Here is a 72,089-nt window from a genome sequence, read left to right on the forward strand (position 1 = left end):
ATAAGTTTTGTACCTGGAGAGGGTATAAACTAGAAAGCAAAACTCTTCATTGAAATCACTATGAGAGGCACCTAGGTGGCTCAGTCCATTGAGCATTCGACTTTGGCTCAGGTCATGATCTCACAGTTCGTGAGTTCAAGCCCCACATCGGGCTTGCCGCTGTCAGCTCAGAGCCAGCTTCAGATCCTCTGTCTCCCTTTTTCTCTGCCCCTCTCCCGTGCTCGCTCACTTTCTCTCTCTCCCTCTCTCAAAAATAAATAAAACATTTAAAAAAATCACTATGAAGTTTAGCACATTCTGGAATAGTATTTCACAACAAGTTTCATGTGCTTTAGTCATCACGTGTTAAAAAAAAAAAAAAAGGATTCCCTGGTCAAGTAAGTTAGAAAACACTGCATTAAATAAACACTGCAAAAGTAAACAGGTTTCTTCACTACAGGTCTTCCCAAAGCCTTCAATATGCTAATGACGTGACCAACCTGAGAAGGAATTATAGTGTGTACATCTCCAAAACGTACTTTACTAAGAAACACTTTTCCTCAGGGCAGAAAGGTCTGTATTTGTGAAGAAAAGAATCTGATTTGTGGGATCTAGACACTAAAAATAGTATATATGTTTCACATGTACCAAAGAATTTGTTTTAATGCTTCTAGGTACGTATTCAGCTGATCCAAATGGTTTGAAAACATCTGTCAAGTAGCTGGGTCTACGTTATTCTAAACATTTAACCTTTCCAAATATCTGGATTTTTGTCATTATTTAAATTAAAAAGTTCAGACGGCAAACTGAATCTTTCACTTCAGTTGCAGACATAACCTCTATAGCATGTACTGTGTTTTCAAAAGAAAGGAAGAAAGGGAAGTTATGGGATCTATTCAATCCTTAGTTTTCTCATCTAAAATTTAGGATTATAATAGTTTCTGCCACATAAAGTTTATTTGTTCATTGATTCATTGATTCATTCATTCATTCATTCATTCATTCAACAAGTATTTACAGCCAGCGATATACCAAGCATTGTTCCAGGGCTGAGGGCATAAGGGTGATCAGGGAAGAGTCGAACAACACAGAAGGAAACAAGGTAGTTTCAGATAATGAGATGAACCGTGAAGACAACAGAACAGTTGGAGAGAGGGGATTGATGGATACTCCAGTTTACATGATCAGGGGAGGCCTCACTGAGGTCATAAGTGACATGAAACCTGAATGGTTAACAAGAGCCAACCAGCAATAATCAGAGGAAGAATGTTCCCGACAGATGAGGCCGAAGCCAAAGCCCTAACATAGTAACACGATTGGCTTTTTCAAGGATCGAAGAACCTGAACTGTGTGGCTGGAGTACAGGAGGGAGAGGAAGATGGAATATTCCTAATTCAATGAGCTATGTGGAAAAGCCTTAGGCTACTACCTGACCCATAGCGAGTGCTCAATATATGAGGGCTAAGGTGGTGGTGATGAGGAGGAGGATGGTAACAATGATGTTTTAGGAATAGAAATAAAATAGAATAAACTCCCCAGTGTCAGAGTCAGGAAATAATGTTTGAGAGTAAACGTACAGTCAGCTACATGGCCAGTGGCCCTTGACCTTCCTGTCATGTTGTAGATGATGTAAATATTAGTCAAGGTAAGTAAGGCTAGTAACAAGCAATGCTGAAATCTCACTGGTTTACCCAAATAACAGTTCCTTTCTCACTTATTTCTCGGCCACAATCTCCTTTCCGTTCTCAGCTCTGCCCCAGCTGGTACCTCAGTGATTCAAGCCCTTTCCATCATGTTCCTCCACCATCTTGGAATCCTTCGGTTCTTGTGCCGAGCAGATAAGAAGGGGAGCAGAGAGTAAGGAATCTACACTCCACGCTCCACCATCTCCCAGAAGTGAAGACCACAACTCCAGTTCATATTTCCTTGACCTGGATGAGTCACATGCTCCTACCTAGATCCAAAAGGGCTGAAACACATGGTCTGCCCGTGTGCTCAGGAGGGAAATGGAACAGTTCAGTGAACACGATTGCATTCTCTCTGTGCAATGTGCTTAATCTCATGAGCATAGCCAGATTTGGGGAAAAACTCCTCCTTGAGCTGACAGAGAGGTAGAACAGTGCAACAAAATTTGAGAGATTCAAAGGTCATTCACTTCAGGCTGTGAAAGGATTAACCAATTTCTGGGTTATCTTACCCTTTTTCCCTCTTATTCAAGAAAGTATATCATATTGTCAGTAGAGGCTTTGAATTAAGCTCTACAGGCTATTTTTTAGAAAGCCACTGGAAAACTTTCTTTTAACAACAAATTTTTAAACAAGCCTCATGACAGATTGCTACACAGTGCCTCATCTGAACATTAGAGTTAGGAACTGCTAAATGTACATCATTGTTTAATACACACAACAAACATAAAAGACGGTGTTGGTCATTGTTCAGTCCATTTGCCCTTTCCTTCAGTGATTATTTACTGAGCACCCATTATGTGCCTTCAACGGCCATATGGGAACCTTCATACCTTGAGAATATGTTTATCATCCCCATTCTGAAGGGCCAGCCGGAGTCTGTCCCTTCCCCGTGACTTTTCCTGATGACACTCTGACTAGAGGGTAGAGAATTATGGGAAGAGTGGGAGATGAGGAGGCAGAGGCCCTTTAGACTTCAGGGTCTGAGGTGACTGGAGAAATGAAGAGGTTTGGGCGTCTTTGCATGAAAAGGGTAATGGAGAACAGTGTTTAGGAGCACAATGGTTTTTCAAACAGTGAGACACTGCACAAGTTATCTTATCTCCCTCAGCCTCAGTTCCTTAAGTCGTAAAACAGATGACAGGGTTATGGTAAGGATTCAATGAGAAAATATGTGCAAATCACTTAGCTCAGTGCCTAGTGTATAATAAGTGGTAAATGTCAGTACGTAGTATGGTTAAGCGGAGGATATATGTACGTATCCATGAAATGTGATCCGTGTGATTAGCTGAGGTAACCGAGGAACACTATCCAAGAACAGACTAAGGGAAGGATGACTAACATGATAAAGTGAACAGACTATAAAGAAACCACAGGGAGATAACTTGGTGCATGTTCTGCCTCGGATGAGGGCAGACGGGGAGGGAAGGGAGACGCATGAGCAAGTCTGTCCTGCAGGAGAGCTCAGGGGGTGACCTGTGTGTGCTCTATCCCAGCCATGCTGCCGCAAGGAACCTTCTCTGAGCTCAGACCACCCACTCCCTAATTTGGCCCAGTCCTGCCAGGATTCCTGATACAATGCAGCAGCCACACCACCCACAGCCTGTGGTTAGCACGCCCCTGAAAGAGAAGGGACGGACCCAGCAAAGAAATAAAGGAAACCACAGCAGAAAACGGGGTGCGGGGAGAAACGTGTCCTGATGGTAGCTATATTATTAGGTGCTCACGCTTAGAAGGGATAGGAAGCTGAAGTCTAGACGGTCTGCAATTAAATTAAATCTAATTAGTGTAACTAGATACGAGTGAATATACAAATATAGTTGATATACAGTATATTAACTCAATTGCAGTACCATGAAAAGCCTGTGGTAGATTACCTGACCTGATGGGGCCATGATTAACAACTCCAGGGATCAACAGGAATAAAACACTGCACCAAGCAAGACAGACAGTCTCTAAAAGTTAAGTAGGTACTGTTCCAATACTTGGAATCTCATATCGCCGAATTTATTTCCAAATCCATTCACTAAGTTTTGCCATTCTAAATCTGAGAAAACATGTAAAAACGCGTTTGTTGCTCCAAAGACATGAGCCACAAGGAACAAGCCCAGGGCTCTATCCTACCGTATCTCCTCATCAAGTTTCTGAAATGCTGCTTATTTGTTTCAGTCTTTCACGTTCTAACCCTGGAATTCCAGGGGTGTGCATCCCAGGGTGAGGTGACATATTAAACCATTCTCAGCTGTTAAAAACTAAGCACAAACTATTACATCAAATAACTCAAAATAACCTAAGAAAGCAGAGGATAGAGTCCTGAGAGAATGCGCAGAAGGACGGCTACAGAAACGGAACCTTAGTAGCCCAGGATCCACAGGAGGGCATTAACACCTGGGGAAGAGAGAGAGGAGGGCAAAAAATATGGAGAAGGAGGTCCAAAGGCAAACTTCCCTGTAACTTGGTGTGAGCCAACCCTGTACAACAAGATAGATGAATGCAAGCAGCCCCTGAAAGCTGAGTTCAGATCCCATCACAAGAACAGAATCATACAACACGGGAGAGCTACGACCCCGCACACAGGTCTAAAAATGCTCTATTCCATTGGGAAGGTCAATATTTTTAGTCAATTATATGAGAAAGCTTTGGGTCCTAGTTTATAAATATGTAGAATTCTCCCGGGTGTCATAAACCTTTGTTATCTTTATCGGACTGTTTCCAGGCTGGTGGACATTTTGGTGAGTCCAGATCCTTCTAAAATCTTTCTGCAAGTCTGATTAAATCCATCTGGGTCTGATTAATTTACAATTAACCTGCCAAGTACTGTCTCAGAAGAACGGCAGAGTCCAAGCCTCTCTGAACCATCATCTTGCTAAAACTAGATCTTAGGAGAGAGCGTGAAGCCCAACGTGAGCTCAAAGGAGGGTGACATCACTGGGGGCTGGAGGATCAAGAGATTCCGCGGAGAAAAGAGAATGTGGGCCAGGCTTGAAGGATGTAAGAATTTTCTTCCTTTGTAGCCACCCCAGTGTTTAACAGTGTCTTACAAATGATAGATACGTAATAACTATGTGTTGACTGAAATGGAGGCCAATAAGAGCTAACATACTTCTCAATAAATCACGAACAGAGCATCTGCAAGATTTCAGTTAAACATCAATCCCAAGGTTTCAGGACCTCATGTGACCCCAGTGAAAAGATGTGCCTTCCTAAACATCCAACACCCCACTGGGGAGGCTCGCGGGAGTACTGACGTTCCCAGTCACTTCCGAGACCTTCGCCCCAGTCGACTGGTCTACGCATTGAGAGTCAAAAATCCTCTCTTTACAGGTGATGGGACAGGGAGAAGACAACATATGAATTGGTTGTTTGACTGGATCCATTAGGTATATTGATGGGTTCTTGTTTTTTCTTCTGATTTCGGCCAAACCTATTATTCCTATGGGAGCTTTAGCCTCAGTATTCTATGTCCAGAATATTAGGGGAAAAGAGGGAAAGTGTCAGGGACAAACATGAGCCCAGTGGATCTCTGATGTTGTCTACTGATAATATCTATTTGATCCCTTTTTAACAAATTGTTTTGCTACTACACAGACCCAGCCTTTGGTTTCATAAAGAGAGATAAATGTCTCCTGAAGACTCAATACTATGTAATTCTTTTTTCTCCTGAAGGTTGACAAATAATTCGACTTTCATGTCCTCGGTGGCTCTGACTGAAGAGTATTTCCTTCCCCAGCATTTCCAAGATGGCTCCTCATCTTTGGCCCCTTCCTTCTGCACTGGCATTTCCTAGGCTCCTGCCTTCAATCCTCTTCTGCTCTTACCCTCCATAATCTTCCTTGTTTATCATATATAGCCATAACTTATAGACTGATGATTCCCAAATTATAGCTTCACATAGCTCTGACTCCTGACTTCTGAATGCTTCAGGGATATATCTACTTTTCCCCGTGTTTCCTGTTTTAGAGAATATGAGTCATCTATCCTTCCCACAAACCAGACACTTATGTGTACAACCTTTCTCATTCTCACACCCCATTCCCAAAGTACACCAAGACCTGCTGACTAACAGGGGGCTACCTCTCAGAGTCACCCACTTGTCTCTTTGATGCCCCCACTCTCATTTTGGCCTCTAGGTCTCACTCTGACTATTGCAATAGGCTTGACTGACCTCCCACATCTCCACCCCCGTTCATCTCCAAACCCTTGCCCACACTGCGGCCAATGTGATCTTCATAAAATTTATAAAACTCAAATGTGATTCGATCACACACATCCCACTTTGCCTAAAATTCTTCTCTTGGTTCCCCTGACTCTGAAGATAAATACCAGAACCCCCTGCACAGCCTTTAAGAACCTGTGTGACTGGCTCCTACCTTCTCTCCAATCTTATCTCATACCACTGTCCACCTTTACCTTACATTCCAGCTACACTGGTCTTCCCCTATACCTCCCATGCTCATGTTTCCCACAACCACAGGCCCTCAGTGCAATTCTGGCTCAGCCTGTGTGTGATTCTCTTCTCCACGACTTCCCCTCCAGAATCTGGTTGGTTTCTGATCCCAGTTCGAATCTCCCTCCCTCAGGGCGGCCTTCTCTGCACTGTAGTCTAGATTAGGCTCTCTGTTATACCCACACAATCCATACCATCCTTCTGTGTTTCAGACCACTTACGAGTTTATATTTGTGATTACTTGATCACAATAAGTCCCCTACAAAACCATCATATCAATGAGCAGGGACTGCATCTGTTTTACTCGCCATTATTTCTCCAGAGCCCAGTACAATGCCTAGTACATTGTAAGTAGTCCAGAAATGTGATGAATAAAGGATGAAATGAATAAGTGAATGGATTCTTAATATTCCTTCAAACAATATGTAGCCAATTTTTTTTTATTCTACCTCTTTAACATCTCATCTTCACCTCTGCCTCTCTGTCCCCAAGGCTACTCATTCAGAGCCCAACAACTTCTCGCCTCATCTGTTACAGAAGTTCCCTAAGCATCTCTATGCTTCCATTGTTACAGCATTCCAATCCAACCTACATACTTGGAGGAGAGTAAACAATTTAAAAGACAAATTTGAGAACAGCACACCCTGTTCAAAATCCTTTGCATGTTTCTAAAAATGGTTTCGATTCCCATCTCAATCTATTTGCCGTGGCACCTCCCTCTACTTCTTCCCTCTTCCCATGTGTCAGCTTGCAGTGATCCCCAACATGTTTTGTGCCATTGGAACCCATTTAAAAATGGTAATATTTGTACAACATGCTGGAGTCTATAGAGGAGGTTCCAAGAGCGCAAAGGCTTCCAAGAGAACTTAGCACACCTATAATCCCTATAAACCCAGAATGAGAAGCTCTGGCTTGGGAAATACGAGTTCAACAGTCAAGTCTTGCTGAAGAGTGACTTTCTCTATGAAATATTTTCTGTCACTTTTGTGACTCTATTACTGCCTGGCAGACTTTTTAATAGTACTCTGAATACTTATTCTGTTTACATTCCTGTCTTTTCTGTGAAACTGAAAACCCCTTTGGAACAGACAACATATCTCACCCATCTATGAATTTTCAGAATACAATGGTTGTGCCCAGATGAATAAATAATGAACAGAAAAGGGGACTAGAAAGACCCAAGTGTCCAAGAATCCTGGATGACCATTAATTTCCTTCAGTCATCACTTTAATATATAGAGATTATTTTAGAAATTAAAGTGATTTCTTTCCCTTCCCCCAAGCTCTTTTTTCTAGAGGCAAGCTTCCAAACTATAACTATGACTAAACAAAGTGCTGGCATTTTAAATTATAAATATCTCCAAAAGCAAAATACAGCTACTCTGAGAAATTGAGTCCTCAGTACCCAATAAGTCATTGTGCTTTTCACTGCCAGAATATTTTCTATCAATTGATATTTCTAAAATCAGATGTTTCTCATCACCAAGAAGAGATTTCAGAAGGTGAAGATTTTATAAACGCATTGAAATAATGTCAACATTTTTGGTTCAAGTTATGATTTAAACAAGTATGACTTCATATTTTAAATGCTAGGAATGCTCTCAATGTGGTGAAAAGCAAAAGGAGAGCTGAGGCCCCCCCATAGTGTATTTTCATTTCTCAGATGGACCTGACAACAGAATGAACATGGCCGGAGGCCCACTTCACCAGAAAAGCTCTCAGGTGCCTACTGAGAAGCCAATGGACATCATTGCTTGTCCTGGAAAGGATGGCTCTAATCAACATGCCCAAGTTCACCAATTCCCTTCAGACTTTACTTGGGACACTCAATTTACTGTTACTGACCTAAAAGCCAAGGAATCATTTCTTTGTGGTGGTAATGTCCCTGCTTCTTTGTCTCCCTCAGGCTCCCTGGTGAACACATACCCCAGTACCCTCAACTGTAAGATGTAGAGGATATAATAGCCATCTTTCAGGGTTGCTGGGAGGAATAAGTGAGAAAATAGCTACAAAAGCTCATCAATCTACACATCTTAGTATTAAATGCCAGCTGAATCAAAAGTCAATGTTGCACTCTCTTCTAGTAGGATCGCAGAAGAATTCTATGGGAAATGTAGAAGCACGTGACCACTCTAAGGCCTTCTCTCACTCTGTACTTAAAACAAGGATCTTATGACATGTGGTTGGTGGCTTCATACCGTGTCATCTTAGACAAGCTGGACTGCACTTCTCAAAATTTCCTTCCCTTTATGGTGCCGGGTTAGGACTGGCCAGAGAAATTTCTGTAACGCTTGTAAGGCAGAAGTGAAGCAGCAGCCTTTATACTCTGAAGGTCAATGAACGGTGTGAGGCACAGTTGCAGCTTGTAGACGTTGTTATTCATCTTCCAGTTCACCTTGGTGACCTGGGACTCTCCACGTCGACAGCAACTCCAGTCCTTGACGCAGAACTTCCTTCACGTTATTCTAGTCCAAGGCAGTTTGTCCTTCAGTCGTCCAGTTGAACCTCATGGGATCCAATTGATTTTTGTTCTCTCCCATTGCACGTGCAGCTTTTCTTTCTGACAACAGTCCTACAGACTCACAGCAACTTCGTGCCCACATCAGATACATCAGAAGCGATAGTCTTCTATAGAATTCTTTACCAGATTCCACAGTTGTGGGAAGTCTAACCCCTATCACAAACCCCTTATTTCATATCACTCATTGTGGTTCTCCTTCTCAAGTCAAACCTGATACAGGAGAATTCCTTCTCATCTTACCTTTCCCTCCAACTTACCTTGGAAAATGAAGGGAAGCTTCCTAAAGAAGTATACTATCCTCTGTCCTTGGTGAAGTTACCTTTGCAGTCACATGACTCAGGAATGCACAGTCACCAATGCCTCTTCCACCTCATCCCCAACAGCTGGTGATCAGAATGAACGTCTATATCCTTGTGAAACAAATACCTGTAAGAGAAATGCATGATCTTCAGTCTGAAGTATCCAATGAGCTCAGATCCAAAGGAAGCAAATCTCAATTCCTGCAACAGTATATGAAACCAGGTGGGAGCATCCTAACGCTTCTCCAAATTTATTCATTTTCTAAATTATGTACACTTGATATGACCAAAGTAAAACGAGTTTTTCTGCTTTAAAATATTCATCTTAGGGGCTCGTGGGTGGCTCAGGTGGTTAAGTGTACGACTCTTGATTTCAGCTCAGGTCATCTCAGGTAGTGAGATGGGGCCCCACATCGGGCTCTGCACTGGGCATAGAGCTTGCTTACGATTCTCTCCCTCCCAGCCTCCCCCCTCCCCTTCGCACGCATGAATATGCATGTACATGGACACACTCACTCAAAAAAATAATCATAAAATACTCATCTTAAGGTACAGAATAGGGAAGACCGTCGGTGGTACTGTAATTGCCCTTTATGGTGACACGTAGTAGCTACACTTGTGGTGAGCACAGCATAATATATAGACTTGTCAAATCACTCTGTTGCACCCTGAAACTATTGCAACATGTGTGCCAACTATATTTCAAGTAAAAAAAAAAACACAAAACAAAACACACCTCACCTTCACATCCTGGCCCCCTTCCTCAATAGCCCTTTCAGAAGCAGAAGATAAAAGACATATACTTTGTATACCATGGTGTTGGTGTCTTTGCTAAGTTTCCCGGGGAACCAGAACCACTGACTCCAATACTTCTGTCAAACGTTTCAGAAAATACATTTTAGCTACAGAGGACGACTTCTACGATTCAGCCTTGCTTCAGAGCATCACAGCCGAATAGCCATTGTGTAACCTCATGAAAGTCCAGATGTGTGCAGAAAACTGGGTGCCCTGTCAGTGTAAGCACCTTAATGACAGCACCTCACACGGCTAGAGTGTCTGCCAGTACTCAAGAGGCTCCTCGCACCCCGTCTCTCCTGAACCTCACAATCCTCTTACTGAACGGTGATCACGAGACTAGAGCAGCCATTTTACAAATGAGAAAATGGCAACTCAGTATTGACATGACTTGCCACAGTCACATAACCACTGAGTAGTAGGGTCTGAGCAAGAGCCCCGCTATTCCAGGTCTCCACTCTGAGGGTTTCTACTATTTCACACTAACTTAAGAAAGTTGTTCTTGCACAGATATGTCATTTACAAATAGACCAGGTGGTTTCTACCTTCCCCAAGTGAAGTTCACCATACCCACTCAACTGTTATAAGCACTGGTCAATGATCAGGATGAGCACCCAGGCCCAAAGAAAAGAGCAAAATGGATTCCACTGATTCAATATATCAAAAATGTTCATTTTTAGTAACAGCTCCTCTGTTTTCCAGCCTTCAAAAAATTTCAAGCTGTTATTCATGGAGAAGTAACCAAATAGAACTTCTCCAGAGAAAGAAGGTATCTAAGGAGGCATGATATCTCCTTCGTTCCACATACATACTCTATTAGAGGAGACAGAGAGCCCTTTTTCACTGGCTTCCACTCCCAGCTTGTCTTGGGAAAATTCCCTTAGGCAGCCTCAGCTCTCCTGAGTGTACAATAAGGAGCTGGAGTAGATATTCCCAAATATCCCTTACAGATATTATGTTCAATGTTTGGTGTACAATGCCTGAGGGAAACAATGTGTCATGGCAGAACACTGGATGAGGAGACAGAGGATAGACTCAGGATAAGCTTATCTGTACCTCTTGCTGGCTATGTGACACCAGGCAACTCAGCCCCTCAGAGGTGACACTGCCCATCTCATAGATATTTTGTGAGGAGCAAATGTGCACAGGTCAATGGTAGGTTATCGGTAACTATCACAAAAGAGTTACCCTGCTAACCCCAAATGGAGATGCACCGTCTGGCTGAGTCAGGTGAACCTGTGAGCCAGTGGAACTCTAGGACCTCTTGCCTAAGGTGATGGAAATGAAGGAAAGAAGGTCCGAAGGCAAGAAGTTTTACTCATGGGATCTTGAAGAAAGACAGAAGAGATGGCTATTAGAGAAGACAAGGTTGGTGTGTAATCATGTGTCACCACCCAGGCTTAGAGGGCTAGGTTTACCTTTGACCCCAGGAAGTTACAAGTAGAAGCCAAAATCATTTCTCCGAGGAACTTATATCTCAGGATCAATCAAGGTTACTTTTGGGACCCCAGAGACCAGATTCATCCAGTTAGAGAATGGGGACATTTTTACAGGTGAACACAGCATTGCTCTAGGCACCAAGGAGGACCCAGAAAAAGCAATATTTGGCATTGCAGGGCTCCCACCACGGCAGCACTCTCTCCTAGAATGCCTGCAACAGTGGCTACCCCCATATTTCCCTCTAGTAGTCAGTGTGGGGAGTGGGGGTTATAACGGCAGAGGGTGTGATAAGAGAAAACTACACATGAGCACATAGATGCTTCAGAGACTCCCAACACCTCTGCATTTGCTGGGGCGGGGAAGGGGGCATATATTAATTTTAATATGATCCCATGGGTATCCACAAGCTAGAAACATGGGGGCTATTTGGGCTCTAGTCCATAAACTACAGTAGGGTGGATGAGAAAAATACTTATCCCAAAAGGCCATGTCAAATACACAAACTGCAAAGCAAAAATTCAAACTAAACCTGCCTTACTTGATCTCTACACTTACCAGATATTTTTAAAAATGTATTTTTAAAAATTCCTCCAAAATGATATATTCCTTTGCCACTTGACAAATACAAATGGACTCTCCATCCATTGTTCACAGGATAGTGTCAATTAACAAAGAAGCTGGTCCCTGTTTTCCAAGCCAGAAGATTCAGTTTTGTTGATGCGCCTTGCTCAGAGTTTCTTACAGAAGTAATGAATTTCAAGTCGTTCTATTTATAAGAGGAAATTCCCACACTGGGAAACGATTTTTGAATGTGCTCTGCGCTATGAGTCATAACCAACTTTCACGGAGGGTGACAGCATCCCAGAGAACAACATGTGGAGAGTGTGACATGGAAATGCATCAAATTGTAAGCTTTCTTATTCACCTGTGCAACTGAGTACACTGCCCAGATGTTCGTAAAGGGCTCATCCAGCTTCAAAAGTGCATCTCAGCGTTTCCAGCATGATGGGACCTGAGAAGCCCTTCCATAGGCATCGATCTCCCCAAAACCCTTTAGAACACGTTGAAGTACTGAATGGCGTAGGATACATTTTGAAATAAAGACTCGTTTTAGATTGGAATAGTATTGATTGCATTGCAGTCACATCATTAATAATAATCATGACACACGACTCATTTTGACCTAAGTTCCATAAAATTTTGTAACTTAAAATAATTTACAAAGAAAGTTTAAAAGTGGCATGTCATATTTAGAGACCATAGGATATACCTAATTTTATACATGTAAATATATATGCAGATGTAAAAATTACATATGTATATCTGTTAAAATGTGCACTAACATTTACCCAACTATTGGCCACAAATTTGACTTTTTCAGTTTTGTTTCCAAATTCAGAAAGAAGGGTTTTAGACTGTTATTTGTAAACCAGCTCCACATATATTGCCAGTATATAGTCTTTATTTTCGATTACAGCTCTCTGTAAACAATTTTCTAAAGTACTAGAATATCTCAATTAATTGTATAATTTTCATCAGATAAATGAAACAAATATAGTAAAGAGCATCCTGAGGTTAATTTATAGAATTGTAGCCGTATTTCAGCATCAGTACTCTTTGTCGTCCTGTAGTTATCCAACAACGCTATTATGGGTACAAATTTTAAGATACATGATTAAGAGTAACAGTCATTTTTAACTGGACCACAAGAGAAGGAGGTGTGCAGCTGAGAAATAAATTAGCTGAGTGACAGGATCTTGAGATTTCCAAGAAGCTCACGTGTTCCCTAGTTCCTGAGAGTCTTTCACACTGATTTGTTTCGAAGGGAAAAAAATAATGACTTCTATTTGATTAAAAACCAGATGGCATTCTTGTCTTTAGTTATGTAATCCACAAAATACTTCTCAAACCCAAGTCTGATAGCCATGCGGCAGGAAATTTCTTAATACTGAATCATTTTCTAAAAGGGTCTGCTGTAACTGAGTTCTGTTTGTCAAGATCACCAGAGCTTGGGGAGCCAGAGATACCCTTTCCCCACTGAAGTCCTGGGATTGGCCACACAGACAGACACATCCCTGGAACATCTAAAACCGCCTGGCTTTTTGTCAAAGGCAGGCTTTGTATCCTGTGGAACACCCTTTCTTACTAATAACACCCCCCAAACTCTGCTTATGAGTGGTTTCTTTGGTTTTTGCAAATTCTTTGCCAACTTCATCCTTCCCGGTTCTGAATTACCTGTGTGGTTTGACCTAGGACTTGACTCTCAAGCTCTCCCTCGACCTTACCTGCCCTCTCTCCCAGTTTAAAATCCTGAGTCAGCACGCAAAATAAAAAGCAATTGTTTGCTCCTTTTCAATATTACTGCTCAGCTCTGAGATGACCGCTCTGAAAAAAGACCTCAGAGTTTTAGGCAAAAGGTGGTAAATTCTAAGACAATGGGACACTATCCACAGAAAGCAGGCAAGGGAAAACTTAGCAAACTGCGTTACTAGGCACAGCTGACCTCCTTCCATTTGAATGGAAGAGAAAAGAGAATACATTCTCTTAATTAGGTCTATTTTTTCCTGTTTCTAGACTGTGTTTCTTTTTAAGATCAAAAAGAATCAGAGAAATCTCTTGAGGCTGTATTCTTGTCATTGATCTTTTAAAAACTGTAAAACACCTTCACTGAATTGTCATAAATTCAATGCTGCATAAAGGAAAATGTTTATTGTGCTTTTCTTTTGTCAGAAAACATTTTTGCAAATCCCCTTCATATCACTCATAACTGCTATTTTTTTTAATTATTTCCAATACACTCTTGTTGACCTTTTTTTTTTTTTTTTTTTTTTTTGCCTATCGCAGTGGGGTCAGACCAACAGATCTTGCTAATGGAAAGGAAACATCATGCACATGTGAAGCAAACTTCACACTGACCTCTAGCATGTCCTCTGCAGCTGTCGTCACTGTCTGACAACTAAGTGTGGAGTCCAGCCCTTTAAGAAGACAGCAAGAGGCAAGTGCCACCGATAACCGCGATGCCTTCCTCTCAGCAAGTGACTTTAGGCTGTTGCTATGGCAGAAGACAGTGGCCCAGCTCAGCAGTCTGTACCTACTCGGACAAGCATTTCTGAGAGGAGAACCTCAGAAAACTCCTCTCATGGAGTAGGCAGCCACGGCCTTGGCATTGCCGGGTGTCAGAAGGAACACCCCATTGCCTATAGGAAAAATGGAGAAACAGGTTGCCATGCTTCTAAGAGTTTAAATTATACAAGATCCAAAAGCCCATTCTAACTCTAATCAGGGACCGTAAGGATAAGAAGGCTTTTGTTCTCAGGAAGAGTTCTCTTCTCTGACACTACCATTATCTTTTGCCACTGAAGTGACCACTAGAGAGATCATTGGCCTTTGTATCGGTCATTATTTTAGAAAAAAATATTTATAAAGAATAAACAATACGAAGTGTAAGTTGGGGGTGGGTAGGATTGGAAGGATAAGAAATGATAAACTTCATAAGAGTGAATAAACCCCAACACTGGAAAATCTAGTCTTTTTTATCCTTCAGAATTTGGCTTTAGAAAATTTCAATCTCATTATGGATGAGAATTAGCCCAGTGAAATGTGGGGAGGAAAATTTTTTTTCTCTAGCCTCTTTGATTCTATAACTGGGGCTTAGAAATTAAACTGGCAAAAGACATATTAACAAGATCAAAAACATACAAATTGCATTAACATTTTTAATTTTACATGCACAGTGGCTTTACAGAAAAAAAATGTAGCTACAGATAAAGAAAGCAGTTAGACTGGAAGATTTATATACCATTTTAACAAAGGGTAATAAATTACTACATATAACTACACAAAGGGAAAGGGGTTTGAGGTTCTAGGAGCAATAAACTATGGGAAATATACAGGGGAAACTCATGGTATAGATAACAATTATTTAGTAAGTTTTATGCAGACTCACATCAATGCCATCTCTGAAAAGATAAAGTTTATCCTCCTCGTCCTAATGTAGGATAAGGGGAATAACTTCAGAAGATAAAGGTATGCCCTGCTTTCAGGTAGACAGGGGAAGAACTGAGAGCTGTTCCCAGATCTGCTTGTTCTCAATGGCCTTCAGCTCAAAATAATCCTTATCCCAAAGTGGCACAGGGTGTGGTGGGAGATCCAATCAGTATCTTTCAACTCTGACAGGTGCCATAAGCAGTAAAGGGATTTTGTGAGCCCGTGCTAAACACAGGCATTATTAAACATTGAACCATATAAACTCACAATTAAATGAATTATACTGAAAAACAAAGGTAATACTCAAAACTCCCCACTTATTTTACTACATTTTACAATCCCCTATGCAGTTAGACACATCTACCACACCCGTGTGATGAGAACCCCGTAAAGTATCGTTACAGAGCACCACCTCTCCCCAGTTTCTCTTCCAATGGCATGTTGGTAACTATAAAGCAGCAACGGTGGGAGTATTTGCACCACGGAAATCAGCAAAAAGTAAAAATCTGGGTTTGATCCCTTGTGTTATTCTCTAGTCTTAAGATGGAGAAAATGTTAATCGTGAAAATTAAACTTTAAAAACAAGTCACATGGGGCACCTGGGTGGCTCAGTCAGTTGAGCTCCAACTTCAGCTCAGGTCATGATCTCATGGTTCAGGAGTTCGAACCCCGCATCAGACTCACTGCTGTCAGCACAGAGCCCACTTCAGATCTTCCGTCTCCTTCTCTCTGTCGGCCCCTTTCCCACTCAAGCTCTCTCTCAAAAATGAATAAACTTTTTTTTTTTAATTTTAAACAAGTGTCCTATCGAGAGCCATATATTCTAAACTACGCAAAATCCTGAGGAAATATTCTTCCAATATTTGAAAGGTATCTGATTCAACAAAGAAGTCACTCATGTTAGCAACAAATGAGTAAAGTTCTGACATGCTTAGTATTAAAGCTAAAAGAAAATGAAACAAATTTGTTTAATGAATGTGATTTGGACAAGAATGGGAAACAGCTTAATCATAGGTCATATAACATGTATGAAGACAATAAATTTTGCTGGGAGAAGAATTAGCAGATCGAGACAGCACTCCATTTGTCGGGTCATGGTTGATCTGCAACCACAGATTGGCTACAGACAATTTCGGCAAAAATCAACAAAAACATTCTCTGAGAATCCATCAGCTATATGGAATTTACAATAAAGAGTATTCTATGTGCTACTATTTGTAAAGTGTGTGTTATATGTCTGTATGCCTGTAATATTTATAACAAAGTGCACACACACACACACTCCCTAATACGCACTTTTTTTTTTTTTTTGCACCAATGATTAAACATTTACCAGCACATCATCAGCCATTAGGTGCAAGGATGGTTATGGGAAACCATGGGAGCTGACCTCCACTTATGAGCTTTGAATGTGATGAGCCCTGAACATTCCTATGTTCTTTTTAAATTTAGTAGATGGACCTTTTATCTATGGATTTAACTAAAACTGACATGAATGTGCCCATATTTTTGGCCTACATGATCTCAGGGGATAATGAGTTCCATATTTCATATTCATGCTTCATAAGCTTTTAGAAAAAAAAACTCTTTAATCAAGCAATGTCCAAGCTTGTTTTAAAATTAATTGCCCCACATACGTAAGATAATCTCAATGGTCTGCCCTGGGAAGTGAGATTGAGGAGTCAGGAAAGGTGAAGGGGTATTTTGATTTTCATTCTCTATTAGTCTAAATTGGTTTCCTGAGAAAGAAATATAAGGTAGGAAGAGGAGGTTCAGAAATGTGCTACGTAGCAGAGAAAGATTTTTATTTACTTAGATCCCACTATATTCAAGAAATATTTAAAAGGCTTATTGAAATTTGTATAATGCAATAGGATAAAAATAATGACAATGAAACCAAGGTGATGTGATAATCAAGGTAGCATAGAAGGGGAAGCCATAGGTAATGTTAAGATACAAAAAATGCATGTCCTAAGGTCTTGCATTACTATTATAGGTAGATAGAACTCACTTCTACACTTGGGAAATTTAGAGATCAACATAGAAAGCTACATAAACGGACTTTTTCAGACTTGTTCACAACGACTTCTGGGCCCCAAATAACTCTTGCTCACCCTGCACGTGATTGGAGACGGCAAAGAGCCATTTACAGAACATCCTGAGCTGGGAAGAGCGAACAGAACCCTTGTTGCTTTTAGCTACCAGTCTTCCCTCTGGCGATGCTTCTGGTTCCTATCAGCTGAACACATCAGCATTCCAATGCTTCAGGATTCCACATTGAAGTGGTCCTTGTGGGAGCCAGGGAGCTAAATTAGATGAGCCTCTAAACTCTCTTGACCTTCTATTTAGTTCAATGACTACTTCACAGGGCACTCCAGAATGTTACCTTCACTCCAGACTGGGCTGTCACATAAGGGTCAACTAGCCGGTAAAGCAATTCTTTTAAAACCTAGAAATGTATCTGTTTTCACTACCCTTAATCAAATTTTCCCAATCAATCGGTCAAAGCCCAGCTGAAGTCCCAGGTGCTCTGTTTTTGAGCACACATTGATTGAAAGGTTTATCTACCTTCCACGAATAAATCTAAATATCTTCCTGGCCGCTTCCCAGCCATAATTATTTGAGATGGGAGGCTTAGTGACAATAGGCACCCGTGGCTAAATGATAAAATGGCATAGCTGCCTTATATGCACAGAAAGGAAGTCTGAGAAACAAGGCAGAATGAGAAAAAAAAAAAAAAAAAGAAATCAATAAGACAGCTTTTTAAAGTACTGCTATGTTCTCATATGTGGAACTTGAGAAACTTAACAGAAGACCATGGGGAAAGGGAAGGGGAAAAAAATAGTTACAAACAGAGAGGGAGGGAGGCAAACCATAAAACACTCTTAAACACAGAGAACAAACTGAGAGTTGACGGTTGGGGACGGGGGCAAGAAAGAGGGGAAAATGGGTGACGGGCATGGAGGAGGGCACTTATTGGGATGAGCACTGGGTGTTGTATGTAAGCTATGAATCACGGGACTCTACCCCCAAAACCAAGAGCACACTGTATACATTGTACATTAGCGAACTTGACAAAAAATTATATCTAAGTATTTATTGAACAAATGCAAAATAAATGAACTAGAACGTTTCAATAAATAAGTAAATAAATAAAGTGCTGCTATGTTGCATAAACATCACAGTCAAAGCACTGGGGAAATGACCCAGAAGACATTTTCATTCAGGTATATTTTCTTTAAAAAAATACATGACAGCTGGGGAAAAAATTGTTCCATTCTTTTGGAGAAACAACTATCAAGAAACAGACTTTCATTTCCAGGAAGACGGAGTAGATGTATTTTCCTGTTGCTTCCATGAAGTACAACCACACTTCTCTTGGGATGGTGTCAGAAAAAGCCAACTATGGAGCCAGGATGGGTAGCCCCACAGCTAGTAGCAAGGTCCCCTCACCACGGCATCAATAGGAATTAGATGGGGAGCTGGAACACCCACCTCAACCCACGGGTAACAAGGAATTTCCCTAACTTGCATGTCAACGACGAACAAATAAATTTGACAACAATGACCAATTCCTCAAAAAAAAAAAAAAAAAAAAAAAACCCACAAACCACCATAACTCATTCCATCTGAAATAGATAATATGAGTAGCTCTCAAGTTAATAAGGAAACTGAATTGATAATTTAAAAACTCCCCAAAATGAAATCTCCAGGCCCAAGTGGTCTCACTGGAGAATTCTACCAAATGTTTAAAGAAGTAACACCAATCCTATACAATTCTTTCCAAAATATAAAAGGGAACACTTCCCCCAACTTGTTTTATGAAGCTAGTGTTACCCTGATACCAATACCAGACAAAGGCAATATAAAGAAGAAAAAAAGGAGGGAAGGAGGGGGAAAAAAAGAAACACATTTGCAGACCCACTATGTCCTCACTAAATAACTATTTGTTATGGAGTATAAATCAATAGCAGAATTCTTCCCCTAAGAGATTCCAGGTTGGCATTAAATACTCAGCAAACTTGTTTACCTTTAAGTAGTATTACAGAGCCAAAGTGATAATGCAGAAATCATACAGGATCTGGATTAAGAAGATATCGTGCAAACTGCTGGTGGGAATGCAAACTGGTGTAGCCACTCTGGAAAACAGTATGGAGGTTCCTCAAAAAGTTAAAAAATAGAACTACCCTATGACCCAGCAATTGCACTGCTAGGTACTTATCAAGGGACACCCGTGTGCTATTTTGGAGGGGCACGTGCACCCCAGTGTTTATAGCAGCGCCATCAACAATAGCCAAAGCACAGAAAGAGCCCAAATGTCCATCAACAGATGAATGGCTAAAGAAGACGTGGCATATATATACAATGGAGTATTATTCAGCAATCAAAAAGAATGAAATCTTGCCATTCGCAGCGACGTGGATAGAACTAGAGGGTATTATGCTAAGCAGAATCAGTCAGAGAAAGACAAATATCATATGACTTCAGTCATATGTGGAATTTAAGATACAAAACAGATGAACATAAGGGAAGGGAAGCAAAAATCATATAAAAACGGGGGGAGGACATAAAAGACTTAAATATAGAGAACTGAGGGTTGCTGGAGGGGTTGTAGGTGGGGGGATGGGCTAAATGGGGAAGGGGCACCAAGGAAGACACTTGTTGGAATGAGCACTGGGTGTTATACACAGAGGATGAAGCACTGGCACCGACTCCTGAAATCATTATTGCACTATATGCTAATAACTTGGGTGTAAATTAAAAAATAAAAAATAAATAAAAATAATATCAATCAATCAATAGAAGATACTGTGCAAGTGGGGTGCCTGGATGGCTGGTCGGTTGAGTGTCCAACTCTCGATTTCGACTCAGGTCATGATCTCACGGTTTGCGAGTTGGCGCCCTGCGTTGGGCTCCGGGCTGACAGCACGGAGCCTGCTTGGGATTCTGTCTCTCCCTCTCTTTCTCTGCCCCTCCCCCACTCATGCTCTCGCTCTCTCTCAAAGTAAACATTTGTAAAAAAATCAGATATCGTGCAAGTGCTCCTTTTACATAAAAGTTTCTCAACCTTTAGCATTCTTTACAATCCTTGGAGGGATTATTAAATCACAAGTTTCTGGACCCCCCTCAAGTGTCTCTGACTCCATATATCGGGAGTGGGAGCCTGAAAATTCACCTATCTAACAAGCTCCAGGGAAAACTAATGCTGCTGGTCCAGGAACCACACTTTGAGAACCACTGCCTCCTACTTCCTAGCTTTGTGACAGTAAGGATACCACCGAAGTTTCGATGTCCTCATTTGTAAAGTTCATATGGCAATACTATCTATCCAAATAAAACAGTAAGCTATGAAAATTAAAATAAGAAAATGTATGCGAAAATTTGTATGTATATTTTATCAGTTAGAATGAATTACATGAACTCCTCCATTCAAAAGATCTTTTTTTTATAACACATGATTTGCCGCTACTAAGTTAGGAGGCAAAACGAAATCAATCATTGGAGCTTATAGTCGAGTATGGAAGACAAACAGTCAATAGATAACTATTTAACGTGAGCAGAAATGTTATTTGTCAGTAATAAAAATATTTGAACGAGTTTTAAAATTTTGAAACAGGAGGCAATATAGTAAAAATAAGGGACTAGAAAAACAAAGAAACCAAATGAACATCAAAAAGTGAGGCCACTGAAAGTTCAAGATAAAGCCCTGTCAACCCATGAGCTATACTGCAGTGTACCAGAGTCCTTCTATAGAAAAATTAATTGAGGAAATAATCTCCAGTCCTCCTAAATCACTGTCAGGCAAGTTGCAAAAGTTTTGTGGCATTCGGAATACAGAAGATACAGCAATCAGACACGGTAAAAAGAGGCAATTGAAGAGAGGAAATTGTTCAGTCCCAGCACCTGCAGGAAGCAGTCCTGACCACTTGCCTCAACGTTCAACAGCACTTTGTGTTTTGCCAGTTATTACTCAGAGCCCCAGCATGCTGCCTTTTATTAACTCGGACTGGAAGTAAACTGGATGTTTTCTTTAATCAAGCCCACACTGCAGCCTGAGTTATCTTTAGGCCAAAATGTATTCTCCCGTGCCCATCGGAAGGCTCTGTAGGAGGGTTTTCTCTTTGGGAGAGGATCTCCTAGCTTTGTCAAGCAGGCAGTGAGCAGGTTCTCTGTCTGCCCTCCAAGAGCAGCCAGCAAAGCTGGAAGAGCCCGATGTTACCCATCTGTTGTTAGTGACAAACTGATCTGCTCACCCACTTGAATATCCAGCCAAATGAAAGGTCAGACTGGAGGTCCCTTTTCATTGCTCCATTCTGGGTCCTTTTTTAATGTTTATTTCAGAGAGAGAGCAGGCGTGCATGCGAGAGCGAGCATGTGCACACACGTGCACATGGAAGCAGGGAAGAGGCAGAAAGAGAGGGAGAGAGAGAGAATCCCAAGCAGGCTCCTCAATGTCAGCTTGGAGCCTGACACAGAGCTCGATCTGATGACTGTGAGATCATGACCTGGGCCAAAATCAAGAGTTGGACACTTAACCAACTGACCCACCTACCCAGCTGCCCCTGGGTCCTTTTAAAACTAAGAATTGTACATTTTTTCTACTCAGTACTTTAAAAGGGTAAAATATATGATTTCTTCAAAGAGCTTTCGATGACTATGGAAGACAGTTTTGTTTTCCAGAGCTCATTTTCCAGGAAGAGACCAAATTTCCAATTTTAAAAGGTGAGAATTTACCCTTGCTGCTCCTGTGTCCAACTCACAGAGGGCAGGTCTAGAATCTGGATAGGGTCAGATAGGCATTAGTAGGTGATGGGACAGCATGTCATCAACTTTATTTAACGTATTGAATCTATCTTGGGCTACTTTATCCTTGAAAAATATCTCTAAATGGTCCTTTCAACCACTATCTCTTTCTAATTTCCTTTATCTCTCTCATTGTTATTCTTCTTTCTTCTCTCCACACTAATCTAGGAATAGAATTCTTGTGTCTTGACTTGAGAGACCTGAAGAGACCCAACTGGCCCAGTTCGCCACCTGGTTTCATGCCTAGAATCACCGCCATGACTCATCTTGATCAAGGTGGCTCTCTTCAGTGGAGGACCAATCACCAGAATGGAACTCAGCCTCTAACACTGGAGGAATGAGTATATAAATCTTAAAAGAGGAGATTTGGACAACACACCATCTACTACAAACACTAACTACTGTCCTGTTCTTTTCATAATTTTGCCTTAATCTACCAAACTCTAAGAGATCAGGCCTATTACTAGCAAGGGGAACAGGGAGGATCAGTCAGGATCCCAACAGGAAGACTTAATTACGATGGAGCTGTTTGCAAAGATATAGGTCAGGTACAAGGGAATAACAAAGTGGCCATGTAGCCATTACTACTCCTAGGCCAGAAGGAACGAAAAGAAGGAAAATACTGGAACACAGAAGGCATATACCAAGTAAGGGAAGCTATGTTGAAAGGAGCAGAGACTTTTGACCGAGGGTACAGCCAACTCAAAGTCCTCACGGAGAGAAGCCAGGGGATTGAATATACCAGACTTACTCTCTTACCAGGGCTCCCAACTGGCCCAAACCAACCAAGCAAGGGAACCTATTGCTGCCATCCACTTATGTCAGCCTCCTGGGACAGAGAGCTAGAAGACAAGAGAGGAGAATGGATCCAGAGGCACAGAGAGAAACTACCTGACAATGATTTAAAAGGACATTTATTCACTCAAAACACACAGCTCCACGCTAGGTCCCATTTCCAGCAATAAATCTCAAGGTAGTGTCAATGGGTCTCCACACCTTAGAGAATAAGTTCATAATGCAAAGTACCATAGTGGTGGTGAGGCGGGGGAATGTCAATGAATGTTCAGAGATCAGGGAGACCTGTCTTTCAAAAATAAAAGTTTAAGCCTTTGGAATGTCCTGATAATGAAAATCAGTGATGTGGTGTGCTTAGAGACTGGGGGTTAAGAAAGATAAAAAGAACATAGCAGTAATGAAAAAGTAACACCTGGGAATACACCAGTGATTTAAGAGCCTTAAAAAAAAAAAAAAAGTTGAGCCTTATGGACACTGAGTTTGAATCAGTACAACCTTGATATTTGCATCTTTAAAAATTCCACAAGTGCTCACCATGCACAATTGTGGTTAAGAACCATTGTCATGTCCCTGAATGGATAGGCTCAGGGTAGAAGTTCTAGGGACTCCTGCAAAATAGAAAATGAGAGAAAGCAGGACATTTTAGCACTTGACTCATTTCAAGACTATGAAGGCATACAGTACTCGGAGAGTGTTTTCTAAAGACTAATGTCAAGCAATTTGAACATAAAAACAACTTGTTCTTTCTCATTGATTAATGTTTATTATTCATATCAGGCTATTAACAGCTATATGCTCTGTGTAAATATAATCTCCAAAGCATATAGAGGAGAGGATAGTGCTGAGTTTTCTCAAAGTACAACCCTATTGTATCATACAGTTAATTACATCCCATATATGTCAAAACTATAAAAACAGGTCACAGAGTCTTAGAGGAGATGTTAGGAAAATGGCAACCTCAATTTACCTAATGATCCCTCCACCCCTGACTCTGGTCTGTATATTCTTGAGCCAAACTGCTGCTGAGGTCCATGGTCACCTAGGTGTAAGAGAAGACCCTGGCCTCTGACTCAAATCAAATAGAGAGGGGGACACTTGGGTGGCTCAGCCAGTCAAGTGGCTGACTTCGGCTCAGGTCATGATCTCACCAGTTTGTGAGTTCGAGCCCGGCAGTCGGGCTCTTTGCTGCTAGCTTGGAACTTGGATTTTGCTTCAGATTCTGTGTCTCCCTCCCTCTCTGCCCCTCCCCCCCACACGCTCCATCTGTCTCAAAAATAAATAAACATCAAATCAAGTAGAGAGGAAGGATACTAGCATTTCTCTCTGGAGAGCTGGCCTAATGGAAGCTAGGAAAAAACTAGTAGGGTGGACTGAGTCCTCCCTACCCCCAAAGCGGGAAGAGTACAAGGAGCTCTGGAAGAAGGAACAGCACAGGGCTCCCTCTCTATGGGAAGAACAGCAACCATTTATAGGTCAGCATCTCAGCAACCAGACCTGCCCGTCTGAGCCCACAGCATGGAACAACATCTAAGGGTGTTCAGCACCCAGAGAAGGGAAGAAGCAGGAACACAAAGCAAGCACACAAGTTTTTATAATCAACGAAAAAGGATAAAATCCCCTTACTTAAAAAAGACTGACAGATGAAGCCATGCAACAAAAATAAAACTATATTCTATTTACAAGAAACACACTATAAAAAAAGATAAAGAATGGTTGACAATAGAGCAAAGGGCAAGAAAATACCAGGCAAATGTCAAGAAAAACAATAGCAGCAAGAAAAATATCAAGTAAGTAGAATTTGGGAGCACCTGGGTGGCTCAGTAGGCTAAGCATCAACTCTTGATTTCGCCTTAGGTCATGATCTCATGGTTCATGAGTTCGAGCTCCACGTCAGACTGAGAGTGCAGAGCCTGACTGGGATTCCCTCTCTGTCTCTCTGTCCCTCCCTCCCTCTCTGTCAAAAATAAGCAAGCTGTTTTAAATAGAATTTAAAGACAAAAACACGAACCAGAATGGAGCACATTATATTAGTGAAAGGCACAACTTAACGAAAACAAAATAGTGATAAATCTAAATGCGTCACATAACAGTTAAATATATGAAACACATAAAAATAAAAGAAATTTTGGCTAAACTACAATTATAAGCAGTGATTTTAATATATTTCTTACAGAATTGAACACATCTAATATACAAGTAATAGGTAAGTGAAGGCTAAATTAAATAACACTTGATTTTAGATGGAGTAGAACCTTATGGTCCTTGAATTGAGTGTATATTGATTCCGTATATTTATTAAACATTTGCAAAAGTATTTGACCACAAAAGAAAAGTTTAAGAAATTTAATGTAATAGAAACCGTATAGGTTACGTTTTCTTATGATAATAAAATTACAAATGAGAAAAGGTTGATGGCAAAAATATTAAACACTTAGAAGTACATACAAATATGTAGATAATCCTTGACTCAAAAGGTGAAGCCAGGTCACAAACTGTGGTAGTGGTGAAGTAGAAAATAAATTGGTAGATATGATAAATAAACACAAGAGTTTACTTTTAAAAAAAACAAAAAACAAAACAGACAATATCATCGTGTACCTGATTATGGCACAAAAAGATCTGACCCGGAATGAGAAAAGGGAGAAAATTAGATTCAGGAAAGATCAAAAGAAATATAAGAGAATTTTTCATAGTACTCTGTGACAACAGATTTTAAGCCCGTGAGAAATGATTTGCTACTATCACAAAAATAATTTTTTACAAGGTGTGGAAAACTTGAATAGACCAATAACCGTAGAAGGAAATGGAAAAGGTGATTTAAATCTACTATGGACAAGGACACAGGACAGGAGGGTCAACAGCTAACTTCTATCTGATATTTAAAGAACAGGCTGTTTCTATGTTATTCAAAATATTCTGGCCATAGAAATTATGGTTCCCAATTCGCTTTATGAAATCACTATATCTCTAAGGCCAGAATGTAACAAGCAAGTAAAAACAATTTCACTCTTAAATATAAAAGAAAAATATATAAATAAAATTGAAATCTAGCAATCAAATGAATAACACACTCTAAGGAAGGCTTATTCCAGAAATGCAAAGGTAATTCAGTATTGGCAATAACTATAACCCTTCTGTGAATTCCTTACCATACCTTCCACTCTCCCACCACTATCTTGATCTTTCTGGCTCATTCTCTTTGGTACTCAACCCTTACAATTATTTCCCCACACAGGATCTCCAATCCATTGATCACACAATTGTATCACTGGTCCCCACCTCTCCCCCAGCTTTACTCCATGATTAGTCGTCATAATCAGGCCCTTACATATGCCTTCAACAGTCTTGCCTTCTCTAATTTTAGTGGGTTCTTTTAATTATTATTATTTTGAGGGGGAGAAGGGCAGAGAGAGAATACCAAGAAGACTGCATTGTCAGTGCAGAGTCCGAAGCAGAGCTCGAATTCATGAACCTTGAGATCATGACCTGAGCCAAAGCCAAGAGACAGACGCTTAACCCACTGAGACACCCAGGCATCCTGCCCCCTCTAGTTTTATACCTTCTTGGAAAACCACAACCCCTGGCTACATCCAGCACCCCAACCCTCATGCTCTCACCCAAGTATCTGAACATGACTAAGGAAAACACTTAAGTATCCTGAATGGTCACTGAAGTTTGTTATTGAACCTCAAGTGACCCTTTAATGATGCTCAGTAATCATATTGAATTTCCCTAGCACCCACACTTTCCCTCTCTCCTGAAACCTTCAAAACTCAGCTGTTGATCATTTCCCGTTTCAATGAGAAAGTTGATCAGCAGCTAATTTCAACAGACTCACACTATCATATGTACAAATATCTGTTGACATCTATACCCATACACTCTCCTTTCCTACCTTTCACTAACGATGTGCTCTCATCCAAAGCCAATCCCTTGTGCACTAGATCCAAAAAAGTGTACGCACAGTCCCTAATTCCTCTCCTTCTATACTCAGTGTTTCTCTTTTCAACTTTTATTGAGAAAAATGTTAATCGCATTTAAAAGTTTCGATAGTGGAACGAAGGTCCATATACACTCCACCTAAATTTACTAGCTACTAATATTTTGTCACATTTTCTTGATACCTGTACATATAAATAAACATAAAAAGCATGCATGTGTTTATTACACATGCCTATATGTATTCTTTTCGCTGAAGCATTTAAGAGGTAATCTTTAGCATTCCTAAATACTTCAGCATGCATATCCTAAAACTATTTCCCTATAGGACGGCCATAAAATCACACTTGGAAAATCTACCACTGCTACCATATAATTATTTAATAGCTTGTGTTCAATTTCCCAATAGTAGCCTTTTTCCCAATAATTTTTCCCAATAATAGCCTTTACAGATTTTTTGGGTTATTGATGGCGGTGGTAATAGCCAAGGTGACAATAGTGTTTTAATCTAAGAGTCAATCAAGGATCATGCATCACATTTCATTATTATCCTTGACTTCTGTATTACATGCATCCCAATCAGACTTTCACCCCCACACTGCACTCCATTTGTGGCTTCTTGTCAGGGCCACAGATGCCTTCCATGTTACCAAGTCCCATATCCTCTTACTTGGCCTATAAGTAGCATCCTGACACGGCTGATCACACCCTCCTCCTCGAAAAATTTTGTTCCCTTAGTTCCAAGGCACCAGACTCCCCTTGTTTTTCTCTCACTAATCTTGTTCTTCTTCATCACTCCCCAATATCTTAATGCTAGTTCTCTTGTTCTCTTCCTCTGTGCTCCTCTAGCAATCTCAAACAAGTGATCTTTCAGTTTGAACACTCTATGCAATGACTCCCAATTTTCTGTATCTAGCCCAGACCTTTCACTTAAACTCCAAACTCCTATGTCCAACTGCCTTCAGAATGGAATTTCAGAAAGAAATTCTGAAATAAAAGGTAGAGGAGGGGGAGAAGTCTCTTATTTTCAACAGGGAGAATTAAGTCGCTTAATTTGTATTTGCCCTTACTCTAATTCTTGGGTGAGAAAACTTATCTTTGTGAAAAATTTAACTATCCAAAATTAAAACATGAATATAATGCAAATCCAACTAGAATCTCAATGGGTGGGATTATTTTGGAATTGGATAACCACTAAATTTTATATAAATTAATAAATGACTAAAAATAACCAAAAGGAATATGGAAAAGGAGGCACAAGATAAAGGGCACGCTATAAGGTCAAGGTAATCGGATCAATGTGGTAATGGTAGGCTAGACCTGTCAATCATGGAACAGAACGAAATACAGAAATAGGTCACAGTATATACGAGAGTGAAAAATAAAACAAGGTGGAAAAAAAGGTAATTATTATTTAATGATGCCACCATAGCTGGCTATGCATCCAGAAAAAAAATAATAAAACTCCCTCCCCATGTTACGATATACAAAACTGAACTTTAATTAATGGCTTCAACATACCATGAGAAACTATTGAAAGCTTACAAGAAAATCCAAGTTACATCAGAGTAAGGCTTGAGGATACCATTTTAATAAGGCTGGCAACCCAGAAAGATAGAGTATATGTTTACAATGCAAGGCACATCCAGAAATGAATGTGCAGAATGTGCAGGAAGAAATTTGCAGAATTTTATTCTTTCTGAAGACTTTTGGGAACTCATTTTAAAGTAATTTGTTATAGGGGCACCTAGGTAGCTCAGCTGGTTAGCATCTGATTCTTGATGTCTGCTTAGGTGATGATCTCACAGTTTTTGAGTTTGAGCCCCACATCAGGCTCTGTGCTGACAGCATGGAGCCTGCTTGGGATTCTCTCTTTCCCTTTCTGCCCCTCCCCAGTTCATGCTCTCTCTCAAAAATCACTAAAACATTTAAAAAAAATAAAGTGATTTGCTACATCCTCATAGTTTTATGAGCTGTCATTTGCTAAGGATATGTATCCATGGGAAATGTAACCATGGGAAATCCTGGTTTCTAGGCATCCAAGTAGTCATTAGTCTTTGGGCTGAGATAACAGATATGCACTTTGTCAGTTTACTCCTGTGGCTAAGGAGTAAAGATGTACTAGGATGTAGTCTTCTCTGCTCTACCTACCCCATCCCCCTGCCACAAAAAGACACCACATGAAAAACTATGGATACCCAGGTCTCCCCAAGTGAAGATCATTATTTTTTAAAAGCTCCTTCAGATTAGATTTCAAACTAATAGAAACTGACCAAGGGCTCTATCGATAATCCAGAGAAGAAGAATTCTAAATAACCATCAAATGTATGACAAGAGGTACAAACTCTTGGTGCAGCCATTGTGGAAAACATCATGGAGGGTCCTCAAAAAGTTAAAAATAGGACTACCATAGGATCCAGCAATATCCTCTGGGTATTTATCCAAAGGAAATGAAAACGCTAACTCAAGAAGATATACATACCCCCATGTTCATTGCAGCATTATTTACAATAGCCAAGACAAGGAAACAACCTAAGTGTCCATCGGTAGATGAACGAATAATGAAAACGTGTGTGTATACATATACACACATAAGCACAATGAAATATTATTTGTAAAAAAAAAGGGAAAATCCTGCCATTTGTGACAACATGGGTAGGCCTTAAGGGCATTATGCTAAATGAAATAAGGAAGACAGAGAAAGCCAAATACCATATGATCTCACTTACATGTGGAATATAAAAAAACAAAAACTTTACAGATACAGAGAACAGATTGATCGTTTCCAGAAGAGTGGGTTGGGTAGTGGGTGAAATGGATGAAGGTGGTCAAAAGGTACAAACTTCCAGTCATAAAATAAATGTCACGGAGATGTGATATATAGAAAGCATGGTGACTGTAGTTAATACTGCATTGTATGTTTGAAAATTACTGAGAGTAAGTCTTAAAAGCTCTCATCACAACTAGGTGAGGTAATGGATATTAACTAGACTTATGTGGTGATCATTTCACAATATTTGCAAATAACAAATCAGTATGGTGTATACCTAAAACTAATATAATGTTATATTTCAGTTCTATCTCAAATTTTTTTAAGTATAAACTCATTTGCAGGGACCTGTTTTCATGAGATCTAGAAGACAGACAAAAACCCAAACTAACATAATACCTATTACTGTTAGGGTGAAGGAGGGAATGGTAGAGACGGGGAACGTTGCAACCTTCATCTATGCATGGACATACGGGTTCCTGTAAAAATATATCTTTAGTAAAATCTTAAAATAACATTTTTTACTTTTTTTTTTATAGAGATAGAGAGAGCATGAGTTGGGGAGAGGGGCAGAGAGAGAATCTTAAGCAGGCTCCATCCCTGACACAGGGCTCAATCCCACAACCTTGGGATCATGACCTGAACCGAAATCTAGAGTTGGGTGCTCAACCTACTGAGCCACCCAAGTGCCCCGATGTTTTTTAACCTTTTAAAAAATGCATCAAAAAGAGAAGCCCCAAATGGAAATATATACCTTCCAAGTAGGTTCATTTACCAAGAGAAATGCTCAAGAGGAATGCCCGAGATCCTAGAAGAGGAGACAGAAGAAAGAGATGGGGAAGGAGAAGAAGGAAAGGTCAAAGTGGACAGAAGCCCTCTGTTCTATCCCGAAATTCCCTCCCAGCCATTTAGCCAGAGCACCCGAAATTTCCTGAAGGATTAAAAACAAAAATAAAAACACATCCCACCAGAAGTAATGAGTGCTGATTTCCAACACAACTAGAATCATTTTAACCAGCACTGAAAGCCACCGGCACACAAAGAAGTTATATTATAGTTGTCTGTAGCCTGGAATTCATTTGGCCATAAAAACATAAATCTCCTAAAGCAACTCAAACTTAAAGCACTTTAACTGACAATGAGGAGAAAATGTAAAATCTTGTTGCTAAAATACATTATTTCAGCAACATTCTGTGTCTGCTTTGAAACCTAAACTCCATTTGTAATAATGTTTCCGTGGTCTTAGTCATCTCCTAAATGTTATATGCTCCCGATCCTCCCAACTCCCCAGTTGGAAAATAATGCTATCAATGTCTACGACCTAACCAGGGTCAAGTTCAGGATACTTTTTGCATGCATCATTTAATTTGACCCTCACACATCCCATGATATAGATATTATTGCCCCTATCTTCCTTAAACAAGGCAATAGGTTCCAAAATACTTGTCTTCTGCCATGTGACCAATAGGCCACTGAGGGAGACATACCTGCTTCTGAAGCCATGTTCTTCTTATCTGCGACACCACCAAAGTTACAGTGTTCCACCCCCACAACCCTGGGTCACACACCCACTGGCCCTGGGCTCCTAGACTATGCCCCCAACCAAATTCTAGAAACACCAGGCTCCTGGACCTTTACCACCACACCACGCTTTGTTCACAACCGCTGACTAAGAAGAGAGTGTGTGGACATCCAAGTGACGCATCTTTGCTCCTGACAACATTCCTTGGGACAAAATGGATCCCCCACTCAAATGTACAGAATAATTCTAGATCATTGGAGAGCTCCTGTCTAGTGTTTGGTTGCATCCGTGGAGGCTGTAGAGATAAGGATTATGTCCCAATTCCTGCCGAAATTTAGCCAGAATCCAACTTGTTTTAGACACTCTGCATTCGGGAACATTTGGAGTCACGAATGTCTATGATCCTGCATGCTGGCCCACATGAATCCAGCACATGAGCCTCTTACTTACTAGGTGACCTTCTCAAAAGAGCCTCAGATATGAGCTCTCCCTGCAAGGTCTCTCTGGGGAGGCTTAAGAGACGGATTTGCCTTTTAGCTTTCCAAATCCTTTGTTTGGGGTTTCAGAGAATAACCCACAAGACAGCACTCCCTGTACCTATCATCGCTTTACTTTTTAGAAAGTTGAATCACTTGGAGCTTTGTACTATGTTCATTTTCACTGATCTCATTTTTTCCCCTTTCTTCATTTTTTCCACTTAAGGGGCCATTTTCCCACATTTTGCCAAAGGCTCTGTCTCATGAGAGGTGATAATAACTGAGTTGAGTGCTGAAAACTTCCAAGATGTTTCTTGTGGACCATTTTGGACTGTCGTTTCTCTTCTTCCTAACACTAAAGACGAAGGGGATGGGAGGACAGGATATCATCGAGATACTAGAGCAGGTATACAGCTTCCCCAAGATGAGCTCATTTCCTATTTTGGAAGAGATGGAATTTTTAAGAACTGAATTTCTCAAGTGATATCATCATCCTGTGACGGGGAAGGGAAAAGTCTATGAGACAAAGGACTCTTAGCGTAGCAGCATGCTCTTCAAACAAAGAGCCCCGAGGCAGACTGACCCATGTGAAAAAGCAAAGGAAGCCAGAGGTCAAGTTGGCCACATCTGACCTCTGGAGACTTCTAAGAGGGAGAACTGGCCCACAGCATTAGGTCAATGGGAAAACACATTCATTCATTCATCCATGCTAGTTATTGAACATCTAGCAAGTTCCTGATACATTATGCTAGGCACTAGGATATCAAGATAATTAAAGACTCAGTTCTTACCAAAGAACCACCAACACCCCACGCCCCCCACTCAGGTGCAGTGGCTTCTAACATTTTCTGCCACGTTGCTTCTTTTTTAATATCAAAAACTTTGGTGAGAGTAACAATCGTAATTCCACTCTAAAAATCCACTGGCCGGGAAAATACGTACGCCTATGGACTTACAGATTCCTTAAGTCGGGGTGGTACCTGGGGATGGAGAAGTGCTGGGTCAATGAGATGATCAATAAAAGCAACACAATGAAAGCTGAACCTTGCCCTGCTCAGCATGAGACAGGATTTACCCTCTGAACTAAAATCTATTGGCACCGAGGCCCCCTCCACTCACACAAATATCTACTAATTCTTTGCCTGATGCCTTCAATTCCATATTAGCGATAGATCTATGACATACAAAGCACTATCAGAATCATCATCTCGTGTGCTGTTTACCGTGACCCCATGAGATAAGGTTATTAACGGCAACTGAAACAGACCTCTGATGTGGCTGCACAAGATCACGGAGATAGAGTGGCTTTTCCACATCACCCATGGTCCTTGCGACTCCAATGTGCTTTATGTTATATCAGGCTGGTTCCTCTAATAAAGACCTTGCATAATCCCCCCAGATTACTAAGTATGCCCCATATTACAAATGGGAGGAAGAACGAAAGGGGGCGAGTGGGAGAAAGGAAGGGAAAAAGAAGAGAGACACTGAGCTAAATGCTTTTTATAATGTTATCATCCCCCTCAACCTGCATACTTATGAAATAATTATTTTACAAATAATCTCATATATGAGGAACCTAAAACTCGGAGAGATTGAATCACTTGCCCAATGTCACACAGCCTGTAAGCAATGAAGCCAGAACTAAATCCCAAATCCATCTAATCCCTCATCCCTAACACCTCACCTCCCTGCCTAGGAGGGTTTGTGCAGGCAACTTTGAGGAGCTCACAAAACACCTGAGGATTAGGTTTCTCAGCCCTCAAATAGGATCTTAACAGAAACAACCATTTGTTCAGCATACTTTACCTGCTTCTTTTTCAGAGCTCACAAAAGTGCTGCATGATATGTATTTCAGCCCCATCTTACGGATAAAGCTTGGATCTCAAAACAACAAATCGAAGGCGGAGTCCGGATTTGAACCCAGGACTCTCTCATACCACAACTCAAGCCCTGTCCCCTCTTCTGTGCCATCTCTCCAGATGGGGCACGGGCACATGGTGGGGGACGAATGAGACAATGAATTTAAAAGCCCTTCATCAAGCGTAAGTGAGTACACGAATGCAATATATTGTTGGTATTAGTAATAGTCGCATTCCTATTATTCAGCTGAGATGTCAGACAGAGGTTGGAGACTGAATAATTGGCCCAAGAGGACACTGCCAAGCAATGAGAGTCGGGTTTCTGTTCCAAGTTCTACGTCCCAGTGCACTGTCCTTTTCACTTCCTGCTGTGACTCAATTAATTTATGGGGGCCTCAGCCTCCCCGCACCAAAATGGGAGCCGCGGTAACGGGCTGTCGTGAGGGCACATAGACACCCAGTGGACGCTCAGTGAAAGGCTGCTCCTCCCTTCTCCCCAGAGCTCCAATCGAGAGCTGCACCCTGGCTTCGTGTTTATAATGACTTGCCACATTTTCCCAACCACACAGATAAAACAGCATTTTGAGAGCTCATCTCCATCCTCAATGGCTCCTTACGGAAACGCTGACCACAAGAGGATCTGTGAGAAGTCACCTCTGTTGTGCTTGGAGGTGGTGCTGCAGTAATCTCAGACTGGGGACAAATGGTGTTTCTTTGACGGCATCATCCTTTCAACAAATGTCCCAACCACTCCTTCCCCAGGGAAGAACTCTAATGACCTAATGCACCGGAACTTTAGTGCTACTAACACCGTCTTCATCATCAATTCATGCTGTCAAGATGCTTCCAGGAATTGTACAAGGCAGCAACCGAGCTTCTCAAAACAAATAAAAAGACCAAGTTCTCAAGGGTAGGGTTTTCCCATGGGAGCATATAATTCAGCGGATGTTTAGCTAGTGCCAGATTTATCAGGATCCTTCCAACCCTGCATCTGATAAGAAGTGTCTGGAGAATAAAGTCTTCTATGTCTCCACCCGGACCTAAACAACCAAATCCTCACCACTCCCAGACCCCACAGAATTACCGCTGGCCTTTGCTGCTTGCAAGAAGGTCATGCAGATAAGCTTGTGCATGGTTTACAAATATATTTGAAAAGCAGAATGCCTCCAGCAACCGCAATTCCACCATGCTTTTTTCCAGGCGATTCTGTCCCCGGCATCGATCTTCCTAGGACACGCTTCTTTCAATTTTATGGTGGTTACCGAGATAATAAAATTACCCGTGCCCACAACAGACGATCTTCACAGCGATGCTATTCGGGCAGTTTATTCAGGGTGAGGCAACGCCACAAAACAGGTAGGGCACGTTCCAGGGATGCTCAACTCACAGGCAGTTTTTAGGAATGGCACACATCTCTGGTCATCCTCTCCCCCCAGAAAAGCCACATCACACATATTCTCATGCTATGTGAGAGATCAATTGTTCGCTCTCTGTGCTCTCACAGCACTTTGTTCTTGATTTGTATATGCTTGTGGTTTGCCTGTATGCACGTCTGTCTCCTCCACAGCCCGTGAGCTCCCTCAAGAGCAGACCAAGAGCCACAGCTAATGGATTTCTTCTATTTGCATCATCGAGCCCAATGCTAGGGGTCCAAAAAATGTCAAATGAATAAACTTAACTAGTTAACATGAGCCCAAGGATATACGCCGCAGTTGGTTTTCGATGGACAGGGTTCCGTGAAGGGACAATATTGGAAGCGGACTATATAGGGTAGACCAAGGGTTCGTGTGAGTTGCGTTCCTTATACCTGTCATTAACCAAGTGGCCGGATCTCCTAAGTGATGGTCAGGACTGCGGTTCTGAAAGAACAACTTGTCAGCAATGCAAACCCCTCCAATTGCTCTGGAGTCCGTCCCCTACCTCAGGTCAGAGACGAGCTCTCAGACAAAACCCACTAAAACTCTGAAGGGAGTGAAGTCCCCTGTGTTCCTCCTTTAGCCTAGAACAGAGCACTTCAGTCAGTGGCTCATTGCCCATCTTCTCTCCATCAAAACCCCACAGCACATAGCCCGTCTCTCGGCGTCAACACATCTTTTTGCTTGACAAACTCCCCTCCCTCCAACAACTGTGACTCATTCCCCACTGGAGTCACATGGAGATGACCAATTGTCCTAGGCTCAGTGGGTCATGAAAAAGCTTGGCACAGGGACGGTGCACTCTCCCAATCCCCGGTCACAAGCCGATTTGGCCGCCCGTCCCCAATTCTGCCTTTTAATTGCTCACCCACCTCCCATTTGCTCCTCTCTATGACCCTACACAGAGGTTCAGAGTACCAAGGGAAACGGATGAGAGTCCACCCAAGCATCTTACAATCACTCAGAGGCTGACAGCTTTGGCCTCTAACCATGTTCCGTAATGAAATCTCGTCATTTGCAGAAGGATGAGGACGCAGGAGGGAGATTTTTAAGGAAGACGATGATTAAGATGACAGAAAACCCCAAAACACAGCCACCATCATTCTAATAGGTCAATTTGGTAGAAACGCACCAAAATTTTTTAGAAAGACACTCAGTGAAAATGATTCATCTGCATGGAGTCAAGAAAACGAAGGGTGCTTTGGATTATAAAGACCATCTCATGATGCTTCCACTGATTCTGACACACTTGTGAATCCCTATGAAAGAAACTTTCCACAAGTTAAACAACAGAAACAGGATGCTGTTCCACTGATAGAATGTTCTATTACACAAACTGGAAGAACAGATCGCTGGGGATACTAAGAAAGACACAGTTTAAAAAAACAAGCGAACAACAACAAAAAACTCCCTCCTGTTTTCCATGCTTAAGTTCTGAGTCAATTAAGAGGCGCACAAAAGAAATATGTAGAGATTAAAAAATCTTTTTTTTTTTTTTCTGTCAGTCTCCCATTGGAGAACGTGGCTTACACGCGCAGCAATGACCCCTTTGTTGCAGGCGTACGTAAGGCTGAAAAAACACAGGCTTCCTAGTTAGGAGCTTGTCCCTGCAAAACTTTCAGTGTGAAGAAGCAGGTCAGAGCGTGTTCAGAGGCAGCCAAGTCTCCTCTGTACCCCCATCACGCCTTCACCCCCACCCCACATCCACACAAGGCAAAAAGAGACTGAGCTATTTCACCTTCCCCCCATCCCAAATGTCTTCACTTCCTCATCTCAAACTTCCTGATCCCCAGTGTCTTCTCCATAAGACACTCCTTCCCGAGGAAGATGTGTGGGAGGCTAGGGCATTCTGCTGATAGAAATTCCTCAACACAGAAGAACAGTTCTCAATACTGAAGAACGGTTCTCATGGGGGTTATAATCATTCACCCCCAACGAATCTGTTGATTGCTCAGTTGACAGCAAACTTTGCCTTGGGCATCGAGGAGGACAGCAAAGGAAGAGGGGGAAGCTACCAATTGTGGACCCCGTGCAAATGCCAGGCACCATGTTAGGGGCTCTTGCATCTCGCTCAGTCTGTTCAGTCCACACGATTCCGAGAGGTATTAACTGGCATCCTCTTTTTTCTGTTTACAGATGAGGAAAGAAAGGCTTCAAAGGATTGTAGAGAAGACGTAAGTTTACGGCCAATTCACAGCACCAACGAAACAATGATGAGGCCACAGCCAACCAATGGTCCGAACGGAAGACAACATGAATGAAAAGTAAATGCTGTGGTGCTTAGATGGAGAACATAATAAACGGGTCAACAGCCTGCAAAGCCGGAGAACAGAGGGCGAAGTGGGTTCACGACTGAAAGTAGATGCAGCGGGTTGGAGATGGGCGCGGGGAACGGAGCGCCGAGAGAGGCTCCGAAGATAAGGGAGGAAGTCAGGCAACTTTGAACCTGCTGGCCTCAGTGATACAGCTTTGAAGTCGGCAGCAGGCATTCGCACTGAAATGCACTCCTCCTGCATTTAGGTCCTTATCAGCACTTACGCTCCAGAGAGCTTAAGGAGGAAAGTCAGTCTGAGAAGGTGACTGGGTGGGGAAAAGAGGGAAATGAGCGTGGAAGAACTTCCCTTCTTTGTTCCTGGTGCCCTGTGAGCCATATGTATTTATGTTTTACTATCCTCCATTGCGCAGGGTAACGATCCGCAACGGGATCAGCATATGCCGTCCCCATGCATCCAGTGTCAACGCTTGACAATCATTTCAGACTCGAAAGACTTTCTCTGCAACTATTCAGAAAGGGAAGGACTAAGTCAACCAAATATTTGGCTATTGTAGAAGGCCAAAATGCTTTGGAAAAAAAAAAAAAAGCGTGTTTATCCTAGGAAACAGTAAACTGGTTCTTAAAACTTGACAACATAGATCTAATAACATTACTACCACCTGCTAAAGGAATTTGGGTAATGATAGCAGATTCCAATTGTAGAGTTCTGCAAAGCTGCCTCACATGTAAAAATCATTTTTATTCAAGTTTTGTAGGTGATGAGACCAAAGCTTGGAGAATGTAACCTATTTGGTGTCACGTATCTTAAAGACAGTAGGTTAAGATTCCGGTCCAGGATTCTCTGACTTCAAAAAATACTCTAGGGGCTCCTGGGTGGCTCAGTCGGTTAAGCATCCAACTTCTGCTCAGGTCATGATCTCACGGTTCCTGAGTTTAAGCCCCACGTAGGGCTCTGGGCTGTCGGCACAGAGCCTGCTTCGGATCCTCAGTCTCCTCTCTCTCTGTCCCTCCCCTGCTTCTGCTCTTTCTCTCAAAAATAAACATTAAAAACAAAATACTCCAAATATGTCATCATGTCATCTAAAAATATATCTATATAGGACACAAAGATATCCAGAAAATTTTTAACTGACTTGTGATATCTTTGCTCAAATGCCTCTTGTTCTATGAGTGAAATTGAGCAATCTTCCAAATAAGCAAAATTTTTGGTTTTTCTTTTTTTTTTTGGTCACTTGTGGACCCATAAGAGAAAGGTTTTGTCTTTTATTTTTTCTTCTCTTAATAGTGGAAAAAGCACAAGGACAAGTGCCGTGCTGATAAACGTCAAGCACTCAGATCTCTCAGGGCCTTTTACACTTTGAGGATTTCTGTGATACGATACTCCCACCACAGTTTCAAGCTACCACTGGGACGTCACTGAATGAGGAACTGGGGAGAGATCCGCACATCAGCTCCCATGAGCCGTACATATGGGGGGGGGCACCCCGCTGCCAACACCATACTGAATAAATCAAGAACCCTTGTGATGCAGCGGCTTGTGAAGAAACGCGTCAGTGACAGAGCACTGCGTACAAATAATAAGCTCCGGGTGTGACATTCATCAGGCTAAGGATTGGAAATGGAGTTGGCCCGACTTGCAAACGAAGATATGAGCCCTTATAATCTCCATTTTCCGAATAAAACCAAAATCAGAACCGCCGACCAGAGGTTTTCACCTTGAGAAAGCGAGTCTCCAGGTGCAAAGACGTCAAGGAGCTGCAGCCTTGATCTGACCCTTGGCTTTGCCCTTTCCCTGTGAGGTTTCTCACTTTTACCCCCCAGTGGCCCCACTTACTTCACTGGCCCGATGGCGAGCTGCCTTCCTTCCAACACTGTTGGTTCACCCTTGGCATAGTCACATTTTCCGAATCCTGTCACTTAACAGAGAAAAGGCAGGAAACACAAGGAATCTGGGTTTTGATCTTACCTTGGTTTTCTTGGCCCCACGACTCACAAACCCTGTCACACTGTGCACTGAGATACTTACGCTCAGGCCCAAAGGGCCGGTCCAAATGGACAGCCTCCTCCCTGCTCACTTCTAACTTCTGGCCTATTTTCACAAGGAAGCCACCCTGATAGGCCCCACCACCTGGTGGCCCCCTTTGAAAGACCTCAATATCTTCACCCATGCTTAAGACCAAACACTAGATTCATTGAATTCATTCCTACCTGAAATCATTTCATGCTCTCCCTTCTTGTACCATTTTCTGACCTGAGCCATAACTCTTCCTCATATCAAAAGTCATCACCCCTATAAAGATACAGCCCCACCTCCTACAGACTCACACCGTTTTCTTTAAAATCTACAACAGCCATAGCATTCTAATAATGAGAAATGCACAAGTATAGCAATGAGGGTATCGTTCCCTCCCTCCCGCTGACCCGAGGCCTAAGCAATCTGACCCCTTCTTCACCACCTCCATATTTTAGGAAACCAGAATGCCATAGGTACTCCAGGTTTGAAAAGGAGATGGTCCTCTCCTTGATGTTCAGAATAAAATTTAAAGTTAAAAAACATCTTCCTGAGATGCCTTTGTGGCTCAGTTGCTTAAGCGTCCAACTCCGGCTCAGGTCATGATCTCGTAGTTCATGGGTTTGAGCCCTGAATCGGGCTCTGTGCTGACAGCTTGGAGCCTAGAGACTGCTTCAGATTCTACGTCTCCCTGTCTCTGTCTGTGCCCCTTTTTCACTCACGCTCTGTCTCTCTCAAAAACAAATAAACATTAAACAAAAGTTTTTTTTAAGTCTTCCTTCCTTGAGGATCAAGTCAAGTTCCATAGCATATTGACCCAAATCAGTATTCCCCTTAAAGTAGCCTCTGAGGCAGATACACACACTCTCCCTAAAAGCCCTGCTGATGCTGAAACAACTTTTGGAGCTTCACTTTGAGAATTGCCTTCAAAGTTATGGTTCACCCAAGATTGTCAATTTCATTCTACTTTATTTTTCTCACCCATCATATAAACTGTACCTGGATCTTGAAAAAAGGCCACCAAAGTGTTGCCATTACTGAGAATCTTCGGAACAGTTGCCAGAAAACTCCACACACACACCCCCATTCCCCCTCATCTCACACAGCCCGAAAGACAACTTCTAAGGACACTCGAATGCATTTTCACAACAGAAGCTTCTGTCATTGTTCACTCTTACCCAGTTGTTCCTTAATGAAATGGGTGGAGATTGGAGAAAAACACACAGTGTGACCAAAGCCCAGGCTGGTGTTCTCCTCAGAGGGGCCCAAAAGCCAAGATACTGGCGACTAAGAGGGACCTAAACCCATCTAACCCATCTTCCAGACTCCGGCAGTTGCTTCCCACATTTAGGGTGATCACAGACTGAGCTGGACCGGACCAGGTCACAAGACCATAGGGCTAGCTCCTTGTTATTCTTCAAACATGCCAGGCAAGTTTCCACTATCTACCATTCATACTGGCTGAAAGAGCTCTTCTGAATAGCTCACTCTCTCCCCTCCTTCAAGCTTCTGCTTAAATATCATTCTGCACACTACAATCCTTATTTAAAATTGTAATCATTCCTCACTCCTATCCAGATTCCTGCCAATACTGCTCTACTCCCTTTCTCCGTATAATTATCACATTCTAATACATAATGTATTTATTTATTACATGCATTACTTATCTTCTGCCCCTCTTCTCCCCTATTGGAAGATAAACTTGTAGAAGGCAGGGATTTTTGTCTCTTTTGTTGACTGAATATCCAAAGTGGTTGGCACAAAGGTTAGCTCATAGTTGGCACTCAAAAATATTTGAATTCATGAACACTAGCAGAGACCTTCTTATCCCAACTGTAAACCCCTCCCCAAATATGCTCAATAGATAGTCATAGTGTTTTTCCGTGACCACTAACCATCCTCTGTCAAGTTTCCATTGCCCTAGAGATGGTGGGCACCAAAGCTAATGTGTTCCCAGGAACACGTGGATAGGATTTTTCTAATCTCGCCTTTTCTTCCAGAACCACACCCATGAGCAATACCCACTGTCTGCACCATCATCAGTACACACACTGAGCCAGGAAGGATGGGGGAGAGGAGCGTGGGGTAAGGAATGTGGACTACACGTGCAGGTCAGAGAGATTCTGCAGGTGACACAAGACTGTGCATATACACAAGGGTGAGGCGATGAGGTGAGGAAGTGCATGCTCCGCGGTCCTTATGCCTGCACCATCTGGGAAGGGGGGGAATCCACCTGTCGATGTCCATGCCTCCCCGAGCCAGCAAAAATAAACACGTCGGAAGCTCAGTCTTCATGTGAGTTTTCACCATGTGGTTTAGCTCCTTCTACAAGCTTCCCCCAAAGGGGGAGAAAAAACTTTCATTTTTGTTTTAAACCTTTAGGACTGCAAAGAAAAGGTAAAGATGAGAAAGTACTGTTGCTAGGCGATCCCCCCCCTCCAATTCTCTTTCATAAAACAGTTCAAACGTTTGAAAGATCATAACTCACTGTCAGTGAATTGAGAGCCATGAATCGAAATGTGTGCCAGGACACAATCACCTACGTAGGGTTTTCCTGTGGTTTGTAGGGTTATTCCAAGTGTACACGAAGTAGGACTGTGAAATGGATCCTGTGCTTCAGCACCACCCTGGGCTGGAGGAAGTGAGAGGGAGACCATCCACTGTTGGGCTGAGAAACCAAATGCATAGGATCCATGTGTCTGCCAAGGAAACTTCTGGTCCACTCATCACCTTCAGAACCATCACCAGAAGGAAACTGTGAAAGCACTCCCCTTTCTCCACGAACAGCTTTAATGAAGCTCATATATTCATGTACCAAAAATGCTACTTTTACAGTTGCATTGGTCTTGATGTTTTGTTAGTCTTACAAGGTGTTCTAACAGCACGATTGTCTATGTAAAAAAATCTAATAGCACCTACCAAAATCTATTAGAGAGAGTGAGTTTCCCAAGGTCTCAGGATACAGGAGCAATGTACAAAAAACAACTCTATGTCTGTACGATAGCAACAAACAATTGAAAATTGCAGTCATCAAAATACTACTTACAATAGGAAAAAATATAAAATACTTCAGAAGATCGCAAATTATGTGCAAGACTTGAAATAAACACTGAAGAGAAATTAAATCACATTTAAACCGGCGATGAGATACAATACGTTCATGGGTTGAGAGGCTCAATATCGTTAAAATGTCGGTCCTCCCTCAATTGGTGCGTAGATTCAATACAACGCCAATCAAAATCCCAACAGGTGTTTTTTATTTATGGAAACCAGCAACCTGATTTTAAAGGTTATCTAGAAAAATGATCTATAACACCCAAAACAATTTTGAACAAAATAAAAGAACAAATTTGAGAACTAACACTATCTGATTTCAAGCCTTGTTATAAAGCTGCGGTAATCAAGACAATGTGATAGTGGCCTCAACAGAGGCAAACAGCAATGGAACAAAGGTAAGGCCCATACATGTCTCAGATATATGGACAACTGATTTGACAAAAGGAAAAACAAAACAATTCAATCAGCAAAGAACAGTATTTTTAACAAATGGTGCAGGAACAATTGGCTACTCGTATATAGAAAAATAAAATTTCACCCAGACCTTATACCAAAAATTAACTCAAATTATAGGCCCACATGCAAACCCAAAGCCATAAAACGTAGAAAAAAATCCTCGGGACCTTGGGTTAGGCAAAGATTCCTTTGATTTCTTCGACACAACACCGAAAGCATGATCCATAAAAGAAAAACAAATAATTTGGACCTTATCAAAATGTGAAAGTTTTTGAAAAACTATTTAGAAAATGAAAAACAAATCACAGAGTTGGACAAAATATTTTCGGATCACGTGTCTGATAAAGGACTTGCATCCAAAATATACGAAGAACCCTCAAAACTAAATACCAGATTTTTTAAGTAGGCAAAAGATCTGAAGAGACACTTCACCGAAGTTATACAGAAGGCAAACGAGCGTATGAATACATTCAACATCATTACATCATTAGGTAAATCCCACTTACAACCACAATAAAATATGACTACATGCATATTAAAACGGCTGAATTTAAAAGGACTAACTATAGCAAGTGTCGGTGAGGATGTGGAGGAACTGGTAGGACTATAAAATGATTCGACCATCCTGGAAAACACTTTGGCAGTTTCTTTAAAAAGCATTCAGTTTCTTAAAAGGTTAAGTCTTTCACTATGACCCAGCCACTCCACGCCCGAGTACTGACCTACGAGAAGTAACACCATATGTCCATGGATAGGAATGTTCACAGCACTTAGTATGTTCATAACAGAATGCAATGACCCAAATCTGGAAACAACCCAAACACCTATCAACAGGTGAACAGATGAACACATTGGGGCATATTGCTATAATAAAAATGAATGAAATATTGATATATGCATAACATGAATGAATGTCAAAATAGCTATTCTGAGTGAAAGAAGCCAGGCGGGGAAAAAAAAAAAAAAAAGTATCCATACAAAATGTTAGAACATGCACACTAAAAGCTATAGTGACAGAACATAGATCGGTGTAATGGTGGGGGGATTCAGAGAGGGGTGGGAGGGAGACATTACAAAGGGACATGAGGAAATTTAGGGGGCTGATAGGTCCATTATTTTTATCATGGTGATGGTTTCCCAGGCATATACATATGTCAAGACCGATCAAATTGTACACTTCAAATACGTGTAAGTTACTGTATATAAATTATATCTCCATAAATCTGGGGGAGGGGAGGGTATTTCAAACAAATATTTCTTAAAAAAGAATGTTCTCAAAAGATGCCAAATATCCCTAAGCCTTAAGATGTGATCTCTTTTATTAGCTAGTACCTTAGAGGGGGAAAGACAATGAGTGATTATCAAGGACAAAACTCCTAACTTTTCTAAGAACTTACCCTACGGACACTTACTAGGTAACCCGAAATTCTGACACAAGTTTTAATGGTGACGCGTCATACTGAATCCACTCAGGGACACTCAGAGGTGCCGTTCCACTCATGCCACATACCGTCTCTCCTCTCTCCACCCAGATCCCCAAAGAATCAGTCAATTAAAAAACAGAAGAGGACAATTTCCTGGATCCAGATTAGTCATCTTAACCTCGTAATGCTTCCCCAAGGCCAGGAGAGGGGAAACTTACATCGTTAGGACCTCCGCACGCCGTGTGGACGTGGTCTCATCTTTATAATACCACCCTCAGCTTATTGAGCTACAAAGAGGACATTCGGTCCCCCCTGAAATTCCTGGGCTTGAGAAAGTTCAGCTTTACGGCTCAAGTCAACTAGAGGAAGTACGGCTGCTGCTAAGTGAAGAAAGACTGGGAAAATAGAAATGTGTAACGTCCTACAGTTTCCCAAATAGTCTTCTAAAGATTCCCCATCCCATGGGCTTCCTAGTACCTGATGCTCATCCCGCACGGGTGCCCCGCGCTGGCACCCGGCCAGCTCGAGCGTCCCAAACACCAAGCTGAGGGAGGGAAGGGAAGGACGCCGAACCTCTGTGCTCTTTTCATTAAAAAGGCGAAGGGTGTCTGGACAGGAATCATCAATTTAGCCAGCAGAGACCATTTCAAATGCTGCTTCCTGCCAGAGAGCATCCTAACTCACGACGAGATTGAAGGCAAGCTCCGAAGCTACGGTTCCAGTCGGCAACTCGGCCGCCGGCGACGAAGGGGCAGCCCTCAGCAACTTTGACCTCCTTGCGCTGAAATGAGAGGAAACTGTGATCCGGGGCTGACATTTCCGCAGAGCATCGCCCAACGTTCCCAAGAGGGGGACAACAACTCACTGATAATGGGGCTTTGAAGTGTCTGGCCCGGGGCCAGGAAACATTGGAAGTGTCCTCTGGAGAGGATCTGTTTTAGATTACTCCCACTTTATAGGAAGCCACACATGCTAACTTTAGCCTTTCTCCTGCCTTCAGAAGGCAGGGGCTCTGGAAGATTGATCGCAAGCCTCCTCTTTTGGCTCCGACTTAAATGGCAGGCCTACTGGGTTTGGGTGGTTTTGTTTGGATTTTTCCCCCCTCCTGTGCTGCTTTCTAACCCTACATACAGTTCCTGTCTTCAGTTCTTCCTTCCAATTGTCTGCATTCTCACATCATGGGGGACTTTCTATTTCTCCTTGTGAGACATTCATTCAAAAGGTGGTTCCACAACAGAAACCTAGAGCTCCCCAACAATTAAATGCTATCTTAAAGTGTCTTATAATCCTACTTTGGTTGTGGGATGCTTCCAATGATGTGCCCCAAAATGTGAAGCAGCTCTCTCATTATAACTTAAAAAGCCTGATCCACATTATAATGGGATTCTGCCACTCAGGGAAAACCATCAGAAATTGGTTCTGCTAAAAATGCATGCTGTTAATTCTACCAACACACCCAAACTGATTTGGCCTGGATTACTTCCCTCTGTAGCAATTCCTTCTGATAAATAAATATAAGTTCTAATCTAAACCCTTATCCCCCAGAAGTGTGGTCTTTGAGCTGGTAACAATGCCATCACCCCAGGAGCTGTGAGAAACTCCCACTACTCTGTTCTACCTGAGCAAATTAGAATTTGCTCCAAATTAGAATTTGCTCCTAGTCTCTGCTAATCTCCGGACCTTAAACTAATTCTCTTATCTGCCCATCAGGAAAACAGCCTTCCCATTAGGTTAACACTTCTAAACCCAGCCCAGCCCCTTCCCAGATTCCTTACTAGCTTTACTGCCCATGCCACTGAAATCCCAGTAAACTTTTAGTCAAGCCTCGTTGTTATAAGGGAGGTTGCCAGGGGCTATGGTCCTGGCCACCCATTGGCTTAGCCAACTCCTGGTGCATTACACACAATATGTGGCATGAAAATTAGTACATAAATGTAGGAGACTAAGGGCCAGAGTCCCTCTCTTGGAGCCCGGACACTGGTCCCTGCTAGATCATTATGCACTCACCCCGACAGCGGTGGGCAACAGAGCACCTGCATTTGTTCGTTCATAGATTCAACAAATGTTTACTTAAAATGCGAATACCCAACGCTTATATGTGCTATTGTATGCCAGGTACTATTCTAAGGGTTTTACCTTAATTGCCGCATATAATCCTCACAGCCACACTGCAAGGTAGGTATTAATACTCTTGTCACCCACATGAGGAAACCGAAGCATGGCTCCAGAACCTGTGCTCCTTACCAGTATTACCTTATTCCTTCTACCAAGGGGGATGGTAAAGGCCTGAACTGGCAAAAGAGGAAGGGAAAGACAGAGGGGATAAGAAAGTCAAGTGAGGAGAGCCAGAAGACTAATTGCATATGGCGCCAGGAGGAGGGGAGGAAAAGGGTTGGGTCTCAGGTGTCTGGCCTCTGGCTAGAGAGAGAGTTAAATGCAACATGAGGCAGCACATGGCAAATGAATCCCCAGGTAGGATTCAATGGTGGCAATGAAACGTATTAACCCAAAATAAAGAGCTAAAGATTGCGTGATTTTATTAGGGATTTATTTATAATAAAAACTCCAAAGTCTAAAGTAAGTGGGGGAACTGGAGGCATATTGCAGTAAAAACTCCAAACATGTTCAGCAAGTGTTACCAGCAGAAGTCAGAAAGACGAAAAATAATCTAAGATAAAAGGAGAGATGTAATTCAATAAGAGCTATAAAGACCGTTGATTCCTGCTGTGAACATGAGATGAGACTACAGCACATTGGCAGCTGAGGCAAGAGAGGGAAAGCCAGAGGGTTCTGTAACAGACAGCTGGCGGGTCCAACCTGGTAGAGAACACACAGGCTTTGGAGTCTGAGGAACCGGAGTTTGAATCCCAAATTAACTGCACACTGCATGACCTAAGATTCCTGGCTTATGTATTCCGGGCCTCCCTTCCCTCTTATGAAAAAGAAAGACAATCTTCTCTGTACTGAAGATGGAAAGCATCTTGTCCACCACAGGCCCTCAAGAGACTACCCTTGTTGTTATTTGTCCTCAGAAAACAAGCCTTTTGCTGGCATACATTCTCAGAGGAACCGATGCTTACTCAGCACAGAGACAGAGAGATGCACATTTCTGCAAACGTTAGGTCAGCCAAGCAAATGACAGAATAGACAGAGCCTGAGGAGGCCAAGAACAGGAAGCTCCCTAAACCTTGGAAATCTTTCTTCTTTCAGGGAGGTCTCAGTTGGATGGAACCAAAAGTTTGCAAACCTCCTGTTAGACAGAAGATGGAGAAATTTCCGCGACGTATCCTCCAGGCTGAGAAGGCACTTTCAGACTGAAAACGAAGCAAGCCATTGCATACAGTTTACAGCACCACCCAAAGTAACTTCCAGGCAGGGAGAAACGAGCCACGACCCAAGCTACACAACCATCCTCCACGAACTCTGAGCCTTAATCCCCAGCTTTTATAGCCTGAGGGGTATTGCGGGAAGGTCAAAGGTTAGTCGCCTAAAGTGGCACCAGCTGTTCATCGGTCAACTCTACTAGTTACATAAAGTGGCACCTTCTGAGTGCCTGCCATCTCTAATTATCTAAAGTGGGGCCTTCTTTGCCCATGCTCTCTACTAGTTCGCTAAAGTGGCGCCTACTGTGTATCCCTTTAGGAAGGATCAGAACAAGCCTTCCCTCATTCAGTCACGCCATACATTAAGCTCAAGGGGCCTGCAACGAGCGGCCCAGAGGGAGGTCATCGCACTGGCTCGAGTAAGACGGAGGACCAAAGATGGAGTCGGTGTTGTCTGCACTCTTACACCCACTTACAGACGAACCATGCGTTTTTCTCGGTTTAGGGTCCCGCGGGTAATGTCAGTGCGACAGTGGGAAAGTGTCTGGCAGGCGAATGCGTCCACCCCAGAAGCCTTCCTGGGGCTTCACTGATGCATGCAGCCCGCATGTCAACCCCAGCAGAACTAGGAAAGGTAGAAGTTTCTCACTCAAAACCCTTCCTAAGTTAGAAAACCCTCTCTTCTTGGGGTGCCTGGGTGACTCAGTCGGTTAAGCGTCCAACTTTGGCTCAGGTCATCATCTCACGGTTTGTGAGTTGGAGCCCCACATCAGGCTCTGTGCTGACAGCTGGGAGCCTGGAGCCTGCTTCAGATTCTGTGTCTCCCTCTCTCTCTGCCCCTCCCCTGCTCATATTCTGTCTGTCTCTCTCTCAAAAATAAATAAACATTTAAAAAAAAATTGAAAACCCTCTCCTCCAGTAGAACTTTGGTCCAGGAGAGTTTTCAGGAAGACATGCCAATACTGATCTTGAAGTCATCCTGCCTCCTCACCGACCTTTACTGCTTCTCCTGTTACCAGATTACCTTACAGACACACAGACATGTGTCTCCCTAGAGACAGAGCTATGTGTCTCTAAAGGGAAGAGGGCCATGCTCTACCCTCTCTCTTCAGAAAGGAAAGTGTGGTTAGAAAAGGAAGCCATGGTTTTAGAGGAAGTTGGAGACCCAGGGGAAGTGAGAAAATTAAATATGGCCTTTTAGTCAGAAGCTGAAACACGCCGCGCCCGGGCTCCACAACCAGCTCCCCAATATAATCGTTACCACCGTGGAGTAGCAGGCCCAAAAAACCCTTGCAAACCCTAAATCTGTTGGGAATAAAAAAATAAAAAAAAAAAATTTTAATTAAAAAAGAAAATGGAAGGATGAGAAGGAGAGAGGGAGGTAAGAGATGCCGAGTGAAAAAGGAGAACAATAATTAAAATTTGAGTTCAGAATGAGTGTGCCAACAATTCAAGAACAGATTGGAGAAATGCCCTGCTGAGAAAGACAACAAACAAAATCAGTAAATAGAACATGAATTAAGTCCAAATGATATTAATTTGTGAAAGTCTGAAAAAAATTCATGTGTGAGGGTTTGAAGGAGATCAAAAGAGCATAGTATTCACTTTGTTTTAATTTTTTTAACACTAATTTATTTAATTATCATGCTCAGCATGCAGCCTGCCTAAGATTCTCTCTCTCCCTCTTCTCTCTCCCCTGCTCATGCACTCTCTCTCTCTCTTTAAAAAATTACAAATAAATAAATAAATAAATAGGAATAAAATAATGTAAATAATAAGCACCCAACTCACAAAGCTAGAAAAAAGAGAATAAATCTAAAAACCAAAACAATAGAAGAAAAGAAACTCTGAAATAATAGATGAGGAAGTAGAACATAAGTAATAAATGAGTAAACATGAAAAGTAAAGATTTGAAAGTAAGTAATAAATAAAACAAAGAAAAGAAGTGCAAAACTAAAGCTCACACTTCCAAATAGACAATAAAAGAGATGTGATTTAGCACAGTGGAGCAAAAACAGTAGATAAAAATTATAATTAAACGTTATTAAGAGGAAAAAAAGGATATATCCATACATAGAGCAGAGATTTCAAAACTCAAGGGAATTTATGCATAGCTTTATGCCAGTATATTTTTAAAATTTAGCTTAAATATAAGTGTATAAATATATAATATGATAAATACGTATAAGTGACGTATCATATATAATAAATAATCTATATTATCTCCAAAATGTGCTTAATAGAAAACCTGAATAAGCCAAAAAACACATGAAAGAGATGGAACTGGTCTCTGAAGTACCTCCCTTCAGTAGACACGTTCAAGGGTTTTTATGAGATAAAGCTACTGAAGCTACGAGGAAGGGAAGGTTTTATATGTTAGGTTTTACAAAATAAACGGAGGTCTAAAATATCACCTTCCTTTGTGATGAAGCCCATTAGTGGCTTTGATCTGCTCCTACAATGTTTTCATGAAGCCAACCTCCCACATTTAAACTCACCCACTAATTATGGGCACAGCTGAACAACTTCAGAGAGTCGAAAATGTGTTCAGTTAGCAGGAGAGAGGTGTTCGAGATGTCTCAGCAGATAAGTGTCATGACCGGTAAGATTAACTTGGCACCAACGTACAGGACGAGCTCGAAGTCGTAAACACCAATGGCAGGAAAAACTCTTTAACGAGAGATAAGGGCATAAGTAAAAGTAATAAAAACGCAAGGGATTAAATGCAAGAGACTTCACGGAGAGAAGCAACAGAATTTAGCAATTGGTACAGTGTTTTTCAACAGAGGAGGGGCGCCTGGGTGGCTCAGTCGCTTAAGCATCCCACTTTGGCTCACGTCATGATCCGGCGTCTTGTGAGTTCGAGGCCCGCATCGGACTCTGTGCTGACAGCTAGGAGCCTGGAGCCTCCGTTTGTCTCCCTCTCTGTCTGCCGCACCCCCCCCCACCCCCCGCCCATGCTCTTTCTCTCTCTCTCTCTCTCTCTCTCTCTCTCTCTCTCTCAAATGGTAAACAAACATTTTTTTTTAATTTTTAATAAAATAAATAAAAAGGGAAAGAAAAGAGGATGGAGAGGAAAAGGATTTCACTATAAGGCAGTGGTTCTCAACTGGGAGTGCTTTTGTCCCCTCGGGAATATTTTTCAATGTCTGCAATTACTTTAGATTTTCACAACTGGATTGGTCGAGGTGCTTCTGGTATCTAGTGGGTAGGGGCCAGGGACGCTGCTCAACATCCTCCAATGGGCAGGACAGCCCCCTTCAATGAAGTATCCAGCCCCAAACGCCAACGGTACCCGGGTTGAGAAACCCCGCCTTAGAGGGATAGGAAGAAAAGTCGTACCTTTGACCAAATTAGGAAAGTGAAAAGGAGAGAAAGAATTTTTGAAAGAATGGGATGAGCTCTGTGTTCTACACATTGCGTTCCAGGAGTTCAGAATACATATAGGCTGGAATATGCAACGACCAGTAATGCAAAAAGTATGTAAACATGAGCTTCTCAACTTGGTTGGCTACGGCACTGTATTTTGGTGCTACGGCACCTCGGATTTTGAAACCTTAACTGAACGCCAAGCGCGGCTCAAAACTTGGCTCTGCTGGTGGAGGTATTTTCGGAAAACACTGCAGATCCTCTGATCCTTGCCCTCCTCAGCACATTAAAATTCTTCTCGTATAGTTCTAGTGAGGAGTAAATGAAACATACACGCAGCCTTCAACACAATGTCGGGCACAAACTTGCTGTTCAATAAATATTATTTTTCATTACTGTTTTTGAAATTAGTGTGACATATTTGTTTCACAGTATATATTTATTGAGTGCCTAGTATGTGCCAGACAGACTAGGTTCCTATCAGAAAAGAAAGGAAAAGACTATAGAAGGAGTTCTGCTAATTAGCTAAAGACGGAGCAGATTCAACATTCAAGTTGGGAAAGTTAAGCGAAAAGCACTTCCCGGACAACCACTCCAACATACTTTTCCAGTCTAGGTCAGCTCTGGAGATACCGCCCCAAATCAATACCAGATCAGCAAGTTGGGGGCAGCGGGGTGAGGTCAGAAAGACACCAAAGGGATTCATGAGGGGGCAGAGCTCCCTGTGCCTTTCACTTTCCTGAACTGGAACAAGAGCTGTCCAGTCAGAAAGCCAGTTTTGCACAATCCTAGACCCAGAGCAATCCAGAGGTGGGGAGTGTCCTGAAATGGGTACAATAACACCGAGGGGCCTTATATTTACAACTGCTGTTATCAAGAGAAAATGAGTAATCAGGGTATCCCTTATGAGAAAATGAATCACAAAATTTAGGGGAAAGAGAAAGGCAATAATGATTAACTGTATATTCTTCAATTTCAGGTCTTGCTTTATGGCCTTCCCGGGCAATTGCAAATCCTTGGGTATCCGGCAGCTGCTAGACATGGCCCTGGGAATAAAAAGAGGAGACAAGGTCCCTGCCGCCGAGAAGCTGAGAACAGATTCAGGGAGATGTGACGTCAGAAAAGCAAAAGACGCACAAAACCACGTAGGTCATACGAAGTGTTGGGTAGTACGTATGTCCTTCCCCTTCCACCCACCCTCATGCCCCAACCAGCTTTCCCTGCGTCACCACCACCTTCAGCCTCTGCTGTGATCTTGGGGCCTCTACCCTGCAAGACCCTCGTTCATCAAACCCACCAAGCACTGGGTTCTCTCTGCACAAAAACGGTTGAGGAAGAAAGACTAGAGATGATCTCCTGGGCACAGAGAGTTTTCAATGTTGGGAATAAAAAAGATAGAAGACCATGCACAGAGAAACACATGATGGTCGTGACTTGGCTGAGCTCCGTGAGCGAATACATGGGCAGCAGAACAAAAGCCTCTGCGCCTTCTTCATGCTCTGCCTAATTGATTCTTCCCCCAATAATCAAGGAGCTTCTTTGATATCATGTTGGATTCACAGCAGAGCAATTCAAAATCACTAAGTAAAAACGGTAGCAAAAACAGCCGCTTCCAAGCCACATAAACAGGGCTTTTCTAGCAAATATATCCTCTGATTCTATGTATTTCATCCCATGAACTAATAATGCAAGCATGTCTCCTGCCTACTGGTCCAAGAAAGAAGAGTCTTCTTGGAGGATTTGGACTCACCTCCAAGTAAGGCTCTGCGTGTTGGCCAGTCTCATCTTTTTTTTTTTTATTTTTTTCCCTGAGACTTTTCTATTTTTATTGATTTTTTTTCTTTTTCTTTTTTTGTGAATATAATGTATTGCCAAACTGGCTTACGTACAACACCCAGAGCTCGTCCCAAGTGCCCTCCTCAATGCCCATCACCCATTTTCCCCTCTCCCCCACGCCCCCATCCACCCTCAGTTTGTTCTCTGTATTTAAGACTCTCTTGTGGTTTGCCTCCCTCCCTCTCTGTTTGTAACTATTTTTTTTCCCCGTCCCCATGGTCTTCTGTTAATCTTCTCAAGATCCACATGTGAGTGAAAACATATGATATCTGTCCTTCTCTGACTTATTTCACTCTTTAATGAAGAGCGTGACTGCCCTGGCAGGCACCCCCTCGAGACTCCCTCACCAAGAAACTGTTTGGCTTGGCTGATCTTCACCAGTGGCTTAGCCACTGCAAATCACCCACTGTTCGTGTCAGCACTGGGCTAGGCTAACTGTTTTACGTGCTGAGTCATTTGGGGCAGCCAACTCATTGTCTCCCGTACCTGCCATGGACATCTACAAGGCGGCTCTCCCACATCTGCTTCTTATTCCTGGCCGATGCTAAGTGTGCTGTGTGATGTTTTGCCAACCTAGAACCTCCCCGAACTTCTACATTATCACCAATTAAAGGGTAAAAGTATTTCCCTCTTCGTAATGTCAGGGTCTAGCATTTACTTAGTGATAAAGATTACCATTTGACTAAGGATTTTCAGACTGGTGGCAAAGATCTCTATGACGAGATAATCTATCAATTGTGGTATGAATTGTGCTTTCAAATCAAGCCGGCCCAGCAGTCTGTCCTGACATGGTACGCACCTGGTTTAGTCGCTTTAGGGTTCCTATCAGTTAGAAGGTTCCTATGCTTTCAAGCACCATGAACGTGACTTAGGTGTTGGGCTTTTGAGTTACTGTTCTCCACTGGTTTGTTGCTTTCATCAGTTTTTTTCTCTTTTGCATGTTTTTTTGTATACGTCTTAGTCAAAAATGCCTTTTAGTGCTTGTTTATATTACATATATTACATATAAGGATTAGAGATTAAGTCAGTCAGTGTTTCATTGGGTCAAGTGACTGAAATAAGACCAGAACAAGACCTAGGAAAAAAGGAAATCATTAGAGAAGATTACAGAGTTGAGCCAGAACCACTTCTGTGCATGTACTTCTGAATTTGAAATCAAGTTTGTCTTTATGTGAGTTTAAATTTCGGATTTTAAATCACTTGACCTGGACAACGTAAAAAGAGAGATACTAGTAGTCATGCGTCTGTCCCTTTGTCCAGTCTTTTCTGGAATGGTTCCTTCCATTAGTTCCCAAGAAACTTGCTACGTGTTTTTATAAATGCAGAGCACATATTCCAATGAAGAAGGGTCCAATGGCACCTGCTTCCCATCAACACAACGGGGAGTGGATGGCCAAAATGTTCTTGGAGACAGTTCAGTTGGGGGTCCAGGAAAGCCTCAGATGTCAAGGGTTGTCTGGCCTGCCTATTTCTCCAGGCTCATCCCACACCACTTGCCCGCACGTCCTTTTCCCTCCAGCCACACTGCCCTGCCTCCAGTTTCAGCCACCGGCTGTTCTTTCATATCCCTGACCCACTCTACCCATGCCACTGTCCAAAATGCCTTCCCCAGAGTCCCTTTCTCTGCCTGGTTAAGTCCTACTTGTCTCTTATCTGTAATGATGGAGATAATATTCACACATACTTCAGAGAAATCTTGTGAGAATCCAAAGAAACCATCCATGATCGTCAGAATGGTATCTGGCCTATTGTGAGGATTAGGTGCACTTTCGCCGTTATCATTACTGTTCTTTCTAGACTCAGTTCGGGTGCCACCACTTATGGGACAACTTCCATGAATCCTTTCCTGCCTATTCCTGTGTGTGCTCCCTGTGCACCGAACGTGCCTCTATTACAATGAAACAATAACAAGAATAAGGAGTGCTATTAGACACCACCCGAAGTTCTTACAACATTAATCGCCACCATAACACTCTGAGGGGGTTGTACTATTAGTCTCATTTTAGCAAACAGCAAATAGGTTGAGCTATTTTTTCCAAGGACTAACAGCCAGAAGATGACTGAGTCAAAACCTTGAATTCCCTGGCTTGGCAGCCCTCTTCTACTTTATCGCACCGAATTTTATGGGCTATTTTTTTGTCATGCTGTCATTTCTCCCCATCAGATTGTAAGTTCTTCAAGGACAGAGATTTGTTTGTCATTACTGTTGTTTTTGCCAGACCCTGGCTTTCTGCCTAGTGCAAAGCACTTGTTCAATAAATGTTTGATAAATTAATACGTATCCAAATTCCCACCACACAAAGAAGAAATGAAGAGTAGAGAGTCTTATCAAATTAAGCTGAGCCAGGAGAGCCAGGAACTTGTAGTTCTCACTTCCTGCCTATACTTTATGGTTAAGACCAAGCTCTGGTCAGAGATTCTGTCTGACTAAACTTCAGCTGCACACACAGCCTTATCCCCCCATAAACAAGGTACCGTGTGGTCCACTGCTGCATAAATCCAACAGAGGAAAGTAGTTGGATGGGAGATGGCTCTTCCCTGTGAAAAATCTACTTAGCAAGGAAACCAACCAGAGCATGACTCATGCCTGGATTGCCTTCCCTCTCCCTGCTGCCAATATGTGTATACTACTCCCCTCAACTCCAAGCGGCCCTCCAGGTTGCCCCCTGACACCCCACACCCACATGAGAACACAACATGTTCTGCCTCCGTGTTCCCGCAATTCTCAGGTGGACTATTTAGACTATGTTACTGTGTTCCTCTTCATACGTTAGTTGCAATCTTCCCTCTCTGTTTCGTGGTTGTAGTTTGTCTCCCAGATTAGATTTAAAACCACAAAAACCCAGTTCCCTAGCCCAGACACATGATGGACCCTCAGCAGATCCTGGATGATTGATTGACTGGGTAAGTGGATGACTGAATGAGAACAAAAGAATAGAACTAATTCAACAAAACTCTCTCATTCTGTTTCCATCCTACCCAGATGCTGGCCCATCAGGAGCCTGCCAATAAATCCTGGGATCTACACCCATCCTAGCACGGTTACATCCACTGTAACTATTCAGTATCTTGTAATATAAACATAATTGTGTCTTAGTCTTTGTTTTGTCCACCACAACTAACATAGAGCTGGGTACACAGAGATTCTGAATGAAGGGTAAGTGAAATCAATCATTCAACAAATATTGATTGTTCCAAGCTTTGTGCTAGAATACTGCAAGACTTACAATGACATTTTTGATCTCTCTAAACCCCCCAAGGCCCCAAAGTCTTAGCTATGAGTTCCCCTTCTGCTCCCCCGCCCCAGAAGGAAAGGCTCCCCACCTTCTAGGTCCTCTAGCTGGACCTGCTGCATTCTACCTAGTCCTCAACTGAATTGGTTTCACCTTCCTGCCAGCCCACAAAGTATTCAAGCAAGCCAGTCCCACATCCTCCGGGGGAAAACAAGGGTCACTTCACCTGCTTGTCTCTACAAAGCCTGCCTCCTGTAGCCCCTGCTGGTTCCCCTTCCTGAGTGCAATCCCCACATGGCCCTGCGCAGCATGCAGTGTCCTGTCCCCCCACAGTGTGAATACGTGTAACTAATAAACTGCCGTCAATCTCACCTGAACAGTGTCAGGGGTTGAGTGTATGACTATCTCATACTATTTACGGCAGGCGATCACTCCTTTCCCAGTTGAGGTGAATGAGATGTGATGAAAATGATTTTAGCCGTGATCTAGAGAACCGAGTCCCTGCCTCACTGAAAACTAGGATTCCTATTCCAACCAGAGGCCAAATGTACTGGCTCCTTCTCCTGAGATGAACCCTGAATTCCTAAGAGGGAAGCTATCAGCGTGAGTGAGGAAGGTGAATAAACCTTTGGAGAAAGAGGGCTCTGGGGAGTGGGCAAGGCCTGCAGGGGAGGGAGGTACCGCTAGCCTGGAGAGTCAGCCAGGCAGAGTTCTAGGCATTAATGATGGAGTTCCTGCTCCCAAGGTGACGGTGTTCTCACAGAGGAAAACAAAGGAACAAATAAGATCATTGCCAGCACTGTGAAGTTGAAGGATGGAAATATACTAGAGCTGCAGTTAGCTCATTACAGCCATCGGGCCAAGACCTATTTGGGTGCAGCCCACAAATAACCTTTTAAATGATCGCAAAAAATCAAAAGAAGATTAATATTCCACGACATGTAAAAATTGTACAAAAGTCCAATTTTGGCATCCATAAACAAAGCTTTATTGGAACAGAGCCATGCACATTCACATATGAATTGTCTATGACTTCTTCCACGATATCACAGCAGCAGTGGGTGGACAGACGCTGCAGGGATTACAAAGCTGTAGATAGTTACTATCTGACACTGTACAGAGAAGGTTTGCCTCCTTCTGTGTTAGAGCCACGGGTGGGGACAGGGAGCGGAAGACTGGCAGGAACAGGCCACTCTGAGGAAGTGGCTCGAATTAAAGCTGAAGGATGATAAAGGGTGGCCAAGTGGAGGTCTGGAGGAAGAACATTCCAAATAGAAGAGAAGCAAACACAAGGATCGCGATATGGAAGCTAGGCTGGTGAGCCCATTCATTCGACAAAGCAGTTCTGAGGCCAACATTATGCCAGGCACTGTTCTAGCTATGGAGGATAAAATAGAGACTAAATAGAAGTTCCCTGCCCCCGTAGCCTAAATTCTAGAGGAAATGAATGAATGTATAATTAATTTCAGGGAGTGATAAGAGTTCATAAGAAAAGGAGACAACCGGTTATAGAGTGAAAGGAAAAGGTATCTGTTTATTGACAAAGGCCTGTTAAAAGCAGTGCGCTTGACATGAGGTGGAGGTAAAGAGGTGGGGAAAGACACGTCATGATCCACCGAAGTGTCCCAGGCAGTAGCCACAACAAAGTTCAGGGGTCCAGAGGCAGGGATGGGTTTGGCACGCTTGAGGAACAGCATGATCGGGGGCACCCGTGTGACAACAGCAGTGGGGAGAGGGCAACATAAGAAGCTGGAGAGAAACAAAAGCCAGACCTAGATGTTCTGTGCATCACAGTCATGTAATCTGATTTACATGTCTAAAAGAATGTGGGAAACTGGTGAGTGAGCCGTGGGAGGGCAAGAGTGGCGGCCGAGAGATCAGAGAGAAGGCTGGTGAGTCTGTGAAGAAATGACACCATTTACTGGAGTGAGAACATGGCGGCAGTGGTGAGTAGTGGGTGGATTGTTCCAACGTAGAACCAACAGGGCCTGATGCGAGACCAAGTTTTAGTCTTCAGTTGCTGCATAACAAATGGTCATACACCCAGCAGCCTACGAGCAACATACATATTTATGATCTCACAGTTTCTATAGGTCAGGAGTTCAAGCACAGCTGAGCTCGGTCCTGTGCTTAGGTTGTCACAGACCTGCAAAGTACCAAACCGGCGTTCTCTTTTCTGGAGTTCAGAGTCCTCTTCTAAGCTCGTGTGACTGTTGACAGAATTCACTGCCTTGCAGGCGTAGGCTTGAGACCCCTGATTTCCTGCTGGCTGTCCAGCACTTACCACCCTAAACTCATAGCGGTTTTTGCAGTTCCGTCACATGGCCCTCTCGCAACTCCACAGTTGACTTACTCAAGACCAGCAGGAGAATCTCTAGCTCCCGTCTGGTAAGTCAGAGAGAGATACATAAAATGTAAAGAGATCACAGGCATGACTATCACCTTTGCTGGATTTCTGTGGCTAGAAGTAAGCCATAGGCTCCACCAGCACTCACGGAGGAGGGGATTACAGAAGGATGTGTTTCACTGGGACTCATCTTACAATTCCTCCTACCACAGATTCCACCTAGAGGGTGACTCCAAGGTCTCATATGCTGGAGCATTTGGGTGGAAAGCGAGTTCATTTATGGAAGTGAAATAGGCTTGAGTGTGGGAGAACAGATTTGGTGGGGATAGGGAACGGCAGGGTAAATAGGTTGTTCAGTTTGGATATATTAAGTTTAAGGTGCTTACTGGACACCCATTAAATATGTCAGCTAGGCTTTTGGATATATAAACCGGAGCTCAGACAGGAGATCATCCTGGATATTTCAGTTTGAGGATGATCAGCAAACGTAGATGGCATTCAGAGCCACACCCACACACATAAACTGGATCGTCCTGGTGATTAGGGGATGATAGGTGGATAAATAGAGAAGAGAAACAGAATAAGCAAGACCCCAAGAATCTCCAATTCAATAAAGATCTCCTTTCAATAAAAGGTCAGAAAGAAGAAGAGTGTTTTAAGGGCACCAGGGATTTATTTTAGTCAAGTATGATAAGACATATAGACATGGTAATGACCGTCAGGAAGAAAGAGGTTTGTTACACTCACAGATCCCTAGAAACAGGAGGTGTGGTGCACCATGCAGGACCACACAAGGAAGTACCAGTGTCAGTCAGAGGCAGAGGAAGTGAGAAGGAAAATGTAGATAGGCAAGAGTTTTCCTATGGTTTCCATGGGAAAGAATGGGCAAGGCAGAGTAAACCGGTTTAGGATTGGCTAGTTTGAATAGGTTCAGTAGGCTCTGGGGTATACGAGGGGTCCCTAGTGGTCTGGCACATGGCCCTAGGTGATTACATCAGGGGAACATTGCCCTGAAGTGTAAGAGCTCTGTGAGACCCCAGTAAAGAAGTTGATTGGGGGTTATGGGCTTTGGATTGGTTGGTTTACATTTGAAAGGTACACTCAGGACTGAGTTGTTTATTATCTAACCCCAGAAGGAAGAGTCCCTTCATTCTCAGCAAAACCCTGAATGTCAAAGCATCAATATAAAAAGACATGGTTAATACAAGGGGTCATCCAAGGAGATGAGAAGTAACCAACAATGTGGGAGGAAGAGGGGAAGTGTGTGATGCCCAGAAGACTAAGGAAGAACATGTTTTCAAGAGAAAGTAAACAACTACACTCTAAGCGAGGGATAAGCAAAGTAAGGTCGAAACAGAAAATCAACTACTGGATTTAGCCAGATGGAGAGTCATTTGTGGCTTTACCCAGTATCATGCATGGTGGGAGATAGAATCTATTTAGAATGGGCCGAGGGGAGAATAGGCAGATGGCAAGTCTAGACAATGGTTTCAAGAGGAGCTCTTAAGAGTAGCAAAGACATGAGGCGGTAATAAGAGGTGGGTGCTGGGAAATGGGAAGGCTTCTAAAAGATGGATCTTATTAAGACCAGCTTATGTGCTGATTGGAATGACACAGAAGAGAGACACAACGGATGGTGTAGAGGAAGAAGGGTAAAGGAGAAGCCAAGTCCTTCAGAAGGCAAGAGACAATGGGATCCCAGAGGGAATGGAGGGAATATTACCTGTAATAAGAGACCCATTCTTATGCAATGATCTGCATCACTGTGTAAATACAGACGCAGGTACACAGGGGGAATTGAAGTAATTCTCACCTGGTTCCCCCTATACTGTCTGTGAAGTGTGAGATGAGATAACCACAAGAATGGGAAAAAGAACTTACCAGATGTTTGGTAGGATGATCAAGCAGAAAGAAGTGCCCTTCAGAGGTTTGTCATCATCACAGGTTAGAAGTATAATGGGTAGACTACGACCCAGCAATTGCACTACTAGGCATTTATACGAGGGATACAAGTGTGCTGTTTCCAAGGGATGCATGCACCCCCATGTTTATAGCAGCACTATCAACAATAGCCAAAGTATGGAAAGAGCCCAAATGTCCATCGATGGATGAATGGATAAAGAAGATGTGGTATATAAATACCATGAAATATTGCTCAGCCATGAAAACGAATGAAATCTTGCCATTTGCAACTACGTGGATGGAACTGGAGGGTCTTATGCTAAGTGAAATTAGTCAGTCAGAGAAAGACAAAAATCATATGACTTCACTCATATGAGGACTTTAAGAGTCAAAACAGAGGAACATAAGGGAAGGGAAACAAAAATAATATAAAAACAGGGAAGGGGACAAAACAGAAGAGACTCATAAATATGGAGAACAAACTGAGGGTTGCTGGAGGGGTTGTGGGAGGGGGGATGGGCTCAATGGGTCAGGGGCACTAAGGAATCTACTCCTGAAATCATTGTTGCGCTATATGCTAGCTAACTTGGATGTAAATTTTAAAAAAAGATAAAAAATAAAATAAGTTAAAAAAAAAAGAAGTATAATGGGTAGAAATTTTTTTTTTAAAAAAAGGAGGCTTGGTTTCAAATTTTATAGCAAATCATTTTAAAAAACGAACAGACGACATCTTCTAGCATCTGGTTTGGGGTCTGTGAACTTTGTCCTCAAGGGCCAGATAGTAAACATTTAAGGCTTTGCAGGTCACACAGTCTCTGTTCCCAGAGCTCATCTCTGCCACTGCAACGTGAAAGCAGGCTTGGGGGGGGGGGGGGGGGGGAAGGGGGTATAGAAGTGAATGAGTGTGACTATACCCTGATAAAACTTAATGCATCCACACTAGAGTTTCAATTTCGTGGCATTTTCATATGTCATGAAATGTTTGTCTTCTTTTGATTTTTATTCAACAATTTTAAAAATGTGAAACACATTCTCAGCCTGCAAGCTGTAGAAAAGCTGGTGGAGGGGCGCCTGGGTGGCTCAGTCGGTTAAGCGTCCGACTTCGGCTCAGGTCGTGATCTCGCAGTCTGTGGGTTCGAGCCCCACGTCGGGCTCAGTGCTGACTGCTCAGAGCCTGGAGCCTGTTTCAGATTCTGTGTCTCCCTCTCTCTCTGACCCTCCCCCGTTCATGTTCTGTCTCTCTCTGTCTCAAAAATAAATAAACATTAAAAAATATTTTAAAAAATTATTAAAAAAAAAAAAAAAAAGAAAGAAAGAAAAGCTGGTGGCAAGCTGGATTTGGTCCGTGGGCTAATCAGGTACTCAGAGCTGGAGGGGAAACTTATAGCCAAACGAAAACAAGCATGTTCAGTTCACGTCAGCTCAGCAATTATTGAGCACCTGATATGTACACAGGCAGCACGCCCAAGGATTCTAAGTTATTTGGAGCTCATGTGAATTCACCGGATAAGAGCGGAAAAGGCAACGCAACTGGATTCCCGTGTGACTTATAAAATGATCTCACATTTGCATCAGTTGAGTATATGCTATTAAATTCTCCCACCCATGAAAGTTACCAGCTTCACAATATAGAGCGTGTTTTCAAAGGCAAAGGAAAATAACACACAGTGTCTGCTCAGTGCAGTGTTTTTAAACATCCATGACTTTGTTATTTCAAAACCAAATTTCTTCAAACAAGGCAAAACACATGTCCCTTACTCAGGGTTATGCACCAGAGATGCCAAGTTTGAAATTTCCAAACAAAGCTGCTTTTGAGTAATCCAAAGACAAAAAAGTATTTGAAAAATCTCTGAACTGCTGGACAAATAGCATTTTTTTCACCTTTCGGTAATTCTGAAATGGGTAAATGGACTTTCATTTACTTTCCAAAGTAAATCCATTTGGGAATGAAACTGAGAAAGAAAAGCCAGAGAAATCTTCCATGGATTCCATTAATTGCTATTGATGCCCAGGGCTTTAGAGGAGGAAAAAAAAAAAAAAAGTACTGGGAATCAAAAGATTTGGATTTCTAACTCTTAGTTGGCTGCAGCCCCTTCTCAATATCACACATTCCCTATAAAAATGGGCTCCCAAAAGATTCCTGGTAGGATATAGGAACATCGCCATGAAATATCTTTAATAATGCAATGTCCCCATCAACCTAGGGTGGGAAGTCGGAGCTTAAGCAGTGAGGAAGGTGATTTGGCATCTGTTGGAGGCCAAGCAGAGTGGGGAGATTACCCACATGGGAAGGGGTGTGAGATAGGACTGATGAGCCAAGTAAATATATTGGGATGAGAGCCAATGCTCTAGTGCAAGAGAGAGGATTTATAAATACAGAAAGAGAGAAAGCAACATATACTCTGTGGTGTTGAATTGGAATTGGAGATACCAAAGTAAACTCATAGTTTTCTGTGTACATAATAGACACAGATACAAATAAAGACATGTGTGTCTGTGTCTGTGTCTGTGTCTGTGTACATTCACACATGCGTCCTGTAGCTCTGACCACCGAGAGGGTTTGGGAGCAGCCACACACCCAAAGCAAACAGCACACCAAGTACTCTAGCCTTCTAAATACCATTCTCCACTAAGAACAGCTAGGGTCCCTTGGAGAACTGGCGGATTCCATGGCTAGAGCGGGAACAAGGACAGCTTAAGATGAGCCTTGAGCCAGAGGCAAGGAAATACTCAAAGAATGCCAGGGACATGGTAAACAGACATGGAAGCCAGATCGAGGGGGTTGCCACTGGTCAAATCTGGGACAATTTGAGTGTCAAAATAATTATAACAATGAATGATAACTCATTGGATAAATAGAAAACCATGAGTTGCTTCAGATCTTAATTAATTACAAGTCTAATGAAGAATGGGATGTTTACATAGTTTCAAAGTAACTCCCTACGATATATCTATCAATTACAAAGCGGGGGAGAAGTTGACAGTGGAGAAGTCTGGCCGATGCCAAGATGTTCATCACGTTGTCAAAATGACTGCCGTCAGTAAAGGACAAAATGAAATTGTGCCCCACCTGTTAGGGTGCAGTGAAGAGAGCAAATAGTCTTCCTCCTTCCCAGCACACAGTACGATTGTTCTTCCTCAGTTTCTTGGTTAGGCATGACCCTACGACTTGGCCAATGAAATGGGAGCTGAAGGTACATGAAGCATTTCTAGACAGAAGATTTAGGAGCCAGATTCGTTATTCCCACCCTCCCCCCCCTTTTTTTTTGAACTCGGTCTTGGTAGGTGGGAGCATGTGTTAAGATAGAACCTCTATTGGCCTCAGTCCACCGATTACAATGAGAAGAGCTCTGTGCTTCCCCCAATCTACCCCACCCTGTCTGCTTCAGACATGTAACAGGACAGAAAAAATAAATCCTTGCTGTATTAAAACACTGTTGTGGTGGTTGTTTGTCAGCTCAGCATAATTTACTGACCAGTACATGCTTGGTTGATAAAGTGGTTTGATTTGCGTGTTGGTCTCCTCAGTAAAGTATAAATTTCATTAAGGGTAGGGATGATACCATTTAATTTGCGCCCCCCAAAATCTGTTTTCTCGTGTCTTACTCCCAAAATCAATGGCAACAGCATCCACCCAGTTCTTGAAGTCAGAAAACTGACCCCACGCGTCCATGTCCTTCTAGATCTTTCACCTGTCCACCTGATCCTGTCCATTGTACCTTCTTAATACCTCTGGAATCTCGCCATTCATTTCCAACCTACTGCACTATCTAAAAGCAGAATAACACATTTTCTTGCACCAACCTCTCTAGTCTCTTGGCTCCTGGACTACCCTGCCCCCAGACATTCTCCACACTGCTCTCAGAGCTGCGATTTCTAAAATGCAAATCCAGCAATGTCACTTCCCAACTTTGACCACTTCAAAGGCTCCCATAGTCCTTAGATAAATAAAGTCCAAGCCTTTTGTATTATGATAAACGAGGCATATTCTGACCAGGTCCATGCTAAAGTACATGTTCCCTGGGGGCAGAGGTTTTTATCTGTCTTGCTCACTGCTGTATCCCTGGCATAGCACAGAGCCTGGTCCATCAAAGGGATTGTATAAGTTGTCGTTAAGCCAATGGTCTTGGCTTATCTCCAGCCTCACTCAAACTGTTCTCCCTCTCCCTCTCTACCTGGGGCTGTGTGAGCCCCAGTCACAGTCAGTCCTCTTTAAGATACACTTCCTGCTCCCTTGGGCTGGAATGTACTTCCTCTGGCAGCACCCAGGACTGACATCTCAAGTTCCAAGTCTCAGCTCGAAGTCACTTCCTTTCAGAGGGAGGAAGTGACTTATTCCTTATCCATCTTATCTAAAGTAGCCCCCACCCCCCACCTCATCCCTCACGTACAATGTCTTCCTTTTATATCCTTCTTAGCACATTTCACAATGTATTATTACCTATTTGTTTATTTTCAAGTACTGTTTATCTTCCCCCTCTAGGAGGTAAGACCTTGAGGACAGTATGTCTTGTTTTTGCCTGACATGTAAGAGGCACTCAGCAGATAAATGAATGGATGCCGATTTGGCCCCCATATCTCTCTTCCTAGCTAATGTGGGCTGCACATCCTTTTCTACGAAGTGATCCATGTGAAACCTCAGATTTTAAGATTCTCGGTGGCTTTTCTCACCACTACCAATTACCACGCAATATAGGTGTGAATGAGATTTCTTTATTAAATATCACCTTTAGCTACCTCAAAATTTCTCCTGACACTGACCTTTCCTCATTACCAAGCCCTTCTCCAACACATAAAACAAAGCTTTTGCTATAAACACCACATGCTGTAATGGAATTAAAATGTCACCAACGTTAAAAAAAAAAAAGGCAATATTTTCATGAACTATAAAATTTTCCGACAAAATTTTGAAACGGTTAACCATTGATAAATCCAAAACTCTACTTAGAAGTGTGCTGGGGGTGGTGGGAATGCCTGGATGGCTCAGTCAGTTAAGCATCCAACTCTCTGATTTCAGCATAGGCCATGATCTTCTGGTTCATGCGATCCAGCCCTGCTGACAGCACAGAGCCTGCTTGGGATTCTCTCTCTCCTTCTCTCTCCTCTGCCTTTCTCTCTCTCTCTCTCTCTCTCTCTCTCAAAATAAATAAATAAACATTAAAAAAAATAAGTGTGCTGGGAAGCATTTTTTGTCCACAACTATGGCTTGAGGCAGTCAGGTTCCCCCCTTATTTCCTGAGGACTCACCCCACCCTGCCGTGTTTGCGTTTGACTCTTTTGATCACAAAGAACAGAGAGCTACTCCAGTTGCCTCAGGACATGAAAGCTTATTGTAAGAATGTACCTGGTAATAAAGAAAATGGGAATGTCTGCCAGGAAGCTGGCCTTCAGCGCCATTCAAGAGAAGACGACAACCAGACCCCTTGGGGAAAATGGAAGTGGGGAGACAAACTTAAGGACTGTTCTAGATCCAAAGCAATTCTGTAGATCTCAGCAGAGAGATTTCTAGATTTTCACTCTAAGGCTCTGCCCTCAATTCCACTCACCTCCTCAGTTTCTGTTTCTTTGGGCATTCGTCTGCCTGTCTTCCCACTACAAGTGATTCATCGCCTCTCTTCTCTCTCTTAATAGATTCCTAGATTCAGCTTCCTCACAACCTCAGCTTGCTCCAGACATCTCATGACTATAGCACTAACTCAGAGTCTACTCTTGGCATTTCTTTGCCTTTCGTTCCCAGCCGTGCCTGAAATCTGTCCTGCCTTCCAACCGAACTTACCTAAGAATGACCTGCTGACTGACACGGCTCTTTTGGGCAGAGCATCTCAGTCATTCAGGATGGAGCAGCGGCCTCCAGGTCAGCGCTTCCCTATCTTTGCTCAGCTATGCCTGGGAGGAGGACCAAGACGTGTGGCTCAAAGCACGGCTGGCTAGAACCACCCCAGCAGCAGGAGCTGAGATTGGCACAGCGGCCCTGAGGAGGAGCTGTGAACGCACAAGGACCATGGTTACGTGTCCAATACTTAGCACTTAGCACGGATGTATTTGTTTAATATTTTGACAACTGTATTGTATTATAACTGGCTTTCTCTGTAATCTCATGTGCTTATTCTATGCATCTAAAGCTATTATTCTGAGAAGGCTTCCATAGACTTCACAAGACTGCCAAGAGAGTCCACGTGAGGGGGTTTTGGAGGGGTGGGGGTCCAGAGCCCAGCCGACGGCCAAGAAAGAATTCTTGAAGATGTCTTTGGTGCAAAAAAGGTGATTTTATTAAAGCGTGGGGGACAGGACCCGTGGGCAGAAAGAGCTGAGCTGGGGCTGTGACTGCTTACATACTGTGGAGCTGGGGGAGGGAAAGTCAAGAGGAGGTTTCTTAAAGAGACTTCCATATGCTAAAGAGGATTTACAGATTACTGGAGGCCAAGCTAAAGCAAAGCATTGTCTTTAAAATAGTAGGGAGTTCCTGGAGATTAGGCTATTGATAAGATTGCCTTTTCTTGTAATATTACTAAGATGTTTGTAAACTGCTGGAAACTCTATCAGTTTATCGGTTTGTCTTCCGCCCTTTCCTTTGTTCTTGGGTGGCCAGGACCTCCTGAGGAATATTGCACAAATCCCACCTGGGGGTGGGGGAGGGTTGTGCTAGTTTGTGCTTGGCCCTCAGCTTGCCTTATGGTCCCTCATCACGTGGCAAAGGTTAAGATCCCCTGCCCTAAACCTAGATCACCTTGAGAGCACACTGTCTCCTTCTCTGCTGTGCCCTTAAGGGTCCAATATAATGCCTAGCATGGAATAGGCATTAAAAACATGTGTGGAAATAAGGAATACTTACATTCCCAGTATCCCTAGTGTCAAAAACTGTGCCTGGCCCATGGGAGACACGCGAAGGAAGTTTTTAAATGAATGACTCACCATCTGAAGCTTCAGCTTGCTGGCCCTTGGCCTCCCCACTCCAGTCTCACGCAGCTGCCTCTGCATTCCAGCATACTGAAGCAAGGAATCATTTATCAAGTAGGCTGGTACACTATCAACAATCAACTTTTACCACAATGCAAAATCCTCAGTCGCTCGTAAATTACTTCAGGATAAACACCAGGCCTTGAAGTGAAGTGCAGCCATATTAATGAACAATTCCGGAATCTAATGAGTGGTTTCTAACGTCTGGAGGGCCTCCTCCAGGGAGAATTCTCCAGGACTAAGGATAGGCCTGTTACTCAGCCATCCGTGTTCCAGGCCCCACAGAGTACAGTTTTTCAAGCCAGCTGGTGAGAGTCAGTGAGGCAATCTGAGGACTTGGATGGATTTCTCTGTCTGCAGAGTTAATTGGCTCATATGGAGACTGAACCTGTGACCTTGATTTCCTTAGCCCCAGAGCCTAACCAGCTGAGCTCATCATCTTGACCACCTGAATGGATTCAGAGCCTCACAGAAAGGAGCATAGCCCAGAAGAGATACACAGGAAGCCAGAGTGATACAGAATTAAGCGGAGAGAGAACTCTTGAATGACATCCTTGATATTTCACTTCCTGCTCATAGTAACGGCAAAGGGCTTCAACATTACCACCCCCTTTCTACACCACCCAAACCCTGACCCTTGAGTGCATGGCAGCAAAGAACAATGAAGGTCATGTCCTCAAGTATCTTGCAAGATGGCTGGCAGTGATACCAAGAAGAACTAATCCAGATTTTTTGCTACGATATATTTTGAGTTTTCTTTTGCCAACTTTTTATGAGCGTTGCTTTTGATCCACCCAGAAGAATATAGGAAGACCAGGGTTCACATCCTGCCCTCCCTCCCCAGGAAAGCCCTTCCTGACTCCATGCAGGGACTTCCCAGGGCTGTGATGTGCTCCAGGGGATAGGAGTTTACCAATGGCTTTGGATGCACCAGAAATAGTGCTGGGAATTTTACATCTATTACTTAATTCAACTCAGAGGGAATTATTTTAAACACCTTCCTTCTAACCTGCCTTTAGAATTAGTCCTTAAAAGTTAAAGAGTAGATGAGTTGGATACATTCATAAGTGAGGAGAAGCAAGAAGCTAATAGAATGACACATGTGCTACTTAATTCTTACTAGGGATCGATTTATCAGGCTACCCATTATCATTCTGGCCATGCAGGAAAAAAACTGTCAATGGGTTTTCTGTCAATGATTTTAGGGTTTTCTTTATTGAGATATTTCTGCCAGGAATGTAGTTAACACTATTAGAAGCATAATAAATTTTGAAGTGGACAGGAGGAGACGAGAGGTCTGGGAACCATACCACCAACAGGATGTCACCACGTGGGCTGATGAGAGGGCACACGAGAGGATGCCTGTACATCCCAGAACAGTCTGGGCTTGTGCTGGCTGTCCTTGGATAATTTTTGCAGCCTCCTTTCCACTCTCACATGTGTCCCAGTTTGCATGATCGTGGGCCAAAAGACTCAATAGTCTTAAGATGTCAATTCTCCTGAAATTGATGTATAGAATCCACAAAATTCCAATCAAAAGCTCAGCAGGCTTTTTTGTAGAAACCGTCAGACTGATTGTAAAAGTCTTATAACCACACAAAGGGCCTAGGAGAACCAAAATGGCTTTGAAAAAGAAGAACAAAATTGGAGGACTAACAGTACATTGGTTCAAGCTTCTTATAAACCTACAGCACAGGGTGATATTGATATAAATGTAAACAACAAAACAGCAACAACAAAAACAATGAAAATAATAGAAAGTCCGGAAGACGCATTCACGTGGACAACTGATTTTTTAAAAAGTACAAAAGCAACCTAGTGGAGAAGAAATAGTCTTTTCAACAAATAGTGCTGGAACAGTTGGCTGTTCATATGCCAAAAAAATTGCACTTTAATCCACACCCCACACATCATACACAAAAATGTACTCAAAGTGGATCATAAGCTTAAAGGTCAATCTAAAACTATAGAACTTCTAGAAGAAAAAAGCAAGAGGAAACCCTGACTTTGGATTAGGCCTAAAAGAACAAATCAATAAACCAGATTTCATCAAAATTTAAAACTTCTGCTCTGGGAAAGACACTGCCATAGAATGAAGAGGTAAATCACACGAATGGGGAAAACATTTACAATTGTGTATCCAGTAAGGGCGTTGTTACCTAGCACATATAAAGAACTCTCAAAACAGAAGAAAACAAACCAGTGTCTTTTTAACAGGCAAAAGGTTTTCACAGACACTGGATCTGAGGAGATATAGGATGGCAAATATTCACATAAAAAGACGCTCATCATCATTCATCATGAGTAAAAAAATTAAAACCACAATGAGATACTCCCACACACCTATTTAAAATAATGACCATACCAAAATAAAATGAAATAATAAAATAAAGCCCATAACAAGCATTGAATGGGATGGGGAGGAGCTAAAATCTTTGTCCTATACGCTGCTGGTGGAAATGTAAACTTTAGAATTTAGAACGTAAAAATACTTCAGAAAATGATGTAGCCATTTCTTGAAATGTTAACGTAGATACCTACCTTAGGAGCCTACCATTCTACTCCTATTTATCCAAGAGAAAAGAAAGCACGTATCAATGCAACGAATTATGCATAAATGTTCACAGAGCTTTATTTGCAATATCCAAAAATTCACAAACAACCCAAATGTCCAGCAACAGGTGGACAAATAAGCTGAGACGTATCCATGCTATGGAACACCAGTCGGCAACAGCCAGGAATGAACTATTGATACAAAACACAATGAATCTCAAAATGGTGATGCAGGGGAAAAGTGGTCAAGCCATAAAGAAAATCTACTGCATGATTTCATTTATGTGAATCTCTAGAAAATGCAAACTAATGTATAGTGACGGAGAAATCAGTGGTCGCCGGGGGGGTGGGGTGGGGGGAGGGATGGGGAGGCGACTATTTGGAGGGGACACGCAGAAACTTTGCCAGGGGGGTGACGTACAGGTGCATCGTCTTGATTGCAGTCGGAGTTTCATGGTTTCATGGGCATATTCGTATATCAAAACTTAAAAATTGTACATGCTGAATACGTACAGTTCATGATGTGGCATTTGTGCCATAGTAACACTGCCAAGAAAATGTATGAGTAATTTGGCCAGATCTCCTGTGAGTAAGTGATAGAATTGGGATTTGAACCCAGGTTTCTGGCTTCAGAGTCCACGCTCTTAAGTCTAAGCCACTAAATACATAAAGTGTGGCTACTACTACCACGATCACTATCATTCTCCAGTCCTAAGCCTCTCTTCCATAGATACTGACCCCTAGCCCCAGAGAAACAAAATGACTTGCCAAATTTCCCCTACGGGTGAGCAACAGACCTGAGTCTGTTCCTGCATTTCCTGATTCCCACCCCGGAGACGGGGCCCTTCTTCTCTGTGATGAAACCCCTTGCCACAGTCAATGCGGGACACAGGGTGCTACATGCAGCGAGGAAGCACCCCCTTAAATCCCGGTGCCGCCACCGGCTGAGTAAGTATGGATGGCTCATGTGATGTCTTACTGGGAGTTGAGAACAAAAAAGGCCTGGTTTGGATGACAAATTATAAGGTCACTTCAGCAATATTTGACCCTGGGACACAGGAGATCGTCAAAGAGGAGCAGAGGACATTAAAAGGAGAGGTGAAAAACTGAAGACCATTGTCACCACTTCCGGACTTTGCCCAGCCTGGACTCTGAGAACAGTGTCGCGGGTCGGAGGGCCCATCACCCCGTCAGCCTGTCCAAAGGCGCTTCCGGAACCCCACCAACAGGTGCTGAGAAACACAAAACTCCAGTTACCATGGCTTTTGTGTTGACAGGCAGGGAAGTGTCCACCTTAGAAAGCCTTCGAGAATTTTTCTCCCCAGGACTTCAGGGAGCCCATACTGTAATAACAAGATCCAGGCTTTATGTTTTTAACAACACGGTGACAGGAAAAAGTCTTTCTGGCATCTCAGGTATTCTCCTTCCTGCCCTTGTATTCTGTTCACTTCCTTCATTCCAACCACCAAACAGCTCCTCAGATGGAGACAGTGAGGAGACCTCCCTTATGCCCTTCCCAAATCCGTATGATCAATCTCTCCCCCCCACCGCCCCGCTCATACATGCACACACACACACACACACACACACACAGACATACACACACACACACACAAGGAGAACTATGTAGGCAACTTTCTATTTTAGTTTGGAGCTCCTCCTTAAGAAGATCCTAAAACACAAAATCAAATGTAAACAGTTTATTTGAGAGGAAATCCCAAGAAACACTGTCAGGGGAATGAGGAAGTGAGATGGGGAGGGGAAGACAGCCAGTTATAGGTTTGTTATCAAGTAAGTCATCGCTGCGGACAATTAGAGCTTAACCCCCCTGCCGTCTCTGGGAGCCAGTGCAGAAAATGCACCTCCCGGTCATGCCACCAGCTGAGTAGTGACGGGGCTGAGCCATTTATACACTAAAGCCCAGCAGTCATCGATTGAGTCAATGCTGCCTTTAACAAGCTGAGTCTAGTGAGGGAGACAGAAACGTAAACAGTATAAACTCCTCGATGGCTGCTCTGTGTCTTATTCAGCCTTAATCTCAGCCTGACATAGGGTGGCTTCCTGGCACCCAGAGCCTCTTGTGCTGAAGGCAAAGCAGGAGCCCAAAGCGAGATCCAGCGACCCAAGAGAGACTTCAGGCAAAGATACGCAGATACGCATTGGGAAGCTGGCCGTCATGCACCGAAGTGGTAAGACTAAGGGTGGGACACAAAGAGTCGCTTTCCTAAGGTATTACAGCATCACTTAGCAAGCACTGACTAACATATTTAGTGGAGCATGCCCACCAGATACTCATGGGCTCACCCACATTTCCCAGCCACGTAGCCAAAAGACTGTGAACAGAAGTGACATGCATCATTTCCAGGCAAAAGCATTTATGAGTCAGTGTGCAACCCTTTCGCCCTCCCTTCCCCTAGAAGAGCAAGCCCAAAGCTATACATTCCAGGGTAGCTACAGGATGCGGTCATACTGGATCCTGGTGTTACCACTGGGAAAGGAGCTGATCTAGAAGGCAGCGGGATCCCCAGCCAGCTCTGTGGAAAAGAGAAACAAACCTATATATGTTCAGCCTCTGAGATTTCCAGGGTTATTTGTTACTGCCACATAGCTTAA

At 42.6% G+C, this 72,089-nt stretch overlaps 2 long non-coding RNA genes across 4 annotated transcripts in view; one reads left to right on the forward strand and one right to left on the reverse strand.

The window, feature by feature from the left end:
- Positions 1-8,933: 8,933 nt before the first annotated feature.
- Positions 8,934-56,384, reverse strand: LOC122236003. Its single transcript, XR_006214204.1, has 3 exons — positions 56,090-56,384; positions 49,778-49,949; positions 8,934-9,058 (listed from the first exon to the last, which is right to left on the reverse strand). It is a non-coding gene; the product is annotated as an uncharacterized LOC122236003 (long non-coding RNA).
- Positions 56,385-70,763: 14,379 nt separating this feature from the next.
- The window catches only part of LOC102949824, a 13,023-nt gene continuing 11,697 nt past the window's right edge, over positions 70,764-72,089 (forward strand). For all 3 annotated transcript variants that reach the window (XR_006213955.1, XR_006213953.1, XR_006213954.1), the window contains exons 1-2: positions 70,764-70,891; positions 71,519-71,665. This is a non-coding gene — a long non-coding RNA (uncharacterized LOC102949824). The remainder of the gene's footprint in view (positions 70,892-71,518; positions 71,666-72,089) is intronic.

Source organism: Panthera tigris, chromosome F3, assembly GCF_018350195.1.
Source record: "Panthera tigris isolate Pti1 chromosome F3, P.tigris_Pti1_mat1.1, whole genome shotgun sequence".
NCBI lineage: Eukaryota > Metazoa > Chordata > Mammalia > Carnivora > Felidae > Panthera > Panthera tigris.